At 38.8% G+C, this 72,089-nt stretch overlaps 2 protein-coding genes and 1 non-coding gene across 3 annotated transcripts; 1 reads left to right on the top strand and 2 right to left on the bottom strand.

Moving 5' to 3' along the window:
* Positions 1 to 17,332: 17,332 nt before the first annotated feature.
* Positions 17,333 to 17,929, bottom strand: LOC131251501 (ethylene-responsive transcription factor ERF024-like). The gene has a single exon (XM_058252257.1). It carries the CDS (start codon positions 17,927 to 17,929, stop codon positions 17,333 to 17,335), a length of 597 nt encoding a protein of 198 aa, XP_058108240.1.
* Positions 17,930 to 33,641: 15,712 nt separating this feature from the next.
* LOC131247481 (uncharacterized) lies at positions 33,642 to 34,697 on the bottom strand. Its single transcript, XM_058247733.1, has 4 exons — positions 34,368 to 34,697; positions 34,153 to 34,257; positions 33,988 to 34,059; positions 33,642 to 33,907 (listed from the first exon to the last, which is right to left on the bottom strand). Exons 1-4 carry the CDS (start codon positions 34,695 to 34,697, stop codon positions 33,881 to 33,883), a joined length of 534 nt encoding a protein of 177 aa, XP_058103716.1. The 3' UTR covers positions 33,642 to 33,880.
* A 26,188-nt stretch (positions 34,698 to 60,885) lies between these two features.
* On the top strand, positions 60,886 to 60,992 carry LOC131222726 (small nucleolar RNA R71). The gene has a single exon (XR_009160170.1). It is a non-coding gene; the product is annotated as a small nucleolar RNA R71 (small nucleolar RNA).
* Positions 60,993 to 72,089: the final 11,097 nt, after the last annotated feature.

Raw genomic sequence — 72,089 nt, 5'->3', positions numbered from 1 at the left:
AAGATGAATTTTTTTTTCCTTTTCATGCAGCTCCGTGTGACCTTACCAGCAAGTTGGATTGCAAATAAATATTTTGGTGATTATGGTGGGCCCCACATGGGACGCACAGTGAAGTATGTGCCTTATTCACACCATCCAGGTGGATGGTGGAACCCACCTAAATGTATGTGTTTTTTCATGCCGTCCAGCCATTTGCTGGGCTGTTGGGGGGCTAGTGGACCCCTGATGTATGTGTTCTATCCACACCATCCACGCCTGGATGGTGGGACCCACCATGATGCATTTGTTGTATCCAAACTGTCCATCCATTTCTAAAGCTCATTTTTAGGCATGAGCTAAAGATTGAGTCAGATCCATAGCTCAAGTGGACCCCACCATTTAAGGTAATGGACAATGACATCTACCGTTCAAAATTTCTAAGGGCCATGGGGGTTTCCTATTAAGCTGATAGTTGTTTCCACTTCATCTATCACTATGTTAATGTATGAAAAGGTGGGATGGGAAACATATGTTATGGTGGGCCTTAGGAATTTTAAATGGTGGAATTCATTATCACCACTTATCTTGTGTATGGCCAATTTAATATGCACAGGGCTTAGTTGGGGCGGCCCATTTAATATAAATGGCCATGTTATTAGGCCCATCTTGATGTAATTGTGGCCCGTTGTTGAGGCCCACCTTGATATGGATATAAGGCCCATGTTATATTGCCCATTGTGATGTATTCTAAGGCCCATGGGTTATGTCCCATTGCATTGTACATAAGTCCCATTGGTGTGGCCCATTGATGTGGGCCACTTGATTATATAAGGCCCATATGATACAGCCCATTTGATGTATTTGAGGCCTATGGGTTGAGGCCCAATGAGATGTATATAGGTCTATTGCGATGTGTGATTCCTCCATGGTTTGTGTAATGATGTTTTATGGCGGGCCATGCCTTGAGAGCAATGTTGGTTTAACGTCCACATTGTAAGAATAATGTTGGTTAAATGTCCGCATTAAAACTCTCCCTTGGGCCCATTGGTAGGCCCATATTTGTTGATGGTTCACCACTTTATAACATGCTTAGTATAGCTCCATGATTCATGCCCATACGCATCATATGTATGCTTAATATGAGGAATGTTTGATCATAGCATAAGCCGTTGGGCTGAAACATTTACGGGACTCCTTATGAGACAAAGTACCCTACATGATCACGTGGTATGTGCAGGACTGCTGCATGATTGTACGGTGTGACTCATGCATCTCGCATATGTGTGACTTGATCACTGCACGCCCTAGCGACATCAGGGTCGTGGCCTCCACAAGCATATCGTGGATGGTCATATCGGATACCAAAAATATTGGATCTAGCATTGTAGGCACTTAGGATGTCCTTGAGTGAAAATCCCAGAACCTTTTTGGTACTAGGAGATGCTCCAACGTCTATACCGAGCGGATACACGAGCCCCCAAGTGCCGAATACTGATAGACCGCATCTCCCACTGTATCGTGGTCGGTTGGAAGGGGGTGTGGCCTTATCCGCCTGAGTGTGGGGGCTATAAGCTAGGCTGAGTTTGACCATCTTACAAATGAGTCCGCTATCGACGAGCCGGGTAGGTATTGGCAGACTACTAGTCAGGCGGATAGTATGGTCTCTTCCACTTGTTTGATTGTGCAGCTAGGGAGGAGGCAGTCAGTGTGAGTGTACTAGACCCCGGGGATATCCAGAGGGGAACTGTACTGATATGTGTACTTGATGAGGACTGGCATGCTTGCTTTGCATCTTGCATATGACATTCGGCTACATAGGCCTCGCATCGCATGGCCTTGGTATGGCTGATAGCATTCATGCCTTGCATCACGTCATTTTGGTATAGCAGATTGCATTCGTGGGCTTACCCGCATATTTTCGCATTATTCTGATATCATACACTTGGTGCTTGCCTTACGCATACACTTATACCAACCTCTAAGCTTTTGTAAGCTTATGCATGACCGTTGCGTGTAGGTAGCATTGGACAGCAGCAGCGTTGAGGCAGGAGTGCGCATCAGTTTATTTTGGAGCTTTTTGATCACCCTGTATTTTCCTCTCCGTATTGTACTTAAAGTTTTTGATATAGTGGATATGTGGTGATGTTGTTTTGTGACTTGGTTATGCTTGTGGTTATGTTCCATTACAAAAAATATTCATACTGAAAATCCTCCTTGTAGGATCCCAGGATCGGAATCTGGCATGTGAGTGACAGAATCCGAGAATGGGGCACTATGGAGGTTGTCGGCGCCGGATTCGGCGATCGAAAATTTTGTGAGCCCGTTTTTCGAGTTTGGGGCGTGACATCATCTTGATCTTCCATAACTCAAAATTATTTTTCCCTGAGTACTTCTCAATATCATAGCTGGTGCTTGCCATTATTACTAATCCCACACATTCAGATGTGTCCCAACGATTTCTCTGATACCACTTGTTGGGGATTTGGACTGCGGAATCACACAGATCTAAATCTAGGATAGTAATCCAATGACACCAAGCACACACAAGAGAACACAGATTTAACATGGAAAACTCTTGCAGGAAAAAACCATGGCGCAAAGCGATAGATCTCCACCATGAAAATAGAAATTGCAAAGAGAGAGGACTTACTTGATTCGAACAACCTCGAATCTCACCCTTGTTACACCCTTTAGGAACCCTTGGAACTCCTTTAGAAAGCCTTAGAATTACCTTCCAATCCCGCATACACCCCTTCATATAAGTTTAGAAAGAAGTAGAATCAGAATAAGAAAATAAAAATCACAAAATCTGCATTTACGTACGCAAAAAAATCTGTTTAAGATCTTCGATATCATCGAAGGTCCATTGATGTCATCGAAAACGGACCAAGACTGTCCAACGACCAAGGGTGAAATTTTTCGACAATTATCGATGGCATCGAGTAACCTTCGATGTCATCGACTACTGGCTTCGATGTCATCGACAGACTAACAGACAGATTTAAGACATCTATCCATAACAATTTTTACCGACATTGTACAATATCCTCGGTAAAGTATCTTTTTACTGACAAATATTTTCGTCAGTGAAGGATCTTTTACCGACAACATAGATACATCGTAAGAAAAAATTGACATTTTGATTTGATGTTAGTTAAGTTTTGTGGGGCCCATCATGATGTGTGTCGAACATCAACATCGTGCATTTGCTCTGTCCCCTTTAGGTTATGAGATATCTCAAAACTCATCCATATACAAAACTCAAGTGGGCCATACCATCTAAAACTACGTGAAGACATCCTAAAAAATATAAAAGCACTTGGTGGGGCCCACATGAGTTTTGGATGCAGCTGAAACTTGGTCTACCTCCTCATCCAAGTGAGACACACATAATGAGTGGGTTGGATATGTGAATCACATCTAGGAAGGCACAATATATGATTATGAATGTTTTAAGGAAATCGATCTCCACTACATTTAGGTGAGTAACTCATTACCCTTGCATATTGAGTAAATTCTGTGGGTCCACCATTATTTATTTATTTTATCCACTCCATTCATCCATGTTAACAGATAATTTAAGGTCTCTAAAGAACAAAAAGGAAGCATATCCAAAGCTCAAGTGGACCACACCACAAGAAATAGTGTGATTGAACCTCTACCATTGAAAATTTCTTGGAGGCCATAGAAGTTTTGGATCAAGCTGATATTTGTGTTTTCTCTTCATTCATATCTTTTTGATATTATGAACAACCTTTAACTGTTTTTGGACAATCTGATTATTCCAGATTGAAGAGTAAATAACTTCAGATATTTAAATCAAAATTCACTCAAATTATTGATCAATCTTATATGCCCAATATCTTTCTCATATGTAGCATGATCAGGGCGAGTAACTAGTCAAATTGAGGGTATTGATCAGTAAAATAAAGTGAATGGACCAGACATGTAAAATGGGCTAATATTCTGGTCAAAATTGTGACCCAACTTACTAACCCCGTGAGAACCTAAGAATTAATGTTAGTAAGTTTTGTGGGGCCCATCATGATGTGTGACGAGCATCAACATTGTGCATTTGATGTGTCCCCTTTAGGTTATGAGATATCTCAAAAATCATCTGTATACGAAACTCAGGTGGGCCATACCATCTAAAACTATATGAAGACATACTAAAATATATAAAAGTACTTGGTGGGGCCCACATAAGTTTTGGATGCAGTTGAAACTTGGTCTGACCCCTCATCCAAGTGGGACACACATAATGAAGGGGCTGGATATGTGAATCACATCTAGGTGGGCCCATTATATGATTATGAATGAGACAGGTTCAAGGCTTAAGTGGAGCACAAAGTGGAGATTGAACGTCCACCATTAAAAACTTCTAGGGAGTTGGAGAAGTTTCGGATCAAGCTGATATTTGTGTTTTCATTTCATCCATGTCTACATGACATTATGAATAGATTAGATGGTAAAAAAAAAACATCACGGTAGCCCTTGGAAAGGTTTCAATTGTGGGTGTCATTATCACTGCACTTCCTTTGGTGTGGTCCACAGGAGTTATGAACCTGCTTCATTTTTAGGACCATACCTTAAAATGATATGAGAAAAGTGATGAACAGAGTGGATAACACAGTTACATCATGGTGGGCCCCATAAAGCCCTGCACGAATATTACTTTTACCAACAAAATATGTTTTCGTTGGGAAATATTATTTTTATCGACGAAATCATATTTCGTCGGCAAAAGATTCCCGCCCATACCAAATATATTCCCACCGAGAGGCTTTTTTACTGACGTTATACAATATCGTCGGTAAAGGAGATTTTTACTAATGAAAAAAATCATTGGTAAAGGTGGACAAAATGAACGGTGGACATATTATTTCACTTTGTGTGGTTGATCATAGACGTTGATTTGTAATTTTTGTTTTTGGTGTAGGTAATAGGTTTATTTAAAAACATATGTATGGAGTGGATGTGGTTGTTAGAGCACGGGTGGGCCTAAATATTTTTACAACCTTTTACCGACAAATGGGACAAGTATTGCCGATGAAAAGTTTCATCGGCAATAAACTTATGTTTTAAGCCGAAACGACTCTAGCACCCATCCACTCCCTCATTCGCTCTCTCTCTCTCTCTCTCTCACTCTCACTCTCTTTCTCTCTCTCTCTCTCTCTTTTAGTACTCTCGCTATCCCTCTCTCTTCTGGCCACTCGCTGTTGCTCTCTCTCTCTCTCCACCCACGCTCGTTGCCGAAGCCCTACCCATGCACGCCTTCTCTCTCTCTCTCTCTCTGAAGGTTGGTTGAGTTATCTTTCTCTCTCTCTCTTTTAATCTCTCTCAATCTCAATGACGATTTAGGGATTTTAGGGTGGATTGTCCAAAATCAAAATTTTGGGATTTTTTGGATTTTTGAACCAATCTGATCTTGGGATGGTGACTTAGCCACAGTGAACCGCACAATATACTTGGTTTTGGTTTATTTGAGTTAAAATATGTCATGTGTATAATTTATAAGTGCATGTGACTGCTAATCAAGCCTCATGCTCAAACCGAGCATCATATAACTCCTCATTATTAAATTTGATGGTAGCTACACTAATCCCATAGATGTATACGAGAATGAAGCTATCCATGAGGTGGGTCCCACCATGTAGATGCCTTGGCCTGAGAATAGGCTAGTCCAATCATCAGGTTGGCTATACTTTCTTTTAGCAATGAATTAGTTCTGTACATTTTGGCCCACCTAATGAGTGGACCAGCCTAGTTCTAGAGCCAGCACAACATGTGTACACAATAGGGGGAACCTAATGGACGGTTTAGTTCTCTCATAGATGTGCCACATTCACATGTGGAGGCATGCCCAAACAGTTATATGTGCATGTGGAATAGAAAATTTTTTAGTAGAATGATAGACAATTGGTTTTGTGTGATCTGTTGATGTATTCAAATTACATGGATTCCATTGCTTTTGGTATTATGTGAAGAAAATTCTATAGTTTCTCTATTTTTCATAACATATACCAGAATGTAATGCTTCAAAAGTACTAAGATTATCGATATATATTCAAAGGTTTATTAGAACTGATCAATAATCCAATCAGGTCGATAGACTCCATTTAAGGTATTTTGAATTTATGTAGAATTTGGGGACTCTTTTGTTGTGTGGGGCATTCATTGTGTAAGACAGTCTACATCTTAGAGTTGCGGAACCCTTATACAACAGGGAAAGCCCAAGCTCATGCTCTGGGATATCTTGGTAGAGCATTTCATGATGCCACATTTCTTGATGTGTCATTTTTAGATTTACTAGCATGGGCTAGAAGACATGAGTCCATCTAAACTTGAAACATGACCCATGTTATAAATAAAGAAGATCCCAGAAATGACACTTATGGAAGGATTCTATCTAACCAATTGGTGGCCAACAAATGTACAGTTAAAAATGGTCAATGCCAGAAATTTAATAGCTAATAAAATGTATATACGATGAATGGCATGTATATACGATGCCCCCACACACATCCCTAGTTAGGTGCGACCCAACCTCAATCGTGTTGCCCTTACCATTGGGCCCACCTTGATTCATGTATTCTATATCCACACTGTCCATTCATTTTGCCAAACTATTTTAGCACATGACCCAAAATTGAAGAAGATTCAATTCACAGGTGGACCATACTATAGGAAATAGTGGTGATTGACCATGAATAAGCCATAAAAGTTTTAGATCAAGCTGATATTTATTTTTTTCCCTTCATCTAAGCTTGTGTCATCTTATCAATACGTTGGATGAAAAACAAATATTATGGAAACATTACAGTGGGCCTTAGGAAGCTTTTAGTGGTAGGGATTTCAATCACCACTATTTCCTATAATATGATCCACTCTGAGAAACTATTATACTTTGCAGATTGTGGGAGTTGTATTTGATCTTTTCTCATTATTTCAAGAAACTATTATACTTTCACTTAGTGATGCTTAATATGTATTTTATTTTTTTCTTAAATTATTATTGTGACTTGTTAGTTTATAGTTGTGATTGTGATTTGTAAGTTAGATAATTAGTTACCCATTTGAGGATTTCTATGTGGCCATACATAGATATATTATGTTTTTGGTGGTATAGAAATCACTCAAATTGTCCCATTTTGGACAGTTTAAGGTTAGATGGATAGTATGCTTTCATATAATTTATTTAACTATTCACGCTTGATCCGCGGTCCATCTCCTCGTTTCTCTCTAAATATGTTTCTTCCGTTCCATATCCAATACCAAAAATCATTATATTGCTTTAGATATTTGGCATCAGAATGTAACGTAAGATTAACTTATCTGGAGAGGCATGGGGAGATGCTGCCGGATTTTCGGCGTAGATGTTTAAATGAGAATATGAAAGTCTTACAATATATCCAACTTTGGATGGGTAACTAATTTAGGATTTAATTGTATTGGCTCGAAATTGATGGAGCAGACCCGGATGTGCGTCGTAGCTATCCGGATGTTGAGTGAGGGTCCTTAGAAGGTAGGAGTCACTGTTATAACCATAATAAAGCTGTCCATTTCCTATGGACAGTATTGGAGTGGCCTGGCCATTTGGATAAGCCCGTGTTTATGTATTAGCTCAGAATTAATGGAGCAAATTCGGATGTGCGTCGAAGCTATCTAGATGTTGAGTGGGGGTCCCTGAAAGGTGGAAACTGCTGTTATGAGCATGATGAAGCTATCCATTTCCTATGGACAGTATTAGAGTGGCCTCGCCATTTTGACAGTCTCGTGTTTATGTATTAGCTCGAAATTGATGGAGCAGACCCTTATATAACCCTAAACCTAAACCTACACCTAAAACTAAAACGTAAAACTAAACATCATGGTGGGGACAGTGCCCCCGACCGTTGATTACTTCCTGGACCCACCATGATGGTTATTTGAAATCCAACCTGTTGGTAAGCTCACACAAACATAGACCAGAAGAAGGGAAAACACAAATATCAGCTTGATCGAAAACTTTTATGGCCCCAATTAGTTTTGAGGTCCACTTGAGCTTTGGATCTATCTCATTCCTCAGCTCATGCCCTAAAATGATCTCTCCAAATGGATGGACGGTTGGATACAACATATACATCATGGTGGGATCCAAATCTCAGGTGGACCATAATACAGTAAACAATAGTCCATCATGATTTACGTATTTCATCCGCTCCGTTCATCCATTTTAACAGATAATCTTATGTCTTGAGACAATAAATGAAGTATATGTATAAAAATCTTAAATGGACCCTTAAATGGTGTGGACTACTCTCAACATGGCTAATCTAATACAAACATTTCCAAGATAGGCTCATCTTTCCAGGATAGTCTCATCTTGCTATGATTTTTTTAATGAAATAAAGTCTATTCATATGTGGGCCCACTATTCATGTTGATGCCCAAACCTAAACCTAAACCTATTCTCAAATCCCTAAACCTAACCCTACACTTAACCCTAAACCTATAACCTAAACTTAAACCTATACCTATAACCTAAACCTAAACCTATAACCTAAACCTAAACCTAAACCCAAACCTATAACCTAAACCTATAACCTATAACCTTAACCTAAACATAAACCTATAACCTAAACCTAAACCTATAACCTATAACCTTAACCTAAACCTATAACCTATAACCTATAACCTATAACCTTAACTTAAACCTAATCCTAAACCTATAACCTAAACCTAAACCATAATCTATAACCTAAACCTATAACCTAAACCTATAACCTAAACCTAAACCTATAACCTATAACCTTAACCTAAACCTATAACCTAAACCTATAACCTAAACCTAAACCTATAACCTAAACCTAAACCTAAACCTATAACCTATAACCTAAACCTAAACCTATAACCTATAACCTAAACCTAAACCTAAACCTATAACCTAAACCTAAACCATAACCTATAACCTAAACCGAAACCTAAACCTATAACCTATAACCTTAACCTAAACCTAAACCTAAACCTATAACTTATAACCTAAACCTAAACCTAAACCTAAACCTAAACCTATAACCTAAACCATAACCAATAACCTTAACCTAAATCTATAACCTAAACCTATAACCTATAACCTTAACCTAAACCTACACCTAAACCTATAACCTAAACCTAAACCATAACATATAACCTATATAAACTAAACCTATAACCTAAACATAAACGTATAACCTATAATCTAAACCTAAACCTATAACATAAACCTATAACCTAAAATTAAACTTAATTCACTTAACTTAAACCTACACCTAAACCCAAACCTATAACCCTAACCCGAACCCGAACCTGAATACTTAAACCTATAACCTAAACCTAAACCTATATCCTACACCAAAACATATACCTATAACCTGAACTTATAACCTAAACTTAAACTTAATTCACTTAACTTAAACCTACACCTAAACCCAAACCTATAACCGTAACCCAAACCCAAACCCGAATACTTAAACCTATAACCTAAACTTAAACCTATAACCTAAACCTATATAACTTAAACCTATAACCTATATACCCTAAACTTATAACCCAAATCTATAACTAAACCTACACCTATAACCTTGACCTAAACTTATAACCTTAACCTAAACCTAAACCTATAACCTATTCTCAAATCCCTAAAGTTAAACCTATAACCTTAACCTAAACCTAAACCTATGACCTAAACCTATAACCTATTTGCAAATCCCTAAATCTAAACCTATAACCTTAACCTAAAACCTACACCTAAACCTATACCTGTAACCTAAACCTTTAATCTAAACTTAAACTTAATTCACTTAACTTAAACCTACACCTAAACTCAAACCTATAACCCTAACCCGAACCCAAACCCGAATACCTAAACCTATAACCTATAACCTATAACATGAACCTAAACCTAAACCTAAACCTAAAGTTAACCTATAACATGAACCTAAACCTATAACCTATATAACTTAAACCTATAACATATATAACCTAAACTTATACCTATAACTTAAACCTAAACCTATAACCTATAGCCTAAACCTATAACCTTAACCTTAACTTAAACCTATAACCTAAATGTACACATGATTTACATATCATTTTTCAATTTGGATAATTTGATTATTACATGTATACATATTTTACAAGTCATAATTTATTCCTTTAATTGACTTGTTTATAATCCACATTTGCAGTTGAGTCAATTTCTGATCATGTCCACCTCAAACCGGATCATAACGGAAGCACGCAACATACTTCATCTGCTGTTATGGATAGACTTTCTGACCCTATCTTCTTCTGGTAGGGTCAAAGAGATACCTAGTCTAGTCGATGAGTGTATGGAGGAATATATCGACAATGACTCAAATGAAAGATTATACAATCTCAAAGAAATTTCAGACATGATGGATGAATATAATCGCAGGAAACTTCATATGGAAGATGCGGTTTTGTCACTTACACATCTAAATGGAGTCCCGAGGGGCTAGATTTCTCCTATTATGATTGGCATGTTAGCTATAACAATGTTGATTGCTCACACACCTTGACATATACTTCTGCAGTATACGCTAACTTACGCAAGGAATACTTCGGATAGTTAATCCAAAGTTGTTTCGTATTACAATGAAATACATGTATTTAATATATAATGATAATGTGTAATGAAATTTTTAAATTTTTCTAGAATGTTTACGGTTTTATTATATTTTGCTTGCATTATAGTGTAATGGTCTAATCATATTTTAATCATCTCTCTAAGCATAAGCACAAATTCATTCTACCATCAACATTACTTATACAATGTTTTAGTATATTTCACTTGCACTGTAAATTTTAATGTGTTTATTATATTCATATTCATATACTTGTATTGACATTGTTTAAATTTATAATTTCATACTTCGCAAATATTCAGTCATGGCACAAGGTGGGAGATCACGTCATTTGTGCACTGGATCTACCCCTTCCACCCTTGATGCAGCAGAGACAACATCCACATCGCATGCCGCATCACATGCATCCGAGCCCTCGGTTGAGTATACACTGGTCACTACATGTAAGTGTAGACATATATTTCTTTTAGTGACTTCTGTTTATGTTTAGACTTACATATTTCTTTTGTGACAACATCGTCGACCAACCGATGAGGACGTGGACCCATATGTGGGTTAGTTTTAGAGCGACTTAAGCGTGAGGGTAGGGTGACAGTTAGAGTTCTCATAGGACTGCCTTAGACCTATTGGGGACAATTTCAGATTGTTTACGTCGGAGGTCCGTGTCATATGCCGATTTGATCCCCGCCACCACCCCCCGTTGGGCAGACGTGACAGATGATGTGCGGCAGCTCATCCGTTTGTGCCTTCAGGTAAATTTTAGTAAATTAAATTTTCTTTTTTAAAGTTCATTTACAGTTAAGTTATTTTCTTAATAAGTTTATTGCCTTAATTTATTATTTACGAAATTGCAAGATAAATTTGTCTTAGATCTGAGTGTTTCATACATTTCCTATGCCGACGACGACATGGTCAAGGAGCAATTTAAGGAGTATCGCGGGGAGTTACACTTGCGGTATAAGCGATGCAGGATCCACAAGGAGGTTATACTATCCGTACTGCTGCAGGTGACTACAAACGATTGGCGGACACTCTGTGAGAGATTTTCTGTATTATGAATAATGTGTTCAGAAGAGGAGTAGAATAAATTCTACAAATAAGGGAAAGTTGGAAGTGAACCACGTAGCTGGTTCAAAGTCATTTGTACGACATCGTCATGACATTATAAGAAATTTCTGGTGATTATTAAGTTGATATATTAAAAGTTATTTATATTAACTCTATTGTCCTTTCAATTGCACTGCGAGTTTCCATCACTGGCCAGAATCATGGACCAGTAGACCTCTACAAAGGAACTCACTGTCGACAGACGACGGGATCTTGGGTTCATCCTAGAGCCAGCGAGAATTGGGTAAAAATCCCTACATTGTAAATTTCAATTGCATTTAATTATAATAAGGTCATTCGTTATGAAAATTCATATGTTTTCATTACAGGCGGCGGTGGACACCATTCGAAGTCAACCCACTCCTGATGGTAGTCAACGGAGTGAGCCAGATATCCTGAGCGAAGTGCTTGACACCCGTTCTAGATATGTGCATGGGCTTAGCCATGACGCCAAGCTCATGGCACCCGTTAGACCTGCTTCCAGTCAATCCGTCACTGGCAAGAGCGCCCTACGTCGAGCTAATATCGCATAGAGAGAAATGTTCAATAGCTACGGGTCATCGTCGATGAGATCAGAGAGCAGCTGGAGAGGTAGAGGGAGGAGGAGGAGCATAGGTGGAGAGAGGAGGATCGAGGAGATACAGGTGAAGCATGAGCGATGGATATAGGAGAGGTTTCAGGCTCTCGCTACACGCTTAGCCATCGATGCCCCACCACGTCCGCCTTCATCTAATGCCCTACCACCTCTACCTTCATCTTCATGATTTTTTTAATTTTTTTATGATTTATTTTATATAAATGTTAAACTTATATGTATTTGTGTGTGGATGAAAGTGATGTAGATAAGGTTGTTTGTGTATGTATATATGTGGTTTGTGTTTGGATTAATGTAGTTTGTGTTTAGATGGATGTGAATACGATGAAAATGTATTGTAACAGGTGTATATCAGGAATTTTTTCCTGAATTTTGAAAAAAAATGACTATTACTGATGACATATTTCGTTGGTAATAGTAAGTTGAAAACTTATACCGAAAAAATATTTCGTAGGTAGAAATTAATACAAAACTTTATACTGACGAAGTATGTCATTGAAAATAGTAAGTTGAAAACTTATACCGACGAAACATTTCGTAGCTAAAAATTAATACAAATAGTTTATACCGATGAAATATTTCATAGGTAAAAGTTTATACCGAGGACATATTTCGTAGGTAAAATTTTAGTCCACAGTTTTTACTTACGAAATATTTTGTAGGTGGACATATTTCGTAGGTAAAATTTTAGTCCACAGTTTTTACTTACGAAATATTTTGTAGGTAAAAAATTAATTTTTTACCTACAAAATATTTCATAGGTAAATGTTTAATCCACATTTTTTACCTACGAAATATTTCATAGTTCAACATTTTTACCTACGACATATTTCGTAGGTAAAAGTTTAATCCACAGTTTTTATCTACAAAATATTTCATAGGTAATTATTGAATCTATAGTTTTATCAACAAAATATTTCGTCTGTATAAGTTGTGTTTACCGACGAAATATATTATTTTTTCCTACCAAAAGTAACATGTTTTGGTAACGAGTTTGTTCGTCAGTAATTGTTTTATCATTACCGACGAAGCAATATTTCGTCAGGAAAAGCCTTTAGCTACGGTCTTATTGCGACGATACTTCCGACGACATATTTCGTCGGTAATAATAATTACCGTTGAAAAAATATGAAATAACGACAAAATATATCGTCGGTAAAAGAGCAATTTCCTATAATACCCCCCCCCCCCCCCCCCCCCCCTCGGGACATCGATAGCTCGCTTTTTCAGTATGGAACACCGTGTCTGAGCTATTGGCCTACGCTGATGTAACGTGCTCATCATATTCGTACAAAATTGGGCGACAAGCTTTCCCGCAGTGACCATTGAACACATGTGAAGGGTATGAGCCTACCATATTATAAATGGAATTGATGTCGTTACTCTACTACAGTTATATTTAGGTAACGACCCTTATATTATTTGTAGTTGTCCTTGGGTGATGAACCCTAAAATGGATCAAGGGACACAGGTGAGGAGCCATTACTGATACATTGAGCTTCGTGATCCGAATAGAGACTCGTGATATAATGATAATATTTTAGCTTCGTCAATCTGTTGTATGAATTAGGATCAATAATCAAACGGTTAATTATACGTATTAATCGCATTTAACTAAATTAGGTTGTTGTGATTTGGTGTTAAAGTCGCGTAATAAAGAAGTGTTGGCACGTACGAAATAGGTATTGAAGTCGTTTGTGAGAGAGTATTGGATTGTAAAGCATATGCATAATTTCATAATCTCATTTGTGCATTCAAGAAGAGTATTTAAGAAGTGATAGGTTACCTGCTTTATCATTACTTGCGCTGATTGAGTTGATAACATTTATAACTTAGATCTAATGGAACCACTGAATTACCTACTCACTCGTATATGTAACAATGTTTTAAAATACAAACTAGACAATATTATTCATAAAGGTACTATGGAGATCTTAGACATGTTGACTTAAATCAACTTGCACCACTGCCGTTATCTCTTGGAGGAATGGACGAAAACTAAAAACTTTACACTTTAATCGTTTTGGGTATATATTGTGGCTTTTATAATTTCTATTTAGACAAATATTACTTTTGAAATTGTATATTTTAGATATTTGGTACATATTTTTGAGTTTAATTACATATGCTTAACTTTTAAAATCGCATATTTTAAAATTACTTTTATTTTGATTATATATGAATGTTAACCGTGAATACTTGGAAAGTCACCCAAACGAATTTTGCTGAGTTAACACACAAGATCTTGGGATTGAAGTTCCTATTATCAGTTTAGGATTTTAGTAGCGTGACATTATCTGAATTTCCTATTCCGAGGATTAGCCAGCAGTGATTCCAGAGTGCTCTATAAATGCATGTTTGAGGTCCGTACAATTAGTAGTTCCTTATCTTCCGTTCAGTTCATATCTTAAAACCAAAGAAAGGTTGATGACACAGCATCCAATCTAATGTTGACATCCTCAGGCAAAAATGTGCACCAACAACCAATGCTGCAGCGCCACGTGGAGCACTGTCCGTGTCCATCAGAATAACACGTCAGCCCAAGATAAGTGGGCCCATCGTGGTGGAAAACTTTGCACCAACCATCACTAAGTTTAGTACTATTTAATACAAACCATTAATATAACAGTTACAAAATACTTCAGCCAGTTCATGAAGAAGGACACGTGCCTTGTTCTCCGTTTCCAATGAAGTGCCACGTAGGTTAAGGTGGGCCCGAGGCAGTGGAGAGGTCCACTTCACCAATCACCTAGTTTAATATACTAAACTAACACAAGCCATTCTTGTGGTAATAGTAACAATATAATATCTAAACATGGTAAGAAAAACATAGCCATCCATTAAACAATCAACGTTTACATAATTACAATTGACTAACATCCAACTACAATAGAAAGCCTCACAGTGAGCGTTATCCACCATTTATTAAGCTGCAGTGTCTCGCCCACTGTACACGTGCCATACATTGAAGTCAATCTAGACCGTCCAAATCATAGATCACATTGTCTGAAGGCCTCAGTGAGCGAACAACCCTAACAAATTGAATTGGTGGCCGTCAATTGATGTTTGAAAATGAAATGTTCAGAGGCTTAAGTTCAACGATGGAAATTAAATGGATAGCATCATTCGATAATTGTAAGTATCATTTTTATGGTCCAACCACAGCATGCCCATGATTTGGATAGCCAGATTGGCATACATCTATGACGTGTCGGCCACAACTCGAAAAAACAAAGTTATGGTGAACCATCATCATAGTAAACCTGCAACTATAAAATGCAATTCTCCACCAAACTGGTAACTTGCATTCTCCTTTTTCCACTCATTTTAGTGCTGTAGATCTTGCAGAGATTTTAAAGGGGTTGTTGGTTTTTCTCGGTTGCTTCCAGTTTTATACGTTGTTAATTTCGGATGAGATTGAAATCGCGATAATTGCATCATAAATCTTTCCATGATACACCGGTGCAATTCCATCTTCTTCGTTCAGTCGTACCGTTCAATTCGAAGCTGCTGTTGGTTTGCATGGTGCTTTAGATTTCTCAATTCTTTTATTTCCAGATGAAATTGATTTTCGGATTTAGAAAGGCAATTTCTCTTATTTCAGATGAATTCAATATATTTGTATGTATGTTGTTAATCAATCGGTGCAATTTCCTTGGGGGGTTACCTCATGTCGGCAAAAACCCTTGATGAGCAAATCTGACCGCAAGATTCATGGGGTATTTGCTTATGATCAACAAAGATTATTGGATAAGTAATGAAAGATGCTGAAGTATATGTTTCATTATTATATTGATTAATCAAATGAGCTTTCATGTGTGTTTGTTCATTTCCCTCATCTTATAGGATTCCAAGACTAATATTGAGATATAGGTGTGTGGTGCAACGACTTCAATGTCCCTCCTATGGTATTATCCCTACACATATACAGACACAGATACAGATACGGACATGGATACAAGAAGGGGATGCCACTATATATTTCTCAAAATCCATGACATGGTTCTCATTAAAAATCCAGAGTTTCGTTGTAGTGTCAAAATCCCCTCGAGACTGGTAGAGTAAGCATATACAAATATATAGCTATAACAAGAATGCAAGGTGCGCTTTCCTCCCATTGGGAAAGAATAAACATGTGCGAAGGATTGGAGCCACTCATCAGGTGGCCCGCATTGGATAATTTCCATGTCTCAAAAATCATGATGATATGATTATCATCAGATGGGTGATGGTGTGCAAAACAAATGAACCATTAATAACTATCATGGTCCACCTGATCTCGATATCAGCCGGCATCTACACCATGGTGCATGCCGGATGGCTGCATATGCCTCGATCCCATGTGTGAGGTGACTATACTTTTACTTGTATCACAAACTTTCACGAATTGGGGTATCTTTATTATCTATTATTAGATACATAGGATGCAGTCACAGCTCAGACGGATATAGGAAAACGCGCGCTGTACAAAGCAAACATGCAAACAAACTCAAACCCTGTACAAGAGTCCGTATAGGACCGCATAGCTTCTGATGTTTGGAGCATTGTCTTCATACGCGATTCTCTCTTTTTATGTGTAATATTTATATTTCCAACTTATTATATTTCTTAGGGCTAGACCAACATGTCCATTTTCCATCATTTTTTTCGATGGCAGTGACTCATCTCCTGTAGATTTGGCAAACATGTACGATCCAAACCATTCAAATTATCAGCCCCATTGTGGACACAGAATAACTCGAAAATCACATTGCTCGGATGATATTACCAGTCTTAAGTTCCTCAGTGGATTTGGAAATCTGACATTTCTTTTCCACCGAGATAACTACAGAGATGGTTAGGATCTCCCGATAAGTCTCATTTTCTCCAAATGCAGCATCTGCAATGGGACTTATGATTTGAACGGGCTGGATTTGTGTACATGTATGTCACGTTTACTGTAGATAAGTCACCACCATTTGAGAAATGGAGGGAACCTGGATAGTAGTCTGGCCATAGTTATTATGTTCATTCATGAAGTCTTTTAAGTATAACTCCAGAGATTCTGGTCACCGGCATTGTCGTCACCGACGTCATCACCGCTGCCATCCATTCGGGGAGGGCTAAGCAACATTCCTTCAGCCATGTTTATAAGAAGATTTGGCATGTCGAAGAGAAGGTCCTCATCGATGAAATCTGCATTCGAATTCGAAACTGGGGGTGGTGGTTGTGAGACTATGGCATTATTTTCACTGCTGTTGCCGGTTCCAAGCATATAAAGAGAAGCTGCTGCAGCGGCTGCAGCGGCAGCTGCCTGGATGTCCCGGGGGGAGGTGGATGCAGGGACTGGCAGTCTTGAGGCAGACCCCGGGAAATTGAGCTCAGCATCACTACCCTTAAGCGCCAGGGCAGCAACATCATAGGCAACCGCAGCCATCTCCGGCAACGGGAAGGAACCAAGCCAGATGCGGTTCGGCTTCTTGGGCTCGCGGATCTCAGATACCCATCTGCCACCACGGCGGCGGACCCCACGGAAGGAATGGCGGCTTGCCAGTGGGCGGCCTTCCTGAGCAGCAGCAGCAGTACCGCTGCTGCTGCTGCTTCCGGAATCTAATGTGTTGGTGGACTGAGAGTAATGCATTTTGGTGGAAAGGAAAGTGGCGGGAAGGTGAGTTTTGAAGTTAGAAGGCAGGATTTTATATACATGAACGTTGGGTGGGTTATTACAGTTGGAGTTTTTGTAAATGCATGACAGTTGTTGGTTAACTGCGATTGTGTGCTTTTGGGGGCCAGCTTTTCTTTTTTTTGTGGATGTATGGTTGTGTTTGAGTTGGATTTGATTGGTTTGGATTCTCTCATAAGAATTCAAGAGATGACATGGATACTGTTTTCCATTCACGTAAACATCACTTACTGTTTCGCAAAATAATGTAGGCACTTTCAGTGTTGGGTTGCTTTGTTTGTGCCCTGCAATGGTGCAACTCATGCATGTTGGACACGTGGAGAGTCTTGTTACCGATCTGTACCGTCCATGTGGTACGGACCTTTTTTTTTTTTTTTTGTGGGACACAGTGGTATGATCTCAGGAAGCAAGTGATCCTAACCATCTAATCAGTGGTACTTTATTATCACCGTACATTTCCGAACTGGCTACTGGATGGTTCAAATAAACGGATTCACGTGATTATTTGGAAATGCGGTCACTCCAAGTCTGCAGACCCCTAATAGACGGTGTAGATCAATGGCTAAATGTATTTTCCAACGTATTTGGACCATCTACAATGTAGGCCATTGAAAAGATGATCCGGATTGGTGTGATTGGGTACTACTTTACCACGATCTAACTAGAGACTGACGGCCCTTGACAGCGGCTCTGCTGGGGCCACGGTGATGCATGTGTTTTATCTTTTCTGTCTATTTATTTTTACAGATCATTTTAGGGCAGATCGAATGCTCAGTAGGACCACACTACACCAAGGCAGTGGGGATTGAACGCTTACCGTTGAAAACTTCTCGAGGCCACAGAAGTTTTGGGTGAAGTTAATATTTATATTTTCTTTTTATCCAGGTCTTATGAACAAGTTGAATAATAGCGAATAAACAGAACGTTGGGCTGCAGGAAGGTTTCAACGGTGAGCGTCATTGTCATCATTGCTTCATGTGGTGTGGCCTCCTTAAGCCTTCCATCTGCCTACTTTCTGGGCTCTTATCTGTCAAAATGGATGAAGGGTGTGGATAAAATGCATACATCACGGTGGTCCCATAGAGCCCCTGTCAGGACCGTCCGTCTCTAGCTAGGTGCTGGTGGCTGTTAGTATCCAATCAGTGCCTGTGATTTTGGCATCCTGGCCAACAAAGAGAATTGGATCAGTGAATGATGCTGATCGCTGATCAAACTCTCCACGTATGCAGTACACGTATGTTGCATGCACTTAAAAAACCTTGCCATGGATAATTTGACTCCATGCTTCAGTGTTCAAGATCAGTGATTTTATATGCCCCGCCGTGGATGGAGAATGCCACGTATCTCCCAGATAAGAAGATCCCAACCCTTTGATCATTATCCTACAGTAAACTAAAAATGCAGCAAGGGTCCACGTTCAACGGGAAGTGGGCCATATACGAGTGTTTGGATTTTCCAACCATAGGATTTTTTTTATTCAACTTTTAGCAGCGTCTACCATTCACGTTGGTACCCATCAGATCAATGGTTTAGATGATGGAACGATCCGACATGCACAGTTCTATGGAAAAGTGCTTTTCTGAGGCCCTGAACCGGATAATTCCTCTACAAATTATGGTTAGCCCGTCAAAACCATTACAACTGGTCACACGAACCAACACTGCACGTGCATGGGACATCCCAACCATGCATCAGGTGGGCCCCATGTCCCGGAAATCATACTAGTCAGTGGATGGTTAAAAACAAAATTTGCCAGCTCCCCGTTAGGATGAATGGAACAGCTTGAGTTTAGGTAAGAGTGATCTATTTGGTTGGCCCCACCTGATGCATGACTCGGAAGTCCCATAAAATGGACGCGGTTTGGCGGATGACCGCAACATCAGCCAGGTGCCTATCATGATTTTTGTGTTCTATTGTTTAAAAATGAGGCAGTTCTAAAGATCAAGTGGACTACACCACAGTAAACAATGAGGATTAAAAACTTCTCAAAACAGGATGATGTGACTTGTATGACACTTGTGTTTTCCCTTCATTCAAGATTACGTGACTTACATCAACAGGCTAATAAGACAAGTAAACATCACCGTAGGCCTCTAATAAGTTTTGGACGGTAGGCATTCAATCATTGTTTACTTCTTTTTATTATTATTTTTTTATTTTTTAAGTGGTGCATAATCATTAAGCTTTGGATTGGCCTCATTTTTGGGCTCATGCCTTTAAATGAACTGTAAAAAGGATGGATGACATGGATAAAACACATACATGATGACAGGGCCCATGGAGCTTTGATACGGGATAGTTGCACAGTGCTGGGGTTACTCCGAAAACCTTACCCGCATGGCGTCCCAGCAAGCATGTTTTACCCTGTGTAAACCTAATTTTATGAGGCCCATTGTGATGTATGTTCCTTATCCATTTTTTCTTATAGTTCATTTAAGGCATGAGCCCAAAAAATGAGTATGATCCAAAGCTCAAGTGGACCACACCACATAGGGATAATGATATCTAATACTAAATCTTCTTAAGGCCACCATGATATTTATTTGCCATGAACCTCTTCATAAGGGCAAACAGACTTGGATCAAAGGAAAAACAAATATCAGTTTAATCCAGAAGTTCCATGGCTTGCGGGAAGATATCAACAGTAGGTAGTAGGTGTTCAATGTCAACCATTTTTCATAGTATTTTGGTTCACTTGAACTTTGGATCTACTTCATTTTTAGAATCATATCCTAAAATGAGCTAGCAAAATGGATGAATAGTGTGGACAAAACACATACATCATCCAAAACTCAAGTGGATCACACATTAGAAAATATTGATGATTGAACTGCCACTATGGAAATGGGGCCATAGAAGTTTTGGATCAACCAAATAATTTTGTTTTCTCCAATTTATTCCAGCAGTAATGACCTGGTAAACATTTTAGATAGTAGACAAACGTGATGATAGAACTAAGGAAGGTTTCAACGATAGCTATTTTCCCACCCATCGACATTTTGGTACCCATTTATTTCAGGGCCTACTTGAGGTATCTGCTTCATTTTTAAGCTCATGTTCTTAATAGGATCTTTGCTCTTGCTTGGGTGGTAGACTCTCGAGAGTTTCAACACCTGGTCAAGGGTTCAAGTATCCATAGGGGCGGAAAACCCACTACAGCATGAGCGTGTGGGGTGTGTGTGTGCGTGTGGAAAAAAAAAATAAAGAAGCTCATGTTCTTAATACGATGGAATTATTATTACTAATTTTATTGATGAAATAGATTTCTCAAAGACAGTGCTCTACCTAGCTCCTGGGCGCAGAAACTTTCTGCAGAAGCTTTTGCAGACAATCCGCGTGCGGGGCAGAAAGTTCATCCTGCGTTTTTCGGGATCGATGGAGACGGCCAACCCACCGGAAGGAATTACATCACACGTAAGAGCGCGTGCAAAAAGGGAGCAGATTAGGTGTTTACCCGGTAACACTTTAGGAGGTATTACCCTTACAGTGGGTCCCACCTTAATGATGTGTTGTATATCTACGCCCTCATTCTGTTTTTCCAGCCTAATTTAAAACGGGGACCAAAACTTAAGCAGATCCAATTCTCCAGTGGACCACACCATAGCAAAGAGTTGCGATTGAGTACCTCACCGTTAAAAATTCTAAAGGGCCCATCATAACGTTTTTATAATGTTTATTTACCATCCAGCCGGCTGATAATGTTAAAAAGAATTGTACGAAGGAAAAATGCAAAGTTTAGCTTGATCAAAAACTTCTGTGGCCCATAAAGTTTTTAATGGTCATTCATCACTTTTTCAAGTGTAATGGTCCACATGAGATTTGGATGTTTTTAAGATTTGGGATCGTGCCGTAAAATGAAATTGAAAAACAGATAAACGACATGGATATAAAAAGAATACATCAAGGTAGGCCCACACGGTTAGGTTTAACGCCCACTAAGGTATTACCCGGGTAACAGCTAATCCGCTCCCATGTAAAAGCAGCTCTGTGGGGCCATTGTAATATCTGTACTCGTTGCACCAGCTGACGTTAGCAATTCAAAATTCAAGTGAGCCCCGCATTAGGATACACTGGAAATGGGACGCCACCATTGAAACCACCTTAGGCTCATCAAGTTGTTTATATGCCATCCAATCAGTTCGCAGGATGATTTCTCGAGGATTAAGGCGAAACGCAAATATCAGCTTGATCCGAAAACTTTGATGGTTTCATAAAGGTTTTAATCCGCAGCATTCCCATCCACAGTTTCCGTTTAAGTGGGTTACTTTATCTACCTATTTTGGACTATCCTACCATAGTGCAACTTATGAATGGAATGTTGGATCATGTTTGGTCAAACCAAATATACTATTAAAAATTAAAAATAAAAAAGAAAATTAAAAAAATGAGATAGAATATTTATATAGTTGAGTCGAGGCGTGACGTGAATCACTTGGCTTGAAATTGAATTTGCTCCCAATGAACAATGTCCTAAGTGCAACAAGTTTTCAAAGCAATCGATATTCAGGATATAGTAACTTTGACCCGGTCGCAGCGGTTCCCTCACTGTATGAAGGCTTGAACCACTTGCAATTTAACTCGAAATTGCTGAGTTAACTCAATGACCAACTCAACAATAAAAAACTCGTAAAATAGAAAAGGAACAGAGAGAGAGAGAGGCTATCATGGAGATTAGAAAAAAAATTTGTGTCCTTTAAAACAGAATGAAAGTCCTTGTATAGACTCCAAAGTAGTGCATTAAGCACTCTTTTGAAAGAGTTTGGTTAGTTGGATTTAAATCTAACCGGTGCGTCCAACCGACCAAACATATTTCTCTATTTCAAAACGAAAAGGCACAAGTATAAGTACGCTCGCACAAAATAAACTTTTGCAATTACTCATACATAACCACGCGAGTACACCCGCACCCACACCAGCATCTTGGCCTAGCCCGTCGCGCATGTGCACATGCAAATAGATACAAATGTGGCACGGTGCGCCGGGGCACAACACAGCACGGTTCGACTTGGCTTGGCGCATGCGTGTGTGTGGTCAATGACATAAATTAGAGCTATTAGCATAGCCCCCCGCCTCCTAAGACCAAATTTATATGCCACCCTGACGGGGCTCAAGCTTCGAGGCAAAAAGCTTATCTTATATACAAAGAAACTTTCTTTGGCAAATCCGATGTGGGGCTAAACCCACAACTCAAAAGCAATATAAATTTCAATTTTGGAGGCAAGTTAAAATATTTAAAAATTTCCTCATATTTTATATGTATTTTGAAACAAAATACAACATTCCCCAATATATTTTAAAAAATATACTTTGGGGTAACGCGTAATAGTTGTGCAATGGTGTCGGTGTTACCATTGACTTGAACCAGCATTAGTGTAAGAAAGATAGATTTACAGGAATCAGGTGACACCATAGTTTTGAACCTGAATCCTTTTTATATAAATTGTAAGTACATGCCACTCACACAACTCTTCTTTTGCAAGTGATTATATGGTTCATTGCCTTTTGGTCATATACTATTACCTGGATTTTATGTGTACTTTAAAGAATTCACCTAGATTTTTAAATGAAGCAGCCTCCACTCCTACACCTATATAGGTGAATTTCATCAAGTGTATGCAGTATGCAGTAACTATATACACCACCAAATATATGGCTATGGATCTATTAAGAGTTTCAAAAAATCCATCCTTCTGCGTTGCTGCTCGCATTGCTATACCACAAAAGGGGCTCATCTATAATAATACAATCGTCTACCTTATTTCTTGTTGTTTACCTATTGAACCTATCTCATGGAATCTCCACTTGTATAGGTTGGGTTGATGTTCATAATCCCAAGTGTAGGGTCGCAATGTAGTAATAACTCGGTGAGACCGAGGTCAAATCCACAGGGACTAAACTTGTACATATTCTGAAAATAACTAGAACTAGAATTAGAAGAAGATCTAAATCTGAATTCTAAAATAATTGAAAGTAAGTGTAAATAATATCAATTAAAACTTATGAATTTAAAGGTGGGAACTAGGGTACCAAGGATCCACTTATAGCTATCAAGATGCTACCTTACTTGATTTAAGGAACACAATTGAAATTGGAGTCCTATCCTATCTAATTAGAAGATAAAGTAATTTAAATCAAATCTGAACTTTTCATTAACCTAATTCCCAATGGAGGGGAATTGTGATGATTGGAAGGGATTTTATCATCCTACCATGCCCAAGATACGATGGTGAATAACAGGATTTACCAATCTCACAACCTCAAAGTAAGAAAAGAAGATATCCAAAGCTATCACAACATCTATTGTAATTTGAGTCACAATAAATCATAGAAAACTGAAAATATTCCTTTTAAAATCAAACTAGAGTTAAATGAAGTTCAACATAAATAAGAATCAAAGCAAGATAAACATCCCAATACGCTATAAGCTTCACCTCTCAGCCTTAGCTAAGAGGTTTAGTTAACCATAGACATGATTAAACCAAAAACTCTTAAATAAAACATGAAAATAAACTAAGGAAGAGGAAGAAAAACTCTTGGGATGCTTCTCTACCATTTGGCTCCACTCCTTAAACCATAGAAGATGGTTTGGGACGTCCTATGGACTCCTATTTATAGTTGTGAAACACTATCTTTCGCACCGCCTTGGAATTTTCACAAACCGACATTGAAACCGCCTCAAATTTACGCAGCCGCGTTACACTTCGGTCGGACCAAAGTTGAGTTTGAATAATGAAAGGATTTTATTTTAGCAGTTACCCAATTTTGGTCACACCAAGCTTGGGTTCGCTCGGACTGAACTTAACTTTCGGTCAGACCGAATTAATCCTTAGTCGAATCGAATTAACTAAAAAATTCATCGTTCTTCGCTGGAGCTTTTTGTGCACTTTCGGTCGTACTGAATTCTTCCTTTGATCAGACCGAACTTGGGTTCAGTCGGACTGAATTATCCTTCAGTCGAACCGTATTAGCTTTGAATTTCATTGTTGGTTGTTAGACTGTTTTGTACGATTTCAGTCAGACCGAAGTTAGGTTCGGTTGGAATAAACCTGCCTGTTTTCTGCCTCAAATTCTGAAGTCTTTTCAGTCCTTTCTTCATCCTTCGTACTTAGTTTTCTTGGATCTTTAGCATGTGAATTCTTCATTCTTAGTCTCCTAAGATCCCCCTTTTGCCTTGCTGACTCTTGAGTATTAAATCCATGCTTTTAACATTCCTTTCAATCCAAGCTCTCAGATTCACCTCGCAATGCGAACATGTATAAAATATATCCATTAAGCATTATCATGTTCATAAAACCAAGATATAAATAAGGAAAAATATGCAATATTTGACACTCAACAGTTGCCAACATTGCTAACTCATATATTAGGCTTAGCCCCATTCTTTTCAATGTATTATTAACTAATCTTTCAGATAGTCGTTTGGTAAGAGAATCTATCAGATTCTTTTCTAACCTCACAAACTCAATATATATGACTCCATCATGTAAAATGTGCTTCACTATGTTGTGTCTAAGTTTAATATGTCTGTTCTTTCCATTATATATTTTACTCTTTGCTTTTACTATAGTTGTTTGACAATCACAATGAATAGACATAACTGATACGGGCTTTGACCACAACGGTTCATCAACCAAGAGATTTCTAAGAAACCTGGCTTCTGATCTAGTCTTTTTTAAGGCAATAAACTCATATTCCATAGTTGACCGGGTGATACATATCTGCTTGATACACTTCCAAGAGACTGCTCCTCCACCCAAAGTGAAGATATATGCGCTAGTGTGTTTTATTTCATCTAAATCAATTATCCAATTAGCACCATTGTATCCTTCTAATACAATAAAAAATGATTATAATATAAACCATAGGTCATACTGACTTTTAGATATCTCAAAATCCTAGACAATGTATTCCAATGCTCTTTTCTAAAGTTATGTGTATATCTACTAAACCTTCATATTGTAAAAGGTATGATAGGTTTAGTTTAGTTTGTCAAATACATAAACCTACCAATTATCATGGAATATTCCAATTGAGACATACTACTATATGTATTTTCATGAGAGTCACATTCTAATTATAAGGTGTACTTACAAGTAAACAATCAAAATGATCAAACTTTCTTAATAGTTCCTCAATATAATAAGATTGTGATAATATAATACCACTATCTTTCCTTGTTACTTCAATACCTAAGATTATACTAGTATCTCCTAAGTCTTTCATGTCAAATTTAGATGATAAGAATTTCTTAGTCACGTTAACTAATTTAATATTAGTTTGAAAAAAACATGTCATCAACATAAAGATAGATAATAACACCATGATTTGTAAAATAAATTTACTATATACACATCTATTTGTATAATTTATATGATAACTATTTGATTTTAAAATACCATCAAATTTTTTATGCCAATATTTAAGAGCTTGTTTTAAACTATATAGTGACTCAATTAGTCTATATACTTTATTTTCTTTACCCGATATCATATAACCCTCAGGTTGCTCTCTCTATATATATTCATTCTTTGATGTCTCTATTTAAAAAAGTCATCTTAACGTCCATCTGATGTACCACTCGTTTATATATAGAAGCTATTGCTATTAAGACCCTGATAGTTGCAATCCTAGTTACAGAAAAATATGTATCAAAATAATTGATTTGTTCCTTTTATTTAAAGCATTTTGCTACCAACCTATCTTTAAACTTATTAATAGTCTCATTTGGTTTTATTTTATTTCTAAATACCACTACCAGAAAAAGGGGCAAAAGCTACAGATAGAATCCGTAGCCTTAGACCTATGGCTACGGTTCTTGTCCATAGCACAACTGTAATCGTAAGTGTCGTAACAATAGGTTTGGAACGTATAGCTACGGATTAGCTATAGGTTACAACAACTACAGATATAATCCGTAGCAATTATATCTGTAGCGATAAGTATAAACAGCTACGGATATTATTTGTAGCTAAAAGTCCGTAACAATATGCCAAATTTAATAATGGCTATAGCTGTCGTATTACCGATTACGGTTAATATCCGTAGCTATTTCGTACATTAAAAAAATATATATAATTATTTGTTCATTCAATTACCACCTGCATAATCATTCATTCATTCCATTATAATCAATTACAATCATTCATTCATTCAATTACAATCAATTACAATCATTCATTCAATCAATTACAATTACAATCAATTACAATCCTTCATTCAATCAATTACAATTACAATCAATTACAATCTTTCATTTAATCAATTACAATTACAATTACAATTACAATAATGCTGAAAATACAAATCTTTGGCTTTATTAGAGAAATTTGCTCAACTTCACCCTGAAATTTCAATGATAAATTGAAAGAGAAGATATATTTTGACGGTATGATATTTTTTTCACAAGTAAATAGGCCTTTTTCAGCTATCACCCACTTGAAGAATCAAAAACCGATTGTTGTCCAAGTCCACTCATTTTCCTTTCAATTTCTTAGTAACCTCTATAAAATTACTTCCACGGTCATTTATGTAGTACTTTGAAGAGTTGTCTTAAAATGCAACTCTAGTAATGACAAAGTCACTTCCTGCAACAGCTTCCTATATTCCATCATCCTACACATAGTCATGACATTCATAAATCAGAATGACCATTGGGGGAAAGAAAAACAAAGTGAAAGAAGTGCATCATGTATAACTATTTTTTTCTTAATGAATTAATAAAAACTCAAAGAGAAATGAAATTGATACAAAAGGAATGGTCTCATCATATGGTTTGTAGGGCCAAAATAAATGTCTGGACGATTTTCGCAAGGAGGCCCATCGATAGCCATAAGTACCTACTTCCCAAGGAATGGTCTCACCATATGATTTAGGTTATAAGTTTATGTTAATATTGTAGGTTATAGGTTTAGGTTTAGGGATTTGAGAATACATTTACATTTTAGGTTTAGGTTTAGGTTTTACGTTTAGGCTAAGGTTACAGGTTTAGGTTTAGGTTTAGGTTTAGGTTTAGGTTATAAGTGTAGGTCATAGGTTTAGGTTTAGGTTAGGTTATATGTTAAGGTTTAGGGAATTGAGTTTAGGTTATAGGTTATAGGTTATAGGTTAAGGTTTAGGTTTAGGTTATAGGTTTAGGTTTAGGTTATAATTTTGGGATTTGAGAATAGGTTTAGGTTATAAGTATAGGTTTAGGTTATAAGTATAGGTTTAGGTTAATGTTGTAGGTTATAGGTTTAGGTTATAAGTTTATGTTAATGTTGTAGGTTGTAGGTTTAGGTTTAGGGATTTGAGAATACATTTAGGTTTTAGGTTTAGGTTTAGGTTTTAGATTTAGGTTAAGGTTATAGGTTTAGGTTATAAGTTATAGCTTTAGGGAATTGAGAATAGGTTAAGGTTTAGGTTTAGGAAATCGGGTTCAGGTTCGGGATCGGGTTTAGGTTTGGGTTTACAAGTTTAGGTTTAGGTTTAGGTTAGGGAGTTGACATTAGGATTTGGTGTAGGTTTACGTTTAGGGATTTGAGAATACATTTAGGTTTTAGGTTTTAGGTTTAGGTTTAGGTTTAGGTTTTAGGTTTAGGTTATAGGTTTAGGTTTAGGTTTAGGTTAATGTTAGGTTATAGGTTAAGGTTTAGGTTATAGGTTTTGGTTTAGGTTAAGGTTATAGGTTTAGGTTTAGGTTTAGGTTTAGGTTATAGGTTATAGCTTTTGGGAATTGAGAATAGGTTAAGGTTTAGGTTTAAATAGGAAATCGGGTTCGGGTTCGAGTTCGGGTTCGGGATTGGGTTTAAGTTTGGGTTTTCAAGTTTAGGTTTAGGTTTAGGTTAGGGAGTTGAGATTAGGATTAGGTGTAGGTTTAGGTTTAGGAATTTAAGAAAACATTTAGATTTTAGGTTTAGGTTATAGGTTTAGGTTTAGGTTTTAGGTTTTAGGTTTAGGTTATAGGTTTAGGTTTAGGTTTTAGGTTTTAGGTTTAGGTTAAGGTTTGGTTATAGGTTATAAGTTTAGGTTATAGGTTATAGGTTATATTTTAAGGTTTAGGTTATAGGTTTTGGTTTATGTTAAGGTTATACGTTTAGGTTTAGGTGTAGGTTAAAGGTTTAGGTTAGGTTTAGATTTAGGTTATAGGTTATAGCTTTAAGGAATTGAGAATAGGTTAAGGTTTAGATTTAGGAAATCCAGTTCGGGTTCGGGATGGGGTTTAGGTTTGGGTTTTCAAGTTTAGGCTTAGGTTTAGGTTAGAGAGTTGAGATTAGGATTAGGTGTAGGTTTAGGTTTAGGGATTTGAGAATATATGTGGGTTTTAGGTTTAGGTTGTAGGTTTAGGTTTAGGTTTAGGTTAATGTTAGGTTATAGGTTATAAGTTTAAGTTATAGGTTATAGGTTATATGTTAAGGTTTAGGTTATAGGTTTTGGTTTAGGTTAAGGTTATAGGTTTAGGTTTAGGTTAAGGTTTAGGTTTACGTTATAGGTTTATGTTTAGGTTATAGGTTATATGTTAAGGTTATAGCTTTTGAGAATTGAGAATAGATTAAGGTTTATGTTAGGGAGTTGAGATTAGGATTAGGTGTAGGTTTAGGTTTAGGGATTTGAGAATACATTTAGGTTATAGGTTTAGGTTTAGGTTAAGCTTTGGTAATAGGTTATAAGTTTAGGTTATAGGTTATAGGTTATATGTTGAGGTTTAGGCTATAGGTTTTGGTTTAGGTTAAGGTTATAGGTTTAGGTTATAGGTTGAGGTTAGGTTTAGGTTTAGGTTGTAGGTTTAGGTTATAGGTTATAGCTTTAGGGAATTGAGAATAGGTTAAGGTTTAGGTTATAGGTTTAGGTTATAGGTTATAGCTTTAGGGAATTGAGAATAGGTTAAGGTTTAGGTTTAGGAAATTAGGTTCGGGTTCAGGATCGGGTTTAGGTTTGGGTTTTCAAGTTTAGGTTTAGCTTTAGGTTAGGGAGTTGAGATTAGGATTAAGTGTAGGTTTAGGTTTAGGGATTTGAGAATACATTTAGGTTTTAGGTTTAGGTTTAGGTTTTAGGTTTAGGTTATAGGTTTAAGTTTATGTTTAAGTTAATGTTAGGTTATAGGTTTTAAGTTTAAGTTATAGGTTATAGCTTATATGTTATAGGTTTTAGTTTAGGTTAAGGTTATAGGTTTAGGTTTAGGTTTAGGTTATAGGTTTAGGTTTAGGTTATAGGTTATAACTTTAGGGAATTGAGAATAGGTTAAGGCTTAGGTTTAGGAAATCAGGTTCAGGTTCGGGATCGGGTTTAGTTATAGGTTTTCAAGATTAGGTTTAGGTTTAGGTTAGGGAGTTGAGATTAGGATTAGGTGTAGGTTTAGGTTTAGGGATTTGAGAATACATTTAGGTTTTAGGTTTAGGTTTAGGTTATTGGTTTACGTTTAGGTTTAGGTTAATGTTAGGTTATAGGTTTTAAGTTTAAGTTATAGGTTATAGGTTATAGGTTAAGGTTTAGGTTATAGGTTTTGGTTTAGGTTAAGGTTATAGGTTTAGGTTTAGGTTTAGGTTATAGGCTTAGGTTTATGTTATAGGCTATATGTTATAGGTTATAGCTTTTAGGAATTGAGAATAGGTTAAGGTTTAGGTTTAGGAAATCGGGTTCGGGTTCGGGATTAGGTTTAAGTTTGGGTTTTCAAGTTTAGTTTAAGGTTTAGGTTAGGGAGTTGAGATTAAGGTTAGGTGTAGGTTTAGGTTTGGGGATTTGAGAATACATTTAGGTTATAGGTTTAGGTTTAGGTTAAGGTTTGGTTATAGGTTATAAGTTTAGGTTATAGGTTATAGGTTATATGTTAAGGTTTAGGTTATAGGTTTTGGTTTAGGTTAAGGTTATAGGTTTAAGTTTACGTTTAGGTTATATGTTTAGGTTAAGTTTAGGTTTAGGTTATTGGTTATAGGTTATATGTTATAGGTTATAATTTTTGAGAATTGAGAATTGGTTAAGGTTTAGGTTTAGGAAATCGGGTTCGGGTTCAGGATCGGATTTAGGTTTGGGTTTTCAAGTTTAGGTTTCGGTTTAGGTTAGGGAGTTGAGATTAGGATTAGGTGTAGGTTTAGGTTTAGGGATTTGAGAATACATTTAGATTTAGGTTTTGTTTTAGGTTAAGGTTATATGTTTAGGTTTAGGTTTAGGTTATAGGTTTAAGTTAGGTTTAGGTTTAGGTTATAGGTTATAGTTTTTGGGAATTGAGAATTGGTTAAGGTTTAGGTTTAGAAAATCGGGTTCGAGTTTGGGATCGGGTTTAGGTTTGGGTTTAGGTTTTAGGTGATAGGTTATAGGTTTAGGTTTGGGTTATAGGTTAAGGTTTAGGTATATGTTATAGATTTAGGTTTAGGTTATAGGTTATAAGTATAGGTTTATGTTTATGTTAAGGTCTAGGTTTAGGTTATAGGTATGGGTTTTGGGATTTGAGAATAAGTTGAGGTTAAGGTTATAAGTATAGGTTATAGGTTAAAGTTTAGGTTTAGGAAATTGAGTTCGGGTTTGGGATCGGGTTTAGGTTCGGGTTTAGGTTTTAGGTTACATGTTATAGGTTTAGGTTTGGGTTATAGGTTAAGGTTAAGTATAGGTTTAGGTTATAGGTTTAGTTTATAGGTTAAGGTTTGGCTTATAGGTTAAAGTTTAGGTTATAGGTTATAGGTTATAAGTATAGGTTTAGATTTAGGTTAAGGTCTAGGTTAAGGTTATAAGTATAAGTTTTGGGATTTGAGAATAGATTTAGGTTAAGGTTATAAGTATAGGTTATAGGTTAATGTTATAGTTTAGGTTAAGGTTATAAGTATAGGTTATAGGTTTAGGTTTAGGTTTATGTTTAGGTTAAGGTTTAGGGTTAGGTTTATGTTATAGGTTATAGGTTATAGCTTTAGGGAATTGAGAATAGGTTTAGGTTATAGGTTTAGGGTGTGGTACTTGCAAATACAAATATAAACATGGCCTGTCCAAATGGCCAGGCCCCTCCAATGCTGTCCATAGGAAATAGACAGCTTTATCATGGTCATAACAGTGATTCCCACCTTCCAGGGACCCCTGCTCATCCGGATAGCTTCGACGCACATCTGGGTCTGCTCCATTAATTTCAAGCAAATACATAAACACGGCCTGTCCAAATTGTCAGGCCCCTCCAATGCTGTCCATAGGAAATGGACAGCTTCATCATGGTCATAACAGCGGTTCCCACCTTCCAGGGACCCCCGCTCATCTGGATAGATTCGACGCACATCCGGGTCTGCTCCATTAATTTCGAGTAAATACATAAACACAGCCTATTCAAATGGTCAGGCCACTCCAATGTTGTCCATAGGAAATTGACAGCTTCATCATGGTCATAACAGCGGTTCCCACCTTTCACGGACCCCCGCTTAACATCTGGATAGCTCCGATGCACATCCGGGTCTGCTCTATCAATTTTTACGAAATTATGTACGTCCTGCTTATGAGCATGCCTAATATTGTCATTGCATGAGATTCAGCACATGCCTTTTCATGATTCAAAGAAGGGAACTCGAGGGTTTTCCTTACCTTCCATTGTATGCTTCCAAGGTGCAGATGGCCCCTGAAACACATACATCCTGGGAATCGCTTCTCAAAACGGCAGACTGTTTTGTTTTGAAACTCGTTCATCTCACCTGAAATCTTGTTACATAATGAATAACTGTAACCACAATGATAACTATTGTGAATGCACTATAATGAACAAATTATTATTATTATACATAACTGTAATTACAACAAAGATATCATGCACACGATATCACATAATGTATTGTTTGATAAACTACACATGTGCATTCTTGACAAGAGATGTACCGGATGCTTGAATCTAAAATATGCAACTCAAATCCTCCTACATGCAACATCCACCTGAAAGAATGCGCATAACCATCATGCTTGAGTAATCAATATAGGAATGTACAAGTAAAACCATAAAACCAGAAATACTCACTGCATTTTCAGGATCTCCTCCATAGTTAACGATTTCATTATAAAGCCCTTCTCCCTCCTCCTTTACCCGGGCTTGGGACTGGCAATGCAAGGAGTTGCATTGGTGGAGTTAAAAAAGGGCTTAGGCTCCATTTGGTTTTTAAAAAAAAATGTTTTCATAAATACTAATGTGATGACCAAATGGAGGCTAAGACTATAAATACATTCAAATATAGAGTACAAAATTCATTTAATATTAAAAAAATAAGTGCCACATTAGTTAAAAATTAGTTCAAAATGCACACCACACATTCAAAATTAGTTCAAAATGCACACTACACATGTTCAATTATAGAGTACCAAATTTGTTCAAATTATTGAATTCTCAAAGCCTCTTTCCCCCATTGCACAAATGATCCCGGACTGACCTCTCCAAGTGTAGATGCGAACCCATCTTCTTTCCACAAAGGAGCATGAGGTTGTATAACCTCAGTCAGGACAACAATAAAAGATTCATCCTCCAACGGTTCACAATGGACAATTGCATTTGGATTAACTTCGTGTACTTCACCACGAGTAACTACACCACATTTTTCAAAACTAAGTTACATCTCTTACCGATATATATAATATCCGGTTACATTTACACATAAAATGGCATTAGTATTGTTAGCGTTTATAATATAATTGTAACCTCAATATGGTAAAAAATTTATACTTGCATACCAACGATGCCTGAGTAGATTTAGCGACTGTTGGTGATGAGAGATTTTGAGTATACTGTCTCTCTTTCTGCATATCCACTAATGTTTTCTTCATCTCAACTATATCTTGAGTCATATCATCCAATTTTTTCTTCACCTGAAATAACTCTTGAGTTACGCTCTCTTTTTCTTTTGTCATATTCTCTACCTTTGAACGAGCAGGGGCTGACTTCTTCAGTCCTAGCTTGTTTATTGAGCAACCTAGACCCCGCATTCACCCTCTATTGTCAGAACCAACCAACTGTAAGATATTGCAAATCAAGTTATTAGGATATTCATAATTACTATAAAACTTAAGTAATTTTTAAAATTTATTAGTACCTCTGTAAGGGCATCATTCATGTCGGTCATCCTAGAAGCAGGATTGCTACTATAGAGCTCATCTAGTTTTTCCTGTGAAAAAATACAAATGAATGCAATATAATTCAAAGTTATACATAGGCTTTTCATAAGGGTACTAGTTAATGGTACGAGGGATGCACTTACAGCAAGGTCAGGATACTGGACAACTTTGTCCTTTCTTGTATGGGCTCTTAAGAAGACTTCACATCTACCTATCTCAGCATCAGAGGTAAGATTCTTCTCCATCGCCTTTGGCACATTGCATATCATTCAAATACACATCATTAATAGATTTAGATGAATGATAATTCAAATTTAATTTTAATTTTAAACTATAATATCGATTTTTAAATACATACCATCTTATGGCGAGTAACAGCCATGCTGTGCCTCCCAAAACACGCAGGTCCTTTTAGCTTGGCCCGATTGACTTTATTCCTTGCGCTTGCCCTCTTGAATTCCTCGGTGGTACGTTGATCCACGAAGACCCTCCAATCCTCCATAGGGATGCCTAGGGGGACATGACCATCTCTCACAGCAATAGGATCCTTATTTTTAATATATTTTGCAGTCAATCTTCTCTTGTAATTCCTCCACGCTTCATTGATGCATTTTATAACGTAATCAAGACTTGCATCCCAACTTTGACCTTCAAACTCATAAAATTGTGACAATCTTTCTGTGACCATATGAATTTGTTCATAAGGCACCTGGTGAAAGTCCAGGTATATGATCGGGATATGAGAACGGGTGAGGACACCGATATGTGATGCAAAGTCTCTGTGATCGGAACAGTTCTCATTCGGTTGCCCGAATTCATTCGTCTTTAGGACTTTTTTCCTATCAGGTTGCGCAAGTAAAGAGACCCCCCTAATAATGCCTCTCTTTCTACATGAAGAAGAAGCTGACACAATTACATAAAAAGAATAATAGTTATAGAAACACATCATTGATTACCGCTAATATATAAGAAAAAAGAAATTTACATATATAATTAAGGAGAAGATCTTATTACCTTTGGTGTTGCTTGAATCTGTACTCCCAAGCACCTGCACACCCAATACCTCTGCTTGTGAATCCATGTGCCTATTTCTTCCCTAATATGAAAAGAAAAGAAAAAAAAGCTAATGGTTAAGAAATAATCTACATCAGAGATAAAGTATAAAAAATTCACTATATTATTCAAACCTTGATTAGATTTCCTCCAATAAATATCATTTTGTTACATGCTTAGAAAATACAAACAAATCAGTAGATTCTCTTTGATCGTTTTCTTTTCTTTGTTTTCTTGACCACAACACTGACGTCTTCAGATTCATTGAATACCAACTCATCAACCATTGCTAATGAGGTGAGATCAGGTCCTACATCGACATTACTTATAGCCTTTAATTGTTTTGATAGAACGCACGTCTCTTCTTTGACAATTTTTTTTTTAGAGCATCCAAGACCACGTGCCATTTAAGATTTTTTGGATCTATGGAGTAGAAAACTTTCGTGGCATGTTCTGCAAGAATGAAGGGCTCGTCACCGACTTTGTCTGAACTGTAAAGACTAGGCAAATTTACTAATCTCGAAAGAAACACCATGATGTGTCACTTTCACCCAATCACACTTAAATAGGATGGGCTTGTACACTGTTCGGTACTCCAATTGGATAATTCCATGAAGGACTTTGTAGTAAGGTTGATTTTCATCTACTGTATTGATATCCTTAGCACTTAATCGGAAGGTTGTCATACCCTCTGTCCTAATCCCACTGTTTTGATTCATTTTATTCTCCTCATAGTCCTTAGTGACAAAGATGAAACCATTAATACAATACTTATTGTATTGAATAGAAAAAGCTAGAGGTCCTCTTACTACATCTTAAATTCATTATCGTCAAATTTAATGAACTCTGGTTGCCTCTTCAACCAAGATATGAATTTGTTCTCGCTAGGCATCCTGTTGGTCCTCTTATAGCATCGCTGCAAGAAATCTTTGTGCTTCTTGCGTGATATTCGATAACATTGTTATATTGAAATCGCATAAAGTAAGGAAGATACACACACACACACGCATATATATGAGCTTATTGTACATACCCTTCCCACTCGTCGTAGTTAGTATCCATGTACAAGCTTGTTCGTATTCGATACTCGCTAGGATAACACTTTGACCCAAACCTACTAGACCAACGCCATCATTATTAGGGTCATCATCAACGATATCTTCCAACTTACATAGTCCTGGAATGACTCCGTTAAACCGTTTTTCCAGCTTTCCAGTAGTCTTGTTTTCTGTTTTCCTTTATATTGGTTGTAAAATATAACTATCTCCTCTTGGATGTACTGTTCTAAAATACAACCCTTAGGTCATGTCTTGTTACGGACATAAGCCTTGAATGTCTTCATGAACTTGACAAAGTTAATAATACATTATATATACATGCAAATGTAGATGTTAAGCCGATTTATTCTTATTAAGCTCACAGTGTACCTTTCGAATGGATACATCCATCGATAGTATACAAGACCACATATGCGAGCCTCGTAAGCCAAATGGATTGACAAATGCATTATAATGACAAATATTGATGGCGGGCATATAGTTTCAAGCTGACATAATGTCCTAGCCATGCCCCTCTCGAGAGTAAGGAGTGTTTGAAGGTCTATGGTTGTCAAGCATAAGGCATTAAAGAAGGTGCAAAAGCTTGTAATTATAGCACGAATGACCTTCCTATCCCTGAATGCATGCTGGATGAGAACTGGGAGTAGATGTTGCATCAACACATGGTAAGAATGAGACTTCATTCCCTTTAAATTCATGCAATCTTCCTTTACGATGGTCCTTCAATTCGCACTAAAACTGATCGGAACACCCAACTCATGCAAAGTCTAGATGAAAAAAAATTTCTCTTCTTTTCTTAGACAGAAAGGACCTTGTTTCTGAATCACCTTGCCATTGTTCTTTTTCAGCCATAGACGCTTCTTAATTCCCAATTGTTTCAGGTCCCTGCGTGCATTAGCATCATCCTTGGTTTTGCCAGGCATGTTCAACATCAAGGCATGACATCAAGGTTGTGACGCACGGGAATATCTTTCCAATACTCCAGATTAAATAATATAGACCGTTTGAAGAACCATGGTGTTTCAACATCATCCGCTAGCTCTTGTCGACCTCCATCAATACCCCTTATATTACTCTTCCTAGTCTTCCCCCACTGCATATTCAAGTTTGCGATTTGTCTTTTAACCTCAATCCCATCCAGACGGATCGGTTGACGTTGTATCTCCACCTTTTTATTGAACGTGCCAGCACTTGTGTCATTCTAAGCCTGTTCTGACATTGGCAACCATCGTCTGTGGCCCATATAAACATGTTTCTTTCCATATTGGAGTCGTAGAGAATCTGTGCTAGGACCACATATAGGACAACCATACTTACCCTTTCTCCTACAACCAGAAATATTACCATATGCTAGAAAGTCATGGATTGTCCAAAGCAGAATGACACGCATGTTGAATTTATTTTCATGGTATGCATCGAACGTTGTGACCCCTTCTCACCATAACTTTTACAGTTCATCAATCAATGGCTGTAAATAAACGTCAATATACTTTCCCGGTTGTAGTGGTCCCTCAATGAGAAAAGTCAACATAGTAAACTAAGGTTTCATGCAAAGCTTTGGTGGAAGGTTGTACGTTACACAAATAATGGGCCATGAACTATGCGACATACTGAAAGTACTGAATGGGTTAAACCCATCTGTAGCCAAACCCAATCGAACATTGCGAGGCTCAGCTAAAAAATCTGTATACTTGTCATTAAGATTCTTCCATACAATAGAATCAGCCGGATGCTCCATCTTTTCATGTTGAAATTTCTTAGATGAGTGCTAAGACATTTCTTTCACCACTCATGGCACATTGAACATTCTTTGTAGCCTTGGTGTTAATGGAAAATACCTTAACACCTTCCTAGGTATTCGAGATTGTTTTTTCTCAAAATCCATTTCAGTCTTGTACCTAGAAGTTTTACAATTTGGACAAATGGTTTTCATCTCGTTCTCTCTCCAGTATAAGATGCAGTCATTTGGACAAGTATGGATTTTCACATAATCAATACCCAACTTTGTAATGATCGTCTTCTTAGTAGGTATTAGTTGGGACCTTGTTACCGGAAGGTAACACCTTCTTTAGTAGTTGAAGGAGCTTTATAAAGCTTTTTTCACTTCATCCATGATTCACCTTTAATTTGAAAAGCTGTACAATGAAAGTCAGCACGGTGAAATCTTGGGCCCTAGGGTATAGCCCTAAGGTATAGCTCAGTCATTGTGTCTCGTATATTTGCTTCAAAGTCATTAGTTTCATTTTCTCCAAAGACGCCTTCAACTGTAGGGGTCACATTGGGCTCATCCTGTACAACTTCATCTAGGTTATTACCACCAAGTTCATAAATGATCGCGTAAACACTATGGTATTGTTGGGAACTTGATTCACATACAGTACACTTAGGTGATACATACTCCCCATGCATGTTCCAAAACCTATAGCTTGGGTCGAATCCATTTTTCATTAGATGTATTTCCATATCATCATAAGAAACTGAAAAACATGCACATCTGCAAGTGGTGCATGGACAAGGAATGGATTCTCTACCAGGAAGGTTTTCTTGTGCAAACTTTGAAAAACTTCTGATCACAGAAAGAAAACATGGGTCTAGGAAACTTAGTGTCATCCACTCCCTATTCATTACAGTCGGATCTTGATTAACCAAGGGGTCTATTTTCAACCTGCACCTTATCAAAAATTAAAGTTGGAAATTAGCCTCATGCACCATTTCTGAACTCTCCCCCAACACATAAGCAGAAGTAACTACACAGCCAATAGAAAGAAGGCAGATGAAAAACTACATTACATTGTAGCAGGGCAATTTAAAAAGAGAAGATACCTGACAGGAGTGTGTAATGATAGATTCAGGTTTGCTTTTGGCCAGTGCAGAACAATTTAAGGAAAATTGAGAAGATCCATTATAATACATACTGAGTGCACACTTCAGCCTAGATTTAAGACAAGTAAGATAGCCGTTACTTACAAGCAGCAACTGAAATAAGAAAAGTCATACCTCGGTGAATTCCAGGGATATTGATAATTTTAGATACTGCTTGCTTAAGGCTAAGTAGTCCCTTTCAACGCCCACCAAACAGGATGGGTAAACCTGAAAATATAGTATAGTTCAATTATCCCACCTAATAAACTCCAAAGACACCACGATTGCCATATAGAGCAAAAGAAAGAAGTAAACGAAGCAGATTGTTTGAATCAGCTCTAGATGGAAAAAGGCCAAAAAAAAAAAAGGAAGAAATATTGTAGTTGTTTCCTGACTCTCGGCTATTGTTTCGTGTTCAATGGTTGTTTCTCTCCTAAAATAATCTCCTCGCATGTAGTAAGACATACAACATCCAGAAATTTCATCAAAATTATAAAATTCACGTAATTAAAGGCATATTGCCAGAAAAAGGCTAGCAGGATGTGAGATTAATGATAAGATACTTTTATCTATTTTGTCTTTATTCTTGATATTGATGTGCAAATGAAAATAAGCAAACAGACATCCATCCATAAGTTAGCAACTTTTAATATAAATAAATTTCATTTGTTTCTTTTAACAGAAAAATTGAGGAATTTCTGATGCTTATAGGAATCTTGGAAAATGCAGATTCCAAGGGTTGGAAAGGAGCAAAGGATTTGGAGATGATCCAGAATAAGGCAACTTAAGTAAGGAAAGACAATTGATCTAGAATAAGGCAACTTAAGTAAGCATTCATGAAATATGACAATCAGAGTATTTAATCACAAAAGTAGCAAGTAATGGTGAAATTTTAGCAATTAAACTGAAATTCCAGTAAGTTTATTCAATTTCTATGATCAATATTCTAGCAAATATTTGTGTTTGTTTTTCTGTAGTTTTGTTTCTTTGTTTTGTTTTTTTGGCCTTTGGCCTTAACAAGATCATCATCTTTCCAAATAAAAATAAAAATAAAAAAATCTAGCAATCTGCTCACAATTCCCAGCATTCAAGTGTAAATTCCAGCATGTGTAAACTTTCTTCCAGTTACTACTAATCAGTGTCTAGCAATAAGAAATTCTAAGCAATCAATGAACTACATATCAGTCCTTCCCCAGCTCAACCTATTTACGTAGTCAACAAAGGAAGAAAAGTGCCTCCGATTATGAAAGAAAAAAAAAATAGAACATTTCAAATCAAAATCACCTACATATCAAACCAACAATGCAGATGTTAGTCAGTCCATAAAGCCCTTAAAATTGATAGACAATTGCCATAATTTTTCCATGCAAAGAAAATTTAAAATAAAACCAACATTAAGGGATCATTTGGTTGCTCTAAAATATCATGAAATTACTTGATCAATCAGTCTAGTTTGAAGAGGAGTGTTGCCAAAATCGAAGGGAATGCCCACCATTAGGCAAAATTGAAGAGGACCATTACCAAAATTAATTAAATTTGCTGCATAAATTTTCATAACAATTGCACAAATTTCCATCTTTAAGAATTTTGAAAAGACATGGTGTTTGCCTAACAATTGCCACTATATGAAAGACATTGACAGTATGGAGGCCAAATTCAAAAGGCAATAAGGCCCTTCTAGTATGGAGGTTATCTTTAAAGATGGCTTAGGCTAAATACAAATATGTTTCTTAGGCCTATCTTGAGCTAAGCATAATTCAAAAACTTGATAACTTGACTTGAAAGCCTAGTTCATCCATGCGTTGGCCTCACCTGATGCACAACTTATACATCCACTTGGTATCCTTGCATAGAATGGCATATTAGGAAGACAAATTATATGATCCGCTTACCCAAGGATATGCATACCATCCTTAAGTCCTTCGTACAAATGCAGCCCTATTTTGGTCATCTAAATAGTAAAGCCATACTCCTTTCCTAAGCAACCAAATAGTAAGGCATTCCTTAGGCAAGATAGTAGCTACAATATAAATCTTTTGAAGAAAAGAAATATCCATAGAACCTATGCAATGAGAAAATATAAAAGATGATTAGTTATCAAGGAATGGGAATAAGTAGAACTAGATGTAGAATGCTAATAGAATTGAATTGTGCTAGAACATAGATCTTTGATATGTTCTTGCTAACAAGAATATCAATCAGCCTATAGTTGGCTCCGAAAGGAACAACAAGCTTGGCTCTCTTTCTGTTAAGAGGGTATAGGTGGGTACTAGAACCACTTTTCTCAAAAGATGAAAATATTGTCATTGGACCTTAACCTCTTCTCTTACTAAAACTTTTATCCAATGGAGCACATCGAAGGATGACAGATCATTCTTACCAGTGAAACAAATTTTCAGAAGCTTAATAGAATGCCTTTTCATGATCATTTTAGTTTAGGAAATAAATCTGAATTACTCGTATGGTACTAAGAAAATGATACCAGAAAATGCCAACTGAATTAAATAGATATTCCATATTTAGCATGAACAGTTTAATGAACTAATCATCAATGAGTATCAGTAGCTAGTTGCCCACCTCTTGCTTTTGTCCCAATTTTATATATTCTGGCACATTGTCAGTAGCAACTAAAGCCAGTTCACAGAGTTTTATAGCTGCAGGTAGATCCTTTAAATGCCCCCACTTAGGCTACTTCGTCTCTGTGTCATGGCACTCAAATCAGCTTGGTCTGTTCAATGTGTGCCACATGAGAATGAAGAAAATAAATGGTTGGCCAAAAGTGATCAGCAATCCACACTCAATGCATACTTGTCACAAAAGACATTATATTTTTCAAGAACAGGACATTCGCAATAGGACCCACAGGACAAATGGTTCAGATTGCCTTAACTATAGATCCTTATTTGAAGTACTTTTTGTTCCTTTTAAATTCTTTTCCTGGTGGAATGTTTGTTTGAAGCTTGTAACTCTTATCAAGGTCGTGTTTGTTGTTGACCAGGAACTGTGGATCCTGTTTCACAAAAATTTTGGAATCCCTTGCCACATGATTCTCTTCTTTACAAAGTTATGAAGTATCTGTTTCTTGCTTTGTTAGTTTTTTTTCTTTTGTTTTCTTTTTTAATGGTAGTGGTGGATGGCACCACTGAGAAGTACGTAGAAATGAAAAAGAAAAGGATACACCTATTAAGTGAGGGGCACATCCACCATATTCCCCAAAAGCTGTCACAAAATGCCATGTAGCAGAATAAAAAATCTCAATGCAATGACTAATATCTTGAAAAAAATCTACAAACCTATTTTATTTGATATTCAAACTTCTTCAATTTGCACCATTAGCCTACTGACATTAACAGATTAACTAAAAAGAAAAACATGATGGCATAGTTTTGAAAAATTATAAAGCATGGGATGATATGTTATGATTTTTAGTCAGTGCTCATTGAATTTTTGGAGTTCTCCGCTCTCACTGAATTTCTTGAATTATGAAACCATATGCTTTTAAAAATCATCTACCTGAAGTTTTACCATCGCCCAATAAAATTTTTCAGTACTCTCAAATATGATGTGTTAGCTAACTTAGAAGAGAAGAAAGCTAAGACTATCACTACCATTTTTAGTTTAGCACTATTTTGATAATGGGTGACTCATCCTTCTCACATGTAACACTAATGATAATGGTGTTGACTCAATCATTTGACTTGTGCGGCCCATGTGGATGAAGCATATCTCTAATTACATTGATTAAGCAACCTGATTAATTGAGCTAATCTTCATATGGAATCATTCCATTATTGTCAATTCGATCTAGATTGTCATACAATTGTGCAATGTTTAATTTGAAGCATCACCACCATCTTTAAATGGTTAAAAACTAACATGAAAGTCTAATTGAGAAAACTAAACATTGTTATGTAAGTCAAGTAGCAAAAATTGGGCAGATCCAAATCTTAAGTGGACCACACCATAGAAAATATCAAGTAGACCACACCACAGGAAATAATGGGGATTGACTGCTTACTATTGAAAACTTTTAATTTGGGGACCACAAAAACTTTTGATCCAGTTGAAATTTGTGTTTTCCCTTAATCCAAGTATGACTTTATTAACAAGTTAGATGGCAAATAATTGCTATAGTGGGCCCTAAGAAATTTTAATGTGGACACTCAATCCCCACTGTTTTTCATTGTGTGGTCCACTTAAAATTTAGATCTGCCTTATTTTTGAGCTCATGTTCAAAAATGAGTTAACAAAATAGAGAGACAATGTTAATAAAATGCAAACATCATAATACAGGCCATATATAGACCTTTGACACCAGCTATTTGGATGGTGTTAGGCACACTAGCCCAACACTAGCTATTGAAAACTTTTAATTTGGGGACCACAAAAACTTTTGATCCAGCTGAAATTTGTGTTTTCCCTTAATCCAAGTATGACTTTATTAACAAGTTAGATGGCATATAATTGCTATAGTGGGCCCTAGGAAATTTTAATGTGGACGCTCAATCCCCACTGTTTTCCATTGTGTGGTCCACTTAAAATTTAGATCTGCCTTATTTTTGAGCTCATGTTCAAAAATAAGTTGACAAAATAGACAGAAAATGTTAATAAAATGCAAACATCACAATACAAGCCATATATAGACCTTTGACACCAACTATTTGGATGGTGTTAGGCTCACTAGCCCAACACTAGCTAGTTGGATGCTGTGAGGCACACTGGCCAAACTTCAACCTCATAACCCACCTTGCATTAAATTTCCATACATATCTTATTAAAATGCCATTGTGTAAGACATTTCTATTATGAAAAATAGTACACCTTATAGGTACCATCACATGGTATAAAAATCACAGTCCACCAAATCTCATGATACAACTGATATGGACTTGATGAACAACCCACAATCATCTGGCCACACATGGGGTGGTGTGTAAATGTTTGTAATGACCCGGGAAATTTTGTGCCTTGACCCGAGTACTACCTCTATTTTTTTCCTTAGTAGCTTATTGGGGTAATTAGTGCTAATTTTGGTTGCTTATGAAATTTGCATCAATCACTTTAAATTCAATCTGCATGACTCAAAACCTGTAGAATAGTTAGCGCTATGTTACTCTGAAATCTGGGATTCATCGCTATATCCAGTTGTTCTTGGGAATTTTTGGAAGTTCTGGATTGGACCTGGACCACGCGTCGTAAGTCCGATGGCGATAATCTTAGGCTGTATTGGTCACCATGTTGGACTTGGCCATCACCTTGAAAATCAAGTCCATGTGATGTTCTGGGTCGATTTGATTGAGTCTGGAGTAAAGAGTGTGAGAACGGTTGGAAATTAATTAAGATTTTATGAAATCTGAGTCGTGTCGCTCGCGTGACGATTTTAACCAATCTGACTGTTGAATTCTAACCCAATTTCACCCTCTGATCAGGGAAGGTGGCCCAGGCATGTCCTTGTGCATGTGGACCTGATCGAGTTTCGGTGACCGTTGAATTAAGTGTGGTCCGCCACGGCTGATCGGTAAAGCCGGTCGGTACGAAAACTCAGCCTGACCAAGATCCATGGTCAGTGAGCTTAAGTCTGACCTTTCGTGGATAAAGGCCCACTGGAAGTGCTTCGTTGGATCGAGAGAGGCCAGTTTTGGTTATAACCTAAGTATACCTTGGCCCTGGGGTTGTTTTCATCAATGTTAGGCCTATATATAGACCTTAAAACCCTAGCTCTCTTTTCCATACGAATTTCCTAACCCTAACTAAGAAAGAGAGAGGAAAAGAGAGAGAAAGTGAGAGAGAAAGTTGGTGAATCATCTTAGATTCTTTCTTATTCTCCTTCATCCTTTAACCTTCACTTTGGAATCGTTATTCCGGCGATTCTGAGTTCATCCTTGGGTAAGTTAACCTAACCCTAATCTGTGTTAGAGCTTAGAATAGTCTTTGTGTTATTGTAGCTCATTTCTATTCTTGCTTTAGGTTGTTCTGTCGCCGTTGACGAAGACATATCATCTGAAATCAGTTCGGTGTTCTGTTTCTGGTTAAGGTGCGGACTTTAATTGTATAGGTTATGGTTTTCAAGGCTTTCAATGCCAGTTAGTGGTTTATTCTTGTTATGGATGAGATTTCACATGCCAAATGTTATGTTTATGTTGCGTTCCTGATATGCATGTGGTATATTGAGATTTGTGTATTCTATGTATATGTTGGAAGTATTGTATACGTATAAAATATGTACATGTGTTTGCCATGATTATTTGTCGTGTATGTATGCTAGATGTATGTGCGTCAATTCCTTGGTAAAAGGAATTGTCCAAATGTGTATTTCCAACATACGTCATGTATGTTGACCTATGTATTCTAAGTGTTTGTAGAAATGCCTGAATGATCTAAAGTGCAACTTATTAACCTAATTGCGGGCATTGAGAAGCGATTCTCAACACTCCTGTTAGTGTGCATGATTTACTTCATGTAAGTTACATTCCTTGTTGTTTAATTTCAAGTCTTACTTATGCTTAAATCCATGTTAAGTTGATATTCGTCGAATGCTTGTGTACTGCATGATTTGAGTCGTTGTCCATTACTATTCTAAATTGTAGATATGAATATCTGTTGTAGTGGGATATGTGTGGGACTATGCATTAGTCCAGGAAATCGGTAATCAGCCTTAAGTTCATGGCTGAGGTTGCTTTCGCCACGTAGGATGTGATTAGACGAACCCGAGTCATATTAGAGTTGTCGGCAGTGGTTTGGCCACGAGGAGTGTTTGCGCACTCTATGTCGTTCAACTCAACGTGCGCTCGTGCTAGTCGAGTTCGTCAAGTAACCCGATTGTCCGATGTATGTTCACCATGTATGGACGCTATTGCTTGAATCTAAGGTACCAAACATACCAGTGCAAATCCTGTAAACCGCTGTACCTTGATCCGCTAAGACTCATGAGCTGGACATGGTGGTATGGGACACTGTGTTCGAGCTATCAGCCTACGCTGGGGTGACGAGCCTTCCCGTAGTGACCAGTGAGCAACTAAACTCGTGAGCCGATTATGGTGGTATGGGACACTATATTCGTGCTGTCGGCCTACATTGATTGGTGACGAGCCCTTTGTAGTGACCTCGAGCATGCCTGGATACCGCATTGAGGTGACGAGCCTTAGTGTAGTAACGAAGGTATGATAGGCGTGCATTGATTGGTGACGAGCCCTTTGCAACGACCTGCAACCATATGATTATATGAGATGATCTAGGACTGACGACCCTAGTATGGATCACTGTTTGGATGGTGATATGAGGAAGGTACCTTAGCTTACCAATCCTGCTGTATGAAAAGGACTAATAACAACTTGGTAATCATGTTCATGCACCACATTTGCATGTGCTTTGTAGACGTGGCGCACTTTGAGGTGGTGTCATGCGTAACTTAAGATGGACACACTGAGGGTGTACGCGTGAGGGCATGCATCATTCTGCATACATCCTTGCATTAACAAGAGTACTTAGGACATGTTTGATTGTTCTGCTTTATCATTACTGCTTGATTGAATTGATAACGTGTTAACCTGTGCTTTATTGTTCCACTGAGTTGATCACTCACTCCCACGTTCTAGGACGGTGTTTAAACACCCACCAGACTCTGTCTTAGTTGCTGATGTTGCAGATGTTGATGAGGCTCCTGAGGCAGAGCAGGAGTTTGATGATGATGAGGCTGCATTCTCTTTTATGCAGTTTTCAGATGGGTTCTAGTGAGCCTAGTTCTGATGCGTGGGATGCTGGGATTTCTTTTGGGAATTAAATGATGTAATTTAATATTTGTAATTTTGATAGCAACACTTGTAAGTTCGACTTGGTATGTATATGTTTTTCAGGGATTTGCACATGTTCACATACGATTCTATAAGTCTTCCGCTTGCGTTCTTCACTTATCCCTGAATTATATTTGCAGTTTGGCTTAATCTATTCCATGTTTTATGTACTCATACAGATAACATACATCCATCATTAAATATGTTGCATAAGTGATGTTTTGGAACTCGGGAGCTGAGTTATGCTCGACCCCCGAATTTCAGGGCGTTACAATGTTATCCTTTGTGAATGCATGAGGTTTTCCAAAGAGGGAATTATCATAAAAAGCTAGCTCTATCTTTGATTGTCATGCACTTCCATCTGGCTTGAAATGGCAAGTCGATGTGTAGAAAGCCAAATTGAGCATAATGGAAATTTCAACAACTAGCCATTCCACTCAATGCAAATATAGTTACTTGCATGTGCAGCCTAACATATGAAAATTTTTCATTGTTCTTTTTATTCCTTTCTGATATTATGTTGCAGTGACACAAACTGAATTTTGTGACTATTTTATATGGATCGAATTACTATGTGTCATTTAAGTGCTTAGCTACTTAAACAAAAAGCAATAATTTCCATCCTCGTAGACATGCTTATTCTGTTCAATGCTTTTATAAGTGCATGTCAAAATGCATTTCACTTGAAACCCACTCCAAGCTCATGAAAACCCACACCAATCTACACCAATGCCAAAATCCACACGTCTTTTTGTACCCTTTAACAAGAGCAGGTCATCTAGAAGAAACATCACACTTCTTTTCTTTCATCAGTTCTTTTCTTCTGAAAATTGTGTTTTTATTTTCCATCAAACCAGGGGTTCCAAGAAAATTTTAAAAAGAAAAAGAAAACAAACCAAAAAAAATTTATTTTCCACAAATCCAAACCTACATCTTCCAATCCAGTAAAAGATTCAAACAATAGCCAAAGGAATCAAACACACCTCATCAAAAATTTCATGCTTCAGCAAATATTGTGAACGTCCAACCCCGAACCTGCATTTCTCAAATGATTACTCAGATCAGCTCACCATTAAATAACCATAAACAGAAGGCATTGTAGTTGTTAACTCTCACTAACTCTTGTAAGATTGGATGATTCTTTACAATGAATGCATAAAAATGGTTTAGCTGTGCGTTTCCTTTTTTAATAAATGTGTCCTTATGTAAAAACATTATCTCCAAAAAAGTAGAAAAAGAAAGAACATCATTAGTGGCCATCGGTAGCTGCAATCAATCAAAACTTCATTGGGATTTTTGATCCATCTCAAAGAGAGAGAGAGAGAGAGAGAGAGAGAGACTAATCGTTCTTCTTCTCCTTCTCCTTCTCCTTCTCCTTCTCCTTCTTGTAGCGAAAGGGGGTTTTGAAAACCCTAGCGAGAGAGACAGAGAGGTTGGAAAACAGAGAGGGAAATGGGGCTGAGAGATAGAAAGAGGTTGAGGTAGCGCAAGAGATCGAGAGAGGGCTGAATGCGAGAGAGAGAGAGAGAGAGGGCGAGGGAGGGTCGCGGGTGGGTGAGAGAGAGAGAGAGAGAGAGAGAGAGAGAGGACGAGGGAGGGTCACGGGTGGGTAAGAGAGAGAGAGAGAGGGCGAGGGAGGGTGAGTTGCGGGTGGGCGAGAGAGAGAGAGAGAGAGAGAGATTTACTTTTGTGAAATGGGGTGCGTGGGAGAGGTGCACGAACGAATTTTAGGGGTGATTTATTTTAAGACGTGTGGGGCCCACCATTGTGTATGTTAATTATCCACTCCGTCCATTCATTTTAATGACGCATTTTTAGGATTTATCTAAAAAATGAGTCAGATCTAAGATTAAGGTGGACCACACCACATATTAACGATATAAATTTATTTTTTCATTCTTTCTCATGGTGTGGTCCACTTAGACTTTTGATCTTTCTAATTATTGGGCTCATCCACTAAAGTAATATTTCAAATTTGATGGACTGATTAGATAAAATAAATATATTGCAATTGGCCCCATGGAGCCCCTTAAGCATCATCAGTCTCTAATAAAGTCCTATTGGGAGGTATGCTTTAGTTACAGATTAAGTAAGTTTTAGCTACGGATTATATCTGTAACTAATTAGCTACGAATTAAAGTCGTAGCCATAGACCTCTATAGTCTGTAGCCTTTGGTCACTTTTTTGGTAGTGCACCCATTTACAACCTATCGGTTTCTTTTTAGGTAGTAGGTTGATAACATCTAAATATATCGCATTTATCATCTCAATTGCATTAATTTTCATGCATTTAAAGTACTTAATTGATTAACTAACATCTATTTTGTAGGATTGCTTTTAAAACTCATATTGGAATATGTCTCTATAAACTTGTCTTTGGGAAGCTTGTCACTTACTAGTGGAATTGTAATATAAGGCATACTAAGCCATAAAGAAGTTCAATTTTGACATTGATAAAGTTAGCACGCTACGTAAACTCCATCTTATGGAGTTTGAAGAAATTAGGAAAGACGCGTATGACAATGCAAAAGTATATAAGGAGAGAATGAAAGTATTCCATGATAAGAACATTTTCAAGAAAACATTTGAATTAATTTAGAAAGTCCTCATTAATAATTCTCGTCTATATTTTTCCTAAAAAAATGGGATCTAGATAGAAAGGTCCATTCATAGTAAAGACTATTTATCCATATGGGGCCGTGGAGGTTGTGAATCCTAAAAACGGTAATGTATTCATAGTAAATGGTCAGACACTAAAATCATTTATAAAAAAATTAGTTATAGAAGAAGTATCCTGTTCACTCCCCAAGTATAGGGTTGTAATGTAGTAATAAACTCGGTGAGACCGAGGTCGAATCCCAAGGGACTGAAACCTGTACGTTATCTGAAACTAGGTAGAAATAGAAATAGTCTAAGATGAAATCGAAGTCAAATATAAATTGATGAATAATGGTGAAATACTAATCTAAAACTTAAGGAATTTAGAGGAAGGAAACTAGGGATTCAGAGGATCCACTTGTAGAGATCAGGGAGATCTTATGCCTGCATCAAGAATCATGGAAATTAAACTGAACTTACTTGATCTAGTCTTCACGAGATGAAAGGTATATGAATTAGAATGGGTTCCATCATCAAACTATGCCCAGGAGACAAAGCAAACAATAGAATTAAACTAATTACCAACCAATCAATAATGCATGAAAGTTAGGAAGGATACCGTCATCCAACCATGCCCATAAGACGATGGTGAACAACAGGGCTTCCTGACGTCATAAACATCAAAAGGAGGAAGAAATACTCAAAACCATCGCAGATCTATTGTAATTTCAGTCACAATAGACCATTAAAAATAACTGAAAGTATTCCTTTTAATTTGAACAAAAATCAACATCAGTCAGTCTAAACAATAGGCACAAGCAAAGTCTCTCCCATCAGACTACAAGCTTCCCCTCTTAGCCCTAGCTAAGAGGTTTAGCCGATCACGGGCATGATTAGGCTAAATTCAAAATAAACAAAAGAAGAAGAAGAAAAGAAAAAAGAAAAACCAGGTCCAGCCCAAGCCTTGCTCATGTGCAGCCACGTTCCAACCTTCGCTGCTCACTTTTCACGTTCCCTCCGACCTCCGTTCTCTCATCTCTCTTGTCTCTTTAATAGTAGGACGGTCGGCGGGAGGAAGTCCTGGCTGGAGTCGGTTCCTTACGCACGAGAGGCGGTGAAGCTTACGTAGAAGTTGGTGTTTTCGTGCGTAAGGTTACGCAGCAGCGGATTCAGAATATTCTTGCGTGCAACGAGTAAAGGCGTAACGAGGAGCTGATTGCATGATCTACTCTAGTCAGCCTCCTTGAGGGTGATCAGCAGCCCTATATGAAAGGTTTGGGCGGCCAGGGTCGTCGGACCGATCTTGGCCATGAGTGCAGAACGGCCCCGAATCATCGGGTCTTGGACGCGCGCAACAGAGCCCTCATTCTTACTGCTGTGTTGATGGTGGGGCTCATGATCGGGCTTTTCTGAGAAATCCAATCCGTCCATTGGAAGCTTCACAAAAATTCATTCAGATATGGTCGGGTTTGGATCGTCTTTGCTACGGTCCACCTTGATTGATCATGTGGCGATCATCAGACGTTCAACATGGTGAGCGCGATCTCCGGTTTCATCCCTGGCATAGTTTTCATGGTTTAAGGCAGTACGTTCGTCCGATTCCAGTGGATGGTCCTGATCGATCATGAAGATCATGATCGTGGTCCATAGACTCCAACCACGATGCTCTGTTCGAGCGTTTCGCAGGGCGCGAAAATAAGAAAATGAAAATTTCCATTTTTAACTTGGATTCAATCGGTCAAAGGTCATATGACCACTTGAATTGGTTCGGTGCACTGCTAGTGCACATGTGCACTTGCACATGTCATTCAAGGTGGGACTCAGTGTGATGCTTGTGAAAGATCCGATCTGTCCATTCCTTTTCTCATCTCATTTAAGCTGTCTAGGTCCAGTTTGAAGAATATCTAGATCTCAGGTGTGACCAAAATCAATGGTTTTTGGGTTGATCTGACTGTTGAGCCACTTCCACAAGGATCCAATGGATGAAAATCGATGTGTATGGTTAATTCATGATCATCAGGCCTCATATAAAGTTCGGAGCCAATCAGATGGTGGGAACCCCATGATTTAGCACTATAGATGTGTAACGCCCTGAAATTCGGGGGTCGAGCATAACTCAGCTCCCGAGTTCCAAAACATCACTTATGCAACATATTTAATGATGGATGTATGTTGACTGTATTAGTGCATAAAACATGGAATAGATTAAGCCAAAACACAGATATGATTCAGGGATAAGTGAATAAAGCAAGCGGAAGACTTATAGAAAATATGTGTACAAGTGTAAATCCCTGAAGTACATATACAAGCCAGGTCGTATGAAAGTGTTACTTAACAAAATTATAAGTATCAAGTTACATCATTTAAATTCCCAAAAATAATCCCAGAGATCCCACGCATCAGACCAAGGCTCGCTTGAACCCGTCTGAAAACTGCATATAAGAGAAGGCAGCCTCATCATCATCCATCTCCCGCTCTGCCTCAGAAGTCGCATCCACATCTGCAACATCAGAACCTAAGACAGAGTCTGGTGGGTGTTTAACACCGCCCCAGAAACGTGGGAGTGAGTGATCAACTCAGTGGAACAATAAGGCACTGGTTAACATGTTATCAGTTCAATCAAATAGTAATGATAAAGTAGAACAATTAAATAAATCCTAAGTACTCTTGTTAATGCAAGGATGTATGCAAAATGATGCGTGCTCTCACGCGTACACCCTCAGCATCTTCATCTTACGTTACGCATGACATCGCCTCAAAGTGCGCCACATCTACAAAGCACATGCAAATGCGATGCATAGATATGATTACCAAGTTATTATTAGTCCATTTCATACAGCAGGATTGGGAAGCTAAGATACCTTCCTCATGTTATCATCCAAACAGTGATCCATTATAGGGTCGTCAATCCTAGACATCTCATACGATTATATAGTTGAGGTCGTAACAAAGGGCTCGTCACCAATCAATGCACGCCTTTCATACCTTTACTACCACAGTTCGACTCGTCACCTCCTTGCGGTATCCAGGTATGCTCGAGGTCACTACAGAGGGCTCGTCACCAATCAATGTAGGCCGACAGCACGAATATAGTGTCCCATACCACCATAATCGGCTCACGAGTTTAGTTGCTCACTGGTCACTACGGGGAGGCTCGTCACCCCAGCGTAGGCCGACAGCTGGACCACGGTGTCCCATACCACCATGTCCGGCTCATGAATCTTAGCGGATTAAGGTACCATGGTTAATAGGATTACACTGGTAAGTTCGGTACCCTAGATTCAAGCAGTAGCGTCCATACATGGTGAACATACATCAGACAATCGGGTTACTTGACGAACTCGACTAGCACGAGCGTACGTTGAGTTGAGCGACATAGAGTGCGCAAACACTCCGTGTGGCCAAACCACTGCCAACAACTCTAATACGGCTCGTCTAATACGTCCTACGTGGCGAAACCAATCTCAGCCACGAACATAGGGTCAATTACCGATTTTCTGGACTAGTGCATAGTCCCATACACATTACACTACAACAGATAATTGTATTGAATGTAGAACAGTAAAGGAACAACAACTCAAATCATGGTACATACGCATCTGAAGAATATCAACTTAACATAAGTGTAAGCACAAATAGTGCTTGAATTTAAATAACATGGAATGTAACTTGCATAAAGGAAATCATGGACATCAATAGGAGTGTTGAGAATCACTTCTCAACGCCCGCAATTAGTGTAATAAATTACACTTTAGATCATTCATGCATTTCTACAAACACTTAGCATACATGGAACAACATACATGACGTATGTTGAAATACATGCATTTAGACAATTCCTTTTACCAAGGAGTTGTCATACACACATCTAGCATACATACATGACAAATAATTATGGCAACCACAGGTGCATATTTTATACATATACGGTACTTTATACATACACATAGAATACACAAATCTCAATATAACACATGCATAACAGGAAAGCAACGTAAACACAACATTTGGCATGCAGAATCTCATCCATAACAAGAATAAATCACTAACTCGCATTGAAAGCCTTGAAAACCATAACCTATACACTTAAAGTCCGCACCTTAAGCAAGGAATGAACACCGAACTAATTTAGACGAGTTGTCTTCGTCAACGGCGAAAGAATACCCTAAGACAAGGATAGAAATGAGATACAACAACTCCAAAACTAATCTAAGCTCTAATATAGGTTAGGGTTAGGTTAACTTACCCCAAAAGAACTCAGAATCGTCAGAAGAACGATTCAAAGTGAAGGTTCGAAGATGAAGAAGAACAAAGAAGAATCCAAGATGATTCACCAACTTATCTCTCTCACTTTCTCTCTCTTTTCCACTCTCTTTCCAAGCAAGGGTTAGAGAAAATTCGTATGGAAAAGAGGGCTAGGGTTTAAGGACTATAAATAGGCCTATATTTGATGAAAATAACCCCAGGGACAAGGTATACTTAGGTTATAACCAAAGCATGCCTTTCTCGATCCAACGAAGTACTTCTGGTGGGACTATAACCACGAAAGGTCGGACTTAAGCTCCTTGACCATGGATCTAGGTCAAGCTGAGTTTTCATACCGACCGGCTCTTCAGATCAGCCGTGGCGGACCACACTCAATTCAACGGTCACGGAATCTCGATCAGGTCCACAAGCACTAGGATATGCCTGGGCCAACTATCCTGATCAGAGGGTGAAATTGGGTCAGAATCCAATGGTCAGATAACTTAAAATCGTCGCGTAAGCGACACAACTCAGATTTCATAAAAACTTAATAAATTCCAACCGTTCTCACACTCTTCACTCTGAGCTCAAACAAATCGACCCAGAACATCACATGGACTTGATTTTTGAGGAGATGGTCAAGCCCAACTCGGTGACCGCAATAGCCTAAGATCATCACTATCGGACTTTCGACGTGCGGTCCAGGTCCGATCCGGAACTTCCAAAAATTCCCCAGAACAACTGGATTTAGCGATGGATCCTAGGTTTCAGAGTAACGTAGCGCTAACTAATCTACAGGTTTAGAGCCATGCAGATACAATTTAAAGTGATTTATGCGAATTTCATAAGCAATTGAGTATAGCGCTCATTACCCCAAAAATAACTACTTAAGGAAAGATTAGCACAAAAATTCCAAGGTCGTTACAAGATGCCTTTCAGGCCTGTTTGAAGTGAGTGACTGGAATTTCTCTGATCTCTGGTGTGTAAATCCTTAATCTTGGTCCCACGGAGTCCCGTCCAATGCCTTGGTGATGACAGAGCGTCAAATCTATACCTTTAGCATCCTTTTCAATCCATGCTCATCAATTCTCCTTGCATCACAAACAAGATTAAAATAGCCCATTAAAACAGTATCATGTTCGTAATTCAGGTAATAACCGGGGTCTAATATGCAATATTTGACCCTCGACACAACCCCCAATCAGCATTTTGCTAGTCCTGAGCAAAGTATGCGAAAAAATAAGTTGAGAATTAAGAAACAATTCCTGTGGAACCGAGTGATATTTTGAAAAACCCAGATACGAGAATTCTAAGATTCATGAATGTTAGTTATTACTTTCTTGTAGACTCAAGCGCACGGTAAACTTCATAATCAAGTTCAAAGTATTACTCCATCAATTAGAAAAATTCTAAACATTGAGTTCCGTGAGTGTATAGTGTACTCTCGGCTTATCATTGTTAAAATTCACTTCTTTAATTCAGGATATCATTAATAACCAACAAGATAATTCATGATAACCAAAACTTAAACCAAAACTTGCCTCACAGATTATCTTTTCATTTTTTTCAGCTTTTGATTTTTCTAGTAAAGGTAACGCCAAGGAGGGGAATCAAATCCTCACCTATAGGGAGCAAACCTAAGGTAAAGACTGTACACCCAACTCCTTTTTCAAATGTCATCCATGGGGAATCGAATCCTCACACATAGGGAGCAAACCTATGGTAAAGACTGTTCGCCCAATCCATTCAATTTCCCAAGCTGGTTCCTTTCATGTTTAGTGATTACCAAGTTAATCCTTTAATATCGAACTGAAACCTTAATGTGCAAGCGAGATGTGTTCTAAGAATTCATGACTCAATCAATGTTTAAAGCCTCTAATCATGGATTGATAATTTGAACTCAACCATGGAATCTATCAGACAGCTAAATCCACGAGACGTAAATCCACAACACCCATATCTTATAATTCCAAATCAATGATGATCGTCAAAATCACATCGAATTCACAAGGATTTTCAGAAAAATTTTAAATTTTTTTCACAATTTGGTCAAGATCGAAAAAGTACTGATAAGGTGACCAAATCTCCCACCCCCAACCAAAAGTCTACATTGTCCTCAATGTAAAAGAATAAGCATGCAATGCACATGGGACAACGAAAGTAAATGAGAAGTGATGGGATGATAATACCTGAACGAAAGAATCAAGAGGCTTTCCATAGATTTCTATGTAAGAGCGGGTCAGCACAAGAGAGAAACCAACAAAAATAAAAATAAAATCCTACCTATACCACTTTCACAGGTACTCTCGATTGCATTTAGCATATGCAACAAGTCTTTAAACCCCTAGGTTGCCCCTAGTGGACGAGTTGTAGTCTCGTGAGGGTTTGCAGCAATGTTACCCACAAACATTGAACTAACTAATTAGGAAAATGAAACAGAATGAAAAGCTGGTTTGGCTCCCAGGAGCGCTAAGTTTACCGTCTATCCTAAAATAGTATACAGGAAACTATCCTAGTCCTATGAAAATAGGAAACCTACCTATACTTCCATCAGACTAGGAGATCAATCTTGGTAAACAGGATCATTCAGAGGTATGGACATGTCCTCTGAATCAAATTTCTCGACAAATGGCTTTAAGCGATGTCCATTTACTTTAAACTCCTTGCCATTGTCAGGATCTCTTATCTCAACGGCCCCATGAGGATACGCAGTGACCACAATGTAAGGGCCAGTCCAATGAGATCGAAGCTTACCAGGAAAGAGATGTAATCGAGAATTATACAAAAGGACTTTCTGACCAGGTGTGAATAATTTTCATAGAATACGTTGGTCATGAAACACCTTCATTCTGTCTTTGTAAATTCTTGAGTTCTCATACGCATCGTTCCGGATTTCTTCAAGTTCATTTAATTGAAGTTTACGTAGCGAGCCAGCGTTGTCCAGATTGAAATTCAGATTTTTGATCGCCCAGTACGCTTTATGTTCCAACTCCACAGGCAAGTGACAAGCTTTCCCATAGATAAGTCTAAAGGGAGACGTTCCAATAGGAGTTTTGAAAGCAGTACGGTATGCCCATAAGGCATCGGTTAATCGGATTGACCAATCCTTACGATTAGGGTTAACCGTTTTCTCTAGGATATGTTTAATCTCCCTATTGGAAATCTCAGCTTGTCCACTTGTCTGTGGATGGTATGGGGTGCTCACCTTATGAGAGATACCGTATTTCTTCATTAAGCTCTCGAATGGTCTATTACAAAAGTGTGAGCCCCCATCACTAATGATGACTCGAGGCGTCCCGAATCGCGAAAGGATGTTCTCTTTTAAGAATTTAATGACCGTGCGATGGTCATTATTTCAGCACGGAATTGCTTCAACCCATTTAGTGACATAATCTATAGCGAGCAAAATATACAAATATCCAAATGATTGGGGGAATGGTCCCATGAAATCGATGCCCCAATAGTCAAATGCTTCTATGATAAGGATGGGAATCAAAGGCATCATATTTCGACGGGATAATGCTCCCAATTTTTGACAACGCTCACAAGCCTTGCAAAACTCATGAGTGTCCCTGAACATAGTGGGCCAATAAAAGCGACACTGTAAAATCTTGGCCGTAGACTTTTTAGTAGAAAAGTGACCACCACAGGCCTGTGAGGGACAGAAAGAGATGACACTCTGATGCTCATTGTCTGGCACACATCTCCTCAGGATTTGGTTTGAGCAATATTTAAACAAATATGGATCGTCCCAGAAAAAGTTGCGCACCTTGGTGAAAAATTTCTTCTTATCTTGCGCAGTCTAATGTGTCGATATGGAACCTGTGGCAAGATAATTAGCAATATCAGCGAACCAAGGTGAATGGGAGACTCTGAACAATTGTTCATCAGGGAACATGTCATTGATATGGGTCGCCTCAAGGGAATCAAAGGTATTAAGGCGAGAAAGTTGATCAGCTACTACGTTTTCTACTCCCTTTTTATCTTTAATTTCCAAATCAAATTCTTGGAGTAGAAGGATCCATCGTATCAGGCGGGGCTTAGAATCATTCTTAGAAAGAAGATACTTAAGTGCTGCATGATCTGTGTAGATAATGATCTTAGATCCGATCAAGTAGGACCTAAATTTATCTAAAGCGAACATTACGGCTAGGAGTTCCTTTTCCGTAGTTGAGTAGTTCACTTGGGTAGAATTTAAAGTTTTACTTGCGTAATGAATGACGTACGGCCTCTTATCTTTTCTCTGGCCTAGAACCGCTCCAAGAGCATAATCAGAAGCGTCACACATAAGCTCAAAAGGAAGGTTCCAATCAGGTGGTTGCATGATAGGTGCAGTGGTTAACATGCCCTTAAGCTTGGTGAAAGTTTCCTGGCATTGTTCAGTCCACTCGTATGGTGTGTCCTTTTGCAAAAGATTACATAAGGGACGAGAGAAGAGACTAAAGTCCTTTATGAATTGTCTATAAAACCCTGCATGTCCTAAGAAGGATCGCACATCTTTGATGTTCTTGGGCGGAGGTAAGTTAGAGATAAGATCAATTTTTGCCTTATCCACCTTGATTCCTTTGGACGAGATAATATGTCCAAGGACAATTCCCTTATGAACCATGAAATGACACTTCTCCCAATTAAGTACAAAGTTCTTCTCTTCACATCTTTTCAGCACACATTTAAGACTCTCTAAGCACTTGCTGAAAGATGAACCAAAAACAGAGAAATCGTCCATAAAGACCTCTAGATATTTTCCCACCATGTAAGAAAAGATACTCATCATACATCGCTAAAAGGTAGCAGGGGCATTACATAATCCGAATGGCATCCTTCTGTAGGCAAAAGTGTCATAGGGACATGTAAATGTAGTCTTTTCCTGGTCCTCAAGGGCTATTTCAATCTGATTGTAGCCCGAATACCCGTCAAGGAAACAGTAATAGGAATGACCAGCTAGCCTTTCCAAGATTTGATCAATGAAGGGCAAAGGAAAGTGGTCCTTCCTCGTGACGGTATTCAGCTTCCTGTAGTCAATGCACATTCTCCAACCAGTAGTAACTCTAGTTGGCACGAGTTCATTATTAGCATTGGCTACGATGGTGATCCCGAACTTCTTAGGAACCACTTGAGTTGGACTCACCCATTGACTATCGGATATGGGGTATATGATTCCCACATTTAATAGTTTAAGAACCTTGGCCTTAACCACTTCCCTCATGTTTGGATTTAGTCTACGTTGTGATTGCCGAGCGGTCTTAGCATTATCCTCAAGATAAATGCGGTGAGTATAAATCGAGGGGTTGATTCCCTTAAGGTTCGCTATCGTCCATCCAAGGGCTCCCTTATGCTCAATGAGAGTAAATATCAGCATACTCTCTTGTTCTTTCTTCAGGTGGGCAGAGATCACCACCGGGTATGTCTCATCTTAACCTAAATAGACATATTTCAAATCAGAGGGCAAAGGTTTTAGGTCAAGCTTTGGTGGCTTGAGGTTAGACGGTAGAGGCACTACATCAGTTTGAGGTAACTCTTCAAATTGTGGCCTCCACCGGTTAACTTCAAGTACCGATGCAGTATCAAGCAAGGCACACGTCTCCCTAATCATGTCATCATCAAAATCATGAGAGTGGCCCAGGCACGTCTCTAGAGGGTTAGAGGATAAGGTCAGAGGTGTCGTATCTTCCACTAAAGAGTCAATCATGTTAATATCGTGAAAATCGTCATCATCCTCTAAGTTTATGCCGTTACTGAAAAAAATGTTTGACTCCAATGTCATATTCCCAAAAGACATAGTCATGGCACCATTCCTGTAATTGATAATTGCGTTTGAAGTGGCAAGGAATGGGCGACCCAGAATGACGGGAATCTGAGTGCTTATGTTATTGATGGGTTCTGTGTCCAGGATGATAAAATCTACAGGGTAATAAAATCTATCAACTTAGACCAACACATCCTCAATTATCCCTCTTGGTACACGGACAGAGCGATCAGCAAGTTGTAGTGTGGTTAGGGTGGGTTTTAATTCACCCAAACCTAATTGTTTGTACACCGAGTAGGGAATCAAATTGACGCTCGCTCCTAAGTCAAGAAGTGCACGATCAATTCGATGATCCCCGATTACACATGATATGGTTGGGCTACCGGGATCTTTGAATTTTTGTGGCACGTCTTGCTTTAGGATAACACTCACTTTCTCGGTCAAGAAGATCTTGTTTTGAATATTCTGCCGTCGTTTGGTCGTGCATAAGTCTTTCAGGAATTTGGCATATGAAGGTATCTGTTTTACGACATCAAGTACAGGAATGTTGACTTTCACTTGTTTCAACACCTCTAGGATATCCTGAGAGTTAGAGAGAGGTTTTGGTGCGACCAACCGTTGGGGAAATGGAGCAACTGGCTTTTCTAGAAGTTTCGGTTCTAATTTTTGTGGGGCCTTACTAGATCCATTATTGTTGTCCTCTTCTGGTTCTTGAGGCTTTTCGGGCCTAACCGGAAGGGTTTTATCAATGATCTTTCCACTCCTAAGAGTGGTGATGGATTTAGCGTGCCCCATTTGATTTGAAGAGCTGGGATCACTTATCTCGTATTGCGGTTTAGGATTGGGGAGCGGTTATGCAGGAAGCATCCCCTTTTCTATAACCGTCATACGTGAATCCATCTTTTACATAAAGTCTCACATTGCATGGGTCAACTCTTGTATGGAGTTTTGAACCGGTTCTTCTTGAGGTTTCCCCTGATTTGGATTTTGATTGAAGAAACTTTGAGGGGTAGCAGTTTGTCCATTTCTCCAACTAAAGTTTGGATGATTTTTCCAACCAGGATTATACATATTAGAGGTTGGTCCATTGAAAGGTCTTTGATAATTATTTACGGCATTGGATTGCTCATTCAACACTTCTCGAAAGGCGGGTATTGTAGGACAATTTTTAGTTGTATGAATGTTACAATCACAGATGTCGTAAACAATTTCATTAACCTTATCCTTCTTTCCTTCCATGGCCTTAGCTTTCCTTATGAGCGTATTCACTTTACACTTGAGATCATCCTCTTCTTTCAAGAGATACAATCCACCTTTCTCCTTTAATTGAGTCGGCCTGGACGTGGTATTTGACTTTGGGTAATAGTCCCATGATTGTGTTTTTTCAGCAAGACTATTGAGGTAATCTCCCATACCTCGTCAACATTTTTATTAATGAATTCTCCGTTACACATTATCTCAACCATTTGGCACATGGAAGATGTCAGTCCATCATAGAAAAAATTTATAATGCGTCACGTTTCAAAGCCGTGTTGTGGGCATGAACCGACCAAATCCTTGAACCTTTCCCAACATTGGTAAAATATTTCATCCTCCTTTTGGGTGAAGTTCATGATTGCTTTTCTAAGGGTAATCGTTTTATGATGTGGAAAGAATTTCTTTATAAATTCCCTTTGCTTATCATTCCATGTGCCAATGGATCTAGGACGCAGTGAATGTAACCACGTCTTAGCCTTCTCTTTTAAGGAAAAAGGAAAGAGTCTCAGCCTGACTGTGTCCTCAGACACATTTTGAAAATATAAGGTGGCTCTAATCTCATCAAACTCTTTCAAATGTAGATATGGTTCTTCAGATTCGAGCCCATGGAACTTAGGAAGGAGTTGGATAACCCCTGGCTTGATGTCCATATGTCCTGTATTTTCAGGAAAAATCATGCATGAGGGCGTACTCACCCCCGCTGGTTGTAAATAATCTCGTAAAGTACGTGGCGGGGGTGCTTGATACACCTCATTCTCATCCTGAATGTCCTCCACCCTAGGTTGGGGTAGAAGAGGTTGGTTTTCAGCCATCACTTCAACTAACTCAGGGGATTTCGAGTGGTGTCTAGTCCTGCGATGGATAGTCAACCCCTCAACCAATCCTCCTTCAGTCAAGAGATGACGAGTGTTGTCACGGGCCCACTTGGGCATGAAACACTCACAGCCCTCAATCAAGTTCGAAACCTAATCCTAAGAAAGGAAAAGAAAATCTAGAAAGAAAGAGAGAGTTGGAAGGAAATTACCAAATTGAAGTCCCTAAGTTAAAGACTTGCAAAAGAAAACAAACAAGTCAGTTTTTAAAGAGAAGGTCTAGAATTAGAAAATCCTTAAAAAGAAAGATAGAAGTAAACTAGTTTTTAAAAGAAGAAAGTCCTAAACTAGAAAGTAAATTACTAAAAGAGAATGGAAAAATAGAAAGTAGAGAGAAAACTTATCGAATTAGAAATTTCTACCTTAAAATCCTACACAATAGGAAATTTAGTTTCTAAAAAAGGGAAATAACTAACCTAGTTTCTAAAAACAAAAGAGGAAAGTTTTTAAAAATAAACTATTTCCTACAAATAGGAAAATACTAGAATTAGAAAATTTCTAAAATTTAAACCCTAATTTTAAAAGTAGAAAAAGTAGAGAAATTAGGAAGGAATTACCAATTTAGAAACTTATGTCAGGATCCTACAAAACAGGAAAACAAGTTAGTTCTAGAAATCAAATAAAAATCTAGGACTAAAGTTAGTCAAATTCTAATCTTAAACTAATCTAAACCTAATTAATTTCAGAGAATCGCAACCGTCAGTCCTCGACAACGGTGCCAAAAACTTGTTCACTCCCCAAGTATAGGGTTGTGATGTAGTAATAAACTCGGTGAGACCGAGGTCGAATCCCAAGGGACTGAAACCTGTACGTTATCTGAAACTAGGTAGAAATAGAAATAGCCTAAGATGAAATCGAAGTCAAATATAAATTGATGAATAATGGTGAAATACTAATCTAAAACTTAAGGAATTCCGAGGAAGGAAACTAGGGATTCAGAGGATCCACTTGTAGAGATCAAGGAGATCTTATGCCTGCATCAAGAATCATGGAAATCAAACTGAACTTACTTGATCTAGTCTTCATGAGATGAAAGGTATATGAATTAGAATGGGTTCCATCATCAAACCATGCCCAGGAGACAAAGCAAACAACAGAATTAAACTAATTACCAACCAATCAATAATGCATGAAAGTTAGGAAGGATACCGTCATCCAACCATGCCCATGAGACGATGGTGAACAACAGGGCTTCCTGACATCATAAACATCAGAAGGAGGAAGAAATACTCAAAACCATCACAGATCTATTGTAATCTCAGTCACAACAAACCATTAAAAATAACTGAAAGTATTCCTTTTAATTTGAACAAAAATCAACATCAGTCAGTCTAAACAATAGGCACAAGCAAAGTCTCTCCCATCAGACTACAAGCTTCCCCTCTTAGCCCTAGCTAAGAGGTTTAGCTGATCACGGGCATGATTAGGCTAAATTCAAAATAGACAAAAGAAGAAGAAGAAAAGAAAAAGAAAAACCAAGTCCAGCCCAAGCCTTGGTCACATGCAGCCACGTTCCAACCTTCACTGCTCACTTTCCACGTTCCCTCCGACCTCCGTTCTCTCATCTCTCTTGTCTCTTTAATAGTAGGACGGTCGGCGGGAGGAAGTCCTGGCTGGAGTCGGTTCCTTATGGATGAGAGGCGGTGAAGCTTACGCAGAAGTTGGTGTTTTCGTGCGTAAGGTTACGCAGCAGCGGATTCAAAATTTTCTTGCGTACAACGAGTAGAGGTGTAACGAGGAGCTGATTGCATGATCTACTCCAGTCAGCCTCCTTGAGGGTGATCAGCAGCCCTGTATGAAAGGTTTGGGCGGCCAGGATCGTCGGACCGATCCTGGCCATGAGTGCATAACGGCCCCGAATCATCAGGTCTTGGACGCGTTCAACAGAGCCCTCATTCTTACCGCTGTGTTGATGGTGGGGCTCATGATCGGGCTTTTCTGAGAAATCCAATCCGTCCATTGGAAGCTTCACAAAAATTCATTCAGATATGGTCGGGTTTGGATCGTCTTTGCTACGGTCCACCTTGATTGATCATGCGGCGATCATCAGACGTTCAACATGGTGAGCGCGATCTCCGGTTTCATCCCTGGCACAGTTTTCATGGTCTAAGGCAGTTGTTCGTCCGATTCCAGTGGACAGTCTAGATCGATCATGAAGATCACAATCGTGGTCCACAAACTCCAACCACGATGCTCTGTTCGAGCGTTTCGCAGGGCACGAAAATAGGAAAATGGAAATTTCCGTTTTTAACTTGGATTCAATCGGTCAAAGGTCATATGACCACTTGAATTGGTTCGGTGCACTGCTAGTGCACATGTCATTCAAGGTTGGACTCAGTGTGATGCTTGTGGAAGATCCGATCTGTCCATTCCTTTTCTCATCTCATTTAAGCTGTCTAGGTCCAGTTTAAAGAATATCTAGATCTCAGGTGTGACCAAAATCAATGGTTTATGGGCTGATCTGACCGTTGAGCCACTTCCACAAGGATCCAATGGATGAAAATCGACGTGTACGGTTAATTCATGATCATCAGGCCTCATATAAAGTTTGGAGCCATTCAGATGGTGGGAACCCCATGATCTTGCATTATGGATGTCTTTCAGGCTAGTTTGAAGTGACTAACTGGAATATCTCTGATCTCTGGTGTGTAAATCCTCAATCTTGGTCCCATGGAGTCCCGTCCAATGCCTTGGTGATGCCAGAGCATCAAATCTATACCTTTAGCATCCTTTTCAATCTACGCTCATCAATTCTCCTTGCATCACAAACACGATTAAAATAGCCCATTAAAACAGTATCATGTTTGTAATTCAGGTAATAACCGGGGTCTAATATGCAATATTTGACCCTCAACATATCCATATCTCTGAAAGATCCAGTATAGTAGGATTGATCTCCTAGTCTGATGGAGATCCATTCCCTTGCTTTCTTAGGATTTATTTTTTTTTCTTTTGTAAAATAGGATGTTTTGTTATGTAATTCTTAGTTGTCGAATCACCAATCTTTGAAGTTCATTGTTGTATGTCATCCTTAAGTACTTGTTCCACCTACTCTTCTTTATTTTGTTGCTCTCTTGTTACCTTTATTACTTATATTTTATACATTGAGAGCAATGTAGAATTTAGGCGAGGGAGTGAGCTTCCATAAGCAAATTTGGAATTTGAGCTGAAAATTTTGAATTTTAAAATTTTTAAAAGCTGATTTCTATAATTTTAGATAGTTTTAGGATATTCAAGAGTTAGTATTGAATACTTTTAAAACCTAGATTCTAATTACTTAATGGATTTTAAGATTAAATTCAGTTTAATGATATTTAGTTGAAATAAAAAATTTAAACATTGATTGAATCATGAATTTATGTGTCACGTCTAACTTACACATTAGACCTTAGTTTGATATTGAATTATTGAAGTGAATATTATTAAGAATACTAGGAACCAAGCCTAGGGAATTCGTCGATCATGCTTATTGAAAAGATGAAAAATAAAGAGTATGCTAAAAAATAGTTGTCATCGAAAAGGGCTACCTATTGAAGTTCATGATAGAAATATACATACATACATACATACATACATATATATATATATATAAAGAGAGAGAGAGAGAGAGAGAGAGAGAGAGAGAGAGAATGTATTAGTGTGAAAGTCGCTGATGAAAAAATTAAGAGTTGGAAGAGTGAATTGTTAAACTGTAAGACAATTTCTAGTTTAGGTTTTGGTTGATCCATTCATTTATTTGATTATCATTATAGACATAGAAGTAGAAAAATCAGATCTGTGATATTGTTAAGTCTGGATTACATAATATGTAAGACTCGTAACCTAGACCGTACTGTTCCGTAGGCTTTTGCGGTCTTCCCTGTCGAATTTCGGCAACCTTTGACATTTATCTGACGTTTGTGCATGACCCTGAGATGCATGCCGTCAACCAAAGTCGGCTCGACCCAAGACTTGTACCTTAACGATCGTGTCGTCGCCGCGGTTCAGATGCCGTGCCGAGGCGATACCCATGTCAGGAGATATGGGCCCGTGTTCGAGGAAAACACCGCGCGTTGCAAAAACCCAAGAGAATCTCTACCGAATGTCACATTCATCCATCAATCAATCCCATTAAGGGTCAAGTACATGTCAAGTATACATCCCCTCTCACCCATCCCCAAGCAACCCCTAAAGTCAAAAGTTCTTACACAAGCCCATACCCCTTCTTACACAATCTACCCCTAAGTCAACAAAGTTCTTACACCCATCACTCACCACATCCATCACTCCATCACCCATCTCTCTTTATAACCCTCTCTCTCTCTCTCTCATTCTCAAACCACTTTCCCAAGCAAGAGAGAGCCACTCGTCCAAGCTCTCCCAAAGCTCTCATGGAGGAGCTTTATTGTGGCCCACTTTCCTACCCTCTCATCTCCCATCTCAACCATCCAAACTCCATCTCTTCCATTAGGATTGAAACCAAGGAGCAAACGAAGCATAGGGAACAAGAAGAAGTGGATGGTGGGTGATCTTGGACCCACATTCTTATTTTTTTTTGTGATTTAAGGGTCCACTTGTCGTGGGACCCACTCGATGTATGTATTATTCAAGGGAGGGCCCAATAGTGGCGGGGTCCCTTTTCCTTTCTCTCTTTCTCTCTTTCTCTCTCTCTCTCTCTTTTTATGATCAATGGCCCACCTATGATGTGTGTATTTTATCCATGTCATCCAACAAGTGGGCCACTTTGATCCTGATTCAGGGCCCGCATGACCGGATGGGTTACACAGGCCCAGATGAAGGGATAAAAAATAAATAAATAAATATCAGCTTGATCCAAACCTAGTGGCCCACTGCATGGGACCACCATGATGCAAGTGCATTGTCTAGCACTGTCCAGCTTGCTGGACAATGGCTGGGCCATGGTTATAATATATATTATATAAATATATGTATATATAAGATATGTATATATCATGATATTATATTATATTATATTATATAATATGATATAATATTATATAACATGGCATATATATATACATACAGATATATATATCTGCACCTGTGGGTCCCACGTGAGATCCAGACCATCCTGAGAGTGGGACCAGATCCACAACTCAATGGTAGACGGAGTGAAAGATACCTCATTTCAACGCTGAGGTCTTGGCATGGATTCCCTGGTATGGGTGGCTACCATGAAGTGTGACTGACGGTGGGTGCTAACAGTGAGGTGTGAATGGATGTGGGGACTGTGGGACCCACCCATGCTGTCCACCCGTCTAGATGGGCCACACCGTGATGCGTGTGGGGCAATCACCGTCTCTGGATGGTGGGACCCACCACACGTGTGGGGCTACCCACGATGCATGTGTATGTCCAGGCCGTCCAGGGCCTGGACGTTCTATTTTTTTAAAATATAATATTAATATATATATATATATTATAATATAATATAATATTATATATTTAATATGTATGTTGTGGTGGGTCATATGTGGGACCCACCTCTGCTTCTTTTAAAAAGTAGCAAGGGCTGCATGTTGTATATAATATAATATTAATATACTGTATATCTGTTGTGGTGGGCCTTACGTGGGACCCACCTCTGCCATCTTAAATGCAGAAAGCTGCACAGCAGCAGCTAGATTTATAAATATTATATATATATATATATATATATATATATATATATATGCTTAAAGCTGACAACAACCATATGATATACATATTATATATAATATGTATGTGTTCTATCGATGCCATTCAACCATTTGGGACCCACCATGATGCATGTGTTGTATCCATGCCGTTCAACCATTTGTGAGATCACTGTACGGCACGGGAAAAAGATTAATGTCAAATCTAAAGTTCAGGTGGACCCCACCATTTAAATAGTAGATAGTGACATCCACCGTTCAAACTTCTAAGGGCCATGGTAGTTTCCAAATAAGTTGATATTGTTTTCACTTCATTTACCTCTATGCTAACTTATGAATAGGTCGGATCTCAAATATACATAAGGATGGGCCTGATTCGATGTAAACGAGGCCCATCGGTGCGGCCTATTTGATATGCATGAAGCCCGTCGGTGCGGCCCATATAATGCGGCCCATGTGATGTGGCCCTCTTGACATCAGAGGCCTATTCTGATATGTTTGAGGCCCAGGTACGAGGCCCACTTGTTGTGTATTCGAGGCCTGATGAGATGTATGTTGGCCCATATGACAAGCCTATGTGACGTAAATGAGGCCCATCGTGATTGCATGTGAGGCCATGGTCCCACTATATGTTTGGCCCTATGTTGCCACTCCTTGGGAGCAATGTTGGTTGGATGTCCACATTGTGACCTTCCCTTAGGCCTGGTTAGGCCCATTGTCCTGTGGGTTAACCCAAATAAGTAGGCCCCATTCGCCGTAGACGGATGACTCCATGCTATCAAATTTGATATAATCACGACTGAGCATCGATCCTTATACTATGGTTGATCAGCTGATCATCTATGGACCTTGCTTCGTTTATTTGCTGATTATTGGTGCTGATTGTCGAGACCGACGCCGATTAACGACCCTGATTATTGACATCGGTGCCGATTATCGAGACCGATGCCGATTAACGACCCTGATTATTGGTGTCGATTGCTGATGTTGATTATCGTACCGATTGTCGAGATCGATGCCAATTATCGACCCAGATTATCAGTGTCGATTATCGATGCTGATTATCGAGGCTAACACCGGTTATCGATACTGATTATGAGTATGTGATAACATAACATCATGATACATGCCCATGCGCATCATCTATATGCTTGTGATGAGATGTGTGACTGATCATAGCACATGCCATTAGGCTGATTGTTATAGGACTCCCTTATGAAGGGAGATGCCCACATGAGCACGTGGTACACGCATGATTGCTGTATGACTGGATTGCGTGATTCATGCATCTCGCATTGTGTGACATGTATACTGTACGCCCTAGCGACATCAGGGCCATAACCGCCACAGGCATATTATGGTTGGCTAGATTGGATATCGAAAATCATGTTCTACATGGGGTGCTATAGATATCCCTGGGTGAAAGTCCTTAAACCCTTATGTTACCAGGAGGTTGCTCCAACGTCTAGACCGAGTGGGTGCATAAGCGCCTAGTGCCGATTACCAGAAGGCCTTACTTTCCACTGTGTGGTGGTCGGTTGGAAGGGGGTACGGCCTTACCCACCCGATTGGAGGGGGCAAAGCTAGGGTGAGTTTGACCAGCTTGAGGAATGGGTCCGCTCTTGACGAGTTGAGTCTGATATTGGCAGCGGATAGTGAGGACTTTTCCACTCACCTTGTTTCACGCAATAGGGCGGCAATCTAATTGGAGTGTACTAGACCGTGGTGATATTCTAGAGTTGAGCTATATTGATATGTGGACTTAGATGAGGATTAGTGTGCTTGGTTTGTATCTTTGCATCGCATGGCCTTAATATGGCTGACATCATTCATGCTTTGCATCACATGGCCTTGGTACGGTTAATGGTATTCATGGATTCATTAGCATGTTCCACATTACTCTGATACTGCATAATTGTATTACTACCTTGCGTGCACATACTTTCACCACCCTCTAAGCTTTCCATATGCTTATGCACGATCGTTGTGTGCAGGTAACGTTGGATCGCAGCAGTGCTGAGGCTTGAGCACGTGGCAGATTATTTTGGAGCTTTTGTCTTTCATCATTGTATTTTCCTTTTTGCACTTTGTACTTGTAAAATTTTGATCATAGTGAAAATGTGATGGAGTTTTTGGTTGTTGTTTGTGGGTTATGCCTTTAGTTATGCTTATTATGAATCAAACAAATGTTGAAATCCTCCTCATAGCATCCTAGGATCAGAACCTGGCGAATGGACGCTAGGAGCCAAGAATGGGGTACTATGGAGGCTGTCAGTGTCGGATTCGGCGATCGAGAATTTTGTGAGCCCGGTTTTTGAGTTTAGGGTATGACAGAAGTTCGTATCAGAGCATAACTTAGGAATAACTGAGAACAACATTACATTTCTGCTATGAGTTTAGAATAATTAGGTTCTGAGTTTGGATAGCTTAGTGATATTCTGTTACAAAACCTTAACGTGCGTGCCTTCGAGAGTTTTAAAGTTGATAGGCACATTTACTATTTCCTATAAATCATGCCACTTAGGAGAGTGACCCGATCGACTCTCGTCCCACCACCTGAGACTCCCACTCCACCACCTGTGACTCTCGCACTACCACCTATGATCCCCACTCCACCACCGGAGATTCCTACTACCCAGCCTAAGGATGCGGCTCCTCTACCTGAGACCGGTGTAGATCCGACCGTACCCGTAAGTGCCTCTTAGTTACAGTAGATGTTGCAGGCTATGACGGCCGCCCTTCAAGGGTAGCACAGGCACCCCGTCGTTTCACCAGCCCAGGCAGAGCAAGAGCACGTGAGTGCCCTCCTTTGAGAGTTCTGACTACTCGATCCCCCACGTTTCCAGAGCGAGCCAGACCCGACAGTAGCTAAGAGATGACGCTCCGGTGTGGAGAAGATATTTGATACGATAGGATATATGATCTAACGACGAGTCCGATTAGGAGTATTTCTTTTCCATGGTGAGGTTGAGCATTGGTGGACATCAGTCTCCTGAGCAGCAGGTACCGATTTTATGTGGACCTGGGAGAATTTTGTGGATCGGTTTAACTGACAGTACTTTCCTGATCACATCCGACGGCAGCGAGTGTTGGAGTTCGAGGCTCTGGCATAAGGAGATATGACAGTGGCTCAGTATGCGTCTCATTTTGTAGCGCTTTCTAGATTTGTACCATATCTGGTAGATGATGAGGAGCGGAGAGCCCACCGCTTCGAGGATGGCTTGCATTACGGTCTTCGAGGCCTTGTTATTGGGCATGAGCTCTCGACTTTCGAGGGGGTGGTACGGAAGGCCCAGATTTATGAGGCTGAGTGGGCTGGTTCTCAGCCTGATCGAGGTTAGAGGAGAGACCGGAAGAGGTAGGCTCCTTCCAGTGATTCCCATTAGCGTCGACTACAGCAGAGGCACATAGGTCACCCAGCCTTCCGAGCACCAGCAGCACCTCCAGCACCACCTCCAAGGCAGTTCACCGGCACCTGTTTTCAGTGCGGTGCGACGGGGCACCGTATGTGGGAGTGTCCTCGCCCCCAGCAGCAACAACTGAGAGGTCCACAGTAGCCTCCACCACAGCCACAACAGAGACCCCTACATCAGCAGCGACAACAGCCCCCACCACTGAGGCCACCTCAGTAGTAGCATCAGCACCAGCCTCAAAGATCGCAGTAGCAGAGGGAGCAGTTCCGACCGCCTCAGTGACAGAAGCAACAACACACTCAGAGGGGACAGGCACCTCCCCAGCCGGTTCAGGTTAGGTTCTATACAGCTCAGCAGGACCCGCACTCATTCGGAGGAATTGTCGAGGGTATTTTTTTAGTCTCTGCATGTATTGCACATGTGTTGTTTGATTTTGGTGCATCGCATTCTTTTATGGCCGAGATTTTCTGCCGATCGACTAGTTTGCCATTGGAGTCTGCTCGTGAGGGCCTATCAGTATTGACTCCCTTGGGGAAGTCTGCAGTGTTGGGTCGATTTTGATCGTCTTGCCCCATTCTAGTTAGGGATACCTTTTTGCTTGTCGATCTGTTTGTATTGCCGATGTCCGAGTTCGACGTTATCTTAGGCATGGATTGGCTTGTCGAGTATCACACCATATTGGACTGCTCCGCGAGGACATTCACGTTCTGTATACCAGGCTTACCGCAGTTTCAGTTCATTATAAAGCCCCAGGGAGAACCATTGTCTTGCTTGATGTCCTACGCTGTTGAGGAGCCTGTTGCCGCTTGTATTGACCAGTTGCCTGTGGTTTGCGATTTTTCGGATGTGTTCCAGGAGATTCCAGGATTACCGCCTCGCCGACTCACCGTGTTTCAGATTGATCTCGTGCACGGTACCGCACCTATTTCGAAGGCCCCATATCGTATGTCACCATAAAAGTTACAGGAACTGTAGAAGCAGTTGGACAAGTTACGCGAGTTAGGCTTTATCCGTCTGAGCAGTTCACTGTGGGGAGCGCCAGTACTCTTTGTGAAGAAGAAGGCTCATTGAGGCTCTGTGTGGATTACCGCGAGCTCAACAAATCACGATCAAGAATAAGTACCCGCTCCCGAAGCTTGATGATTTGTTTGATCAGCTGCAAGGTGCACAGTTCTTTTCGAAGGTCAACCTACGTTCTGGTTATTAACAGATTCGGGTCCGAGAGGAGGACATTCCGAAGACAGCTTTCAGGACGCGCTACGGTCATTTTGAGTTACAGGTCATGTCCTTCAGATTGACCAATGCACCAACGATCTTCATGCAGTTGATGAACGAGGTCTTCCGGCCTTATCTCGATCAGTTTGTTGTAGTCTTCATCGACGACATTCTAATCTATTTGAGGAGCCGTGAGGAGCATGAGTAGCATTTAGAGATTGGATTGCAGACCCTTCGTGCCCACCAGCTGCATGCGAAGATGGAGAAGTGCTAGTTTTGGCAGGAGGACGTAAAGTTTCTTAGTCACATGGTGACTAGGGAGGGTGTCGCAGTGG

Source organism: Magnolia sinica, chromosome 1 (genome assembly GCF_029962835.1).
Source record: "Magnolia sinica isolate HGM2019 chromosome 1, MsV1, whole genome shotgun sequence".
In the NCBI taxonomy this organism is placed as follows: Eukaryota; Viridiplantae; Streptophyta; class Magnoliopsida; order Magnoliales; family Magnoliaceae; genus Magnolia; species Magnolia sinica.
The sequence above is the reverse complement of the archived record's forward strand: the minus strand, read 5'-3'. Positions and strand labels throughout refer to the sequence as shown.

Bases quoted from the DNA above. Each gene is read 5' to 3' on its own strand.
- LOC131251501 (XM_058252257.1), bottom strand. From the start codon at position 17,929: ATGCATTACTCTCAGTCCACCAACACATTAGATTCCGGAAGCAGCAGC.
- LOC131247481 (XM_058247733.1), bottom strand. From the start codon at position 34,697: ATGGTCACAGAAAGATTGTCACAATTTTATGAGTTTGAAGGTCAAAGT. The intron at 34,060-34,152 runs GTAAGTGCATCC...ATTTTTTCACAG, and splicing joins TCCAGTATCCTGACCTTGCT to GAAAAACTAGATGAGCTCTA. The intron at 33,908-33,987 runs GTACTAATAAAT...AATATCTTACAG, and splicing joins TGAATGATGCCCTTACAGAG to TTGGTTGGTTCTGACAATAG.